Source organism: Solanum lycopersicum, chromosome 6 (assembly GCF_036512215.1).
Source record: "Solanum lycopersicum chromosome 6, SLM_r2.1".
Lineage (NCBI taxonomy): Eukaryota > Viridiplantae > Streptophyta > Magnoliopsida > Solanales > Solanaceae > Solanum > Solanum lycopersicum.
In genome coordinates, this window is record NC_090805.1 from 25788994 (window position 1) to 25861082 (window position 72089).

General features: G+C 35.1%; 4 protein-coding genes, 1 long non-coding RNA gene and 2 pseudogenes across 5 annotated transcripts; 6 read left to right on the forward strand and 1 right to left on the reverse strand.

Annotated features, from left to right (window-relative positions):
• Window positions 1–5126: 5126 nt before the first annotated feature.
• LOC101250997 (DNA-directed RNA polymerase V subunit 7-like) lies at window positions 5127–6584 on the forward strand. Its single transcript, XM_004240766.5, has 2 exons — window positions 5127–5261; window positions 5887–6584. The coding sequence occupies exon 2, from the start codon at window positions 5897–5899 to the stop codon at window positions 6437–6439; it is 543 nt and encodes a 180-aa protein (XP_004240814.2). The 5' UTR covers window positions 5127–5261; window positions 5887–5896; the 3' UTR covers window positions 6440–6584.
• Window positions 6585–9464: 2880 nt separating this feature from the next.
• Window positions 9465–10753, reverse strand: LOC138349120 (uncharacterized). Its single transcript, XR_011221700.1, has 2 exons — window positions 10218–10753; window positions 9465–9870 (listed from the first exon to the last, which is right to left on the reverse strand). It is a non-coding gene; the product is annotated as an uncharacterized lncRNA (long non-coding RNA).
• Window positions 10754–17728: 6975 nt separating this feature from the next.
• Window positions 17729–18736, forward strand: LOC138349294 (uncharacterized). The gene has a single exon (XM_069299614.1). The coding sequence runs from the start codon at window positions 17729–17731 to the stop codon at window positions 18734–18736; it is 1008 nt and encodes a 335-aa protein (XP_069155715.1).
• Window positions 18737–27603: 8867 nt separating this feature from the next.
• On the forward strand, window positions 27604–29029 carry LOC138349038 (DNA-directed RNA polymerase V subunit 7-like; annotated as a pseudogene).
• A 5434-nt stretch (window positions 29030–34463) lies between these two features.
• LOC101250701 (receptor-like protein Cf-9) lies at window positions 34464–37805 on the forward strand. The gene is made up of 2 exons (XM_004240765.4): window positions 34464–37456; window positions 37577–37805. The coding sequence occupies exon 1, from the start codon at window positions 34540–34542 to the stop codon at window positions 37438–37440; it is 2901 nt and encodes a 966-aa protein (XP_004240813.2). The 5' UTR covers window positions 34464–34539; the 3' UTR covers window positions 37441–37456; window positions 37577–37805.
• A 6754-nt stretch (window positions 37806–44559) lies between these two features.
• LOC101250415 (receptor-like protein Cf-9) lies at window positions 44560–52258 on the forward strand (annotated as a pseudogene).
• A 6025-nt stretch (window positions 52259–58283) lies between these two features.
• Window positions 58284–59577, forward strand: LOC138349295 (uncharacterized). Its single transcript, XM_069299615.1, has 3 exons — window positions 58284–58432; window positions 58853–58999; window positions 59097–59577. Exons 1-3 carry the CDS (start codon window positions 58284–58286, stop codon window positions 59575–59577), a joined length of 777 nt encoding a protein of 258 aa, XP_069155716.1.
• The last annotated feature ends 12512 nt before the right edge of the window (window positions 59578–72089 follow it).

The window sequence follows — 72089 nt, forward strand, 5'->3', positions numbered from 1 at the left end:
TACACCAAATTATTTTATTGGTGAATTAATTAAAAATACTTTGTGGAATAGAAACAACAATAAGTTGTTTATCGAAAAAAATGTACGATGAAACATATCCGAGGTCAAGGGTACACATCCAAATTTAACTCCTTAAATCCGATATTAACAATTAAATATTGTAAAATTATGGAAAAATGCACAAGTTTTCCCTCAACCTATGCCCAAAATTTCAGAGACACGCTTATACTATACTAAGGTCCTATTACCCCATAACCTTATTTTATAAGTAATTCTCTGCCCCTTTCCGGCCTACGTGACACTAGCTTGGAAAAAAAATAATAAGCGTTGGGCCCACAAGATATTGCCGCGTAGGCCGGGAAGGGGTAGAAATTATTAATAAAATAAGTTCAATGGGGGTAATAGGACCTTAGTATAGTATAAATGTGTCTCTGAGATTTCGGGCATATGTTGAGGGGTTACTTGTGCATTATTCCTAAAATTTCTATCGAAAAGATTTCTGAAACAAGCAAAAGAGTAAAGCGGATTAAGCTTCAAGTTGTCCTATCGTTATATGCTAGCACAAATCCGGAGATGTAAGCCTTTGCTCCGGTGACCTTTGTGAATGAATGAACATGCAATAAAGGTAACATGAAATGAGACTATTGATGTTGTATTACTAATACACACCACACCAACAATTATATTTAGTGATAATTAATTCTTAATTGCCGCTAAATATGCATTTTTAATGGCAATTAACAATCTTTATATATGTCACTAAAGCCTTTAGCAATATTGGTTCTAATGACACTTAACTAATGACGGTTAAGATTTTAGCACACTTTATTAATATTAATATTTAATGCCACTAAAAGTTGCTTTTGTAGTAGTGACACAAAAATGTCTTGCACTAAATAAATGAAGTACACTATGTATACGTTATAAGGGTGGAGTTTCCACCCATAAGAAAATTTCCGTTGAGCGTCAAAGTATCAAAAAGTATATATGCATCAGTTGGAATTCAGTTGTATTACCTTCAAGATATTTCATGGATACATCTTTGAAGGGGTTGTTTACAAGATCAAAAAGCCCTGTGTCTTTTTGAGATGTGGTCCCATCGACAAGGTATACCTCTCACATAAGAAGATGGAGGATTATAAGTATGTGCCTGGAGAAAATCCTATCTTTATGAATGAGAAGATGTCAAGAATTGAGGAGGACATTGTAGTGTGTTTCATTGTGGTTGGAGCAATGTATGTGGAGGTGGAGAAGGAATTCCAAACAGTTGGGAGCTTGGAAAGTGCTTACCTCGGACACATCTCACAAAATGCTGTTTGGATTTCGGTTATATATTCACCAACATTGGCTCATTTCAGACATGTAAAGCTAAATTATGTAGCTATATCTGTGTTTAGTAAGATTGAATGTGTATTTTTTGTTCATGTTGCTGACACTCTCTTTAGTGTCTTCGGTTCAAGTGGTCATGTTCTTCGCTCTTGCATTTACTTGTTAAGGTGATAAATCATAACAAGAGTCATGAATATTGTTAATGAAATGAGAAATTATGGTGATACAATTTCTGACCAACAAGTTGTGGAAAAGACTCTAGTTAGTGTCAAAGAAAAGTATGAGTACATTGTTGTTATCACTGAGGAGACAAAAGATTTTCCTAAGCTTTCTATCAAAGAGCTAGTTGGATCATTTAGTTCACACGAGAAGCGAAGATTTTTTCATAAAGACCAACCCTAATTAAGAGACAACTTTCTAATCCAGAACAAATAAGAATTCTAAAAATTTCTCAAAAAATCAACAAAAGATGAATTACAATCCATAAAAGAAGAAAGATCATGATGATTCTTTTAAGAAGGTTGAAGAAAAAGGTGACAAAAATACTAGTTTTTTTTTTGTAAAATTTGTAGAAGGACCAATCAAAATGCATAAAAATGCTATCACAAAGGCAAGACGACGCAATGTAAATTTTGTAAAAGTTTGGCCACATTAAGAATGATTGTTTGCACAAGCAATAGGAGCAAATAAATTTCTGTGAAGAGCAGGAGGAAGAAATGGAAGAAAATCTTTTCTTTGCTTCTCAATGTGATCTTTCAGCAAAAAACAATTAATGGTATATTGATAATGATTGTAGCAAATACATGACTTGAGATGAAAAAGTTTTCCTCTCAATTACTTGTAGCATCACTACTAAAGTAAGAATGAGAAATGGAGCCTTAGTTGATGCAAAAGGTAAAGATATCATTTCAATCAACATAAAAGGGAGCGGTCAGCACACTCCACTGTGCCCACATTTATTCTAACTACAAAGACCAAATTCACCTCTAAAAAGCTCTTAATATTAAACACACTCCACTGTGACCACATCTATTCTAACTCCAATCATTCTTTGGAATGTATGGAGCAATAGGAATACTAAAAGTTTTCAAAAAAAAAAAATAATAGTAGACTACCTAGCACCCACCATAATATTAATTTTTCTGTCCAATGAATATTATCACTTAGGCTACCCTCCGCCATGCTAAGTAAATAAATCTCCATCAAATCAGTCACGAGAGTACTGGCACAAACCTCCTGAAGGCATCTTAAAACTAAACTTTGATGGCTCGTATGAACTAATGTCCACACATGATATGCAACCAGCCCTATATATTTTTTATGCATCTCGTTTGCTCGTAAAGATTGCCCATAAAAGAGATGTTATGGAAATTGGATCATCTAGTTTCAATTCCACTATTTTGTATGGTTAAATCTTCTTAAATAATTAAATAAAACACCTAATGTTCTTAAGCCAAAAAAAAAATATTCTAGCGAGACCTCTAAAATTGGTCATTCCTTACTATGCCACATCAACTTCATCAAGTCAAACACAATTTATTCAATAAGTTGGTGAATAAAATCGTTCCATCCAAAGAGGGGAATAGTTTTCTTAAAGGGACATTGTGCATTCAGTGAACTCAATTTTTTCCTATCTATTTCATTCTATTTTACATATCCTGATATATTTTTTTATACTCATTAATTTATACTTATGATATTAATTATTGGGGAAAGTGCAGAAGTACCCCCTCAACTTATACCCGAAATTCTATAGACACACCTATACTATACTAAAGTCCTACTACCCTCCTCAACTTATTTTATAAGTAATTTTCTACCTTTTCGGTTTACATGACACTATCTTTTTAAAAAAGTCAACCGGCGTTAGGCCGACAAGATAGTGCCACGTAGGCCGAAAAGGGGTAGAAAATTATTAATAAAATAAGTTCAGGGGTAATAGGACCTTAGTATCGTACAAGCATGTCTCTGATATTTCGGGCATAGGTTGAGGGGGTACTTGTACATTATCCCTAATTGTTGTTTCTAATACATGTTTTTAACTCTATTGTATATGTTTCTGTAAAGCTATTGTCTTCGGTTATATTTACCACATACATATATAGTTGGGTGTTTACCAACTGATTTTTGGTTGGTAAATTTACCAACAAATTCAAATCGGTGAATAATATTTACCGACGAGCATTATAACAACAAATTATATTAATTGACATTTGGTTGGTTACTCAATTTGTCAATTAATTTGATCAATTTACCAACGATTTATTTTGTTTGTGATTGGGGTTTGTTTCTTAGTGTTAGCTCTTTCTTTCAATCAATTTGGCAATATAAAAATTTATTTAGAGGCATTTTTACAATTCTTTTGACTATTTTGCAGCGCTTAGTTTAGAGGCAAACATGCATCGATCATATGTTGAGATTTTTCTATATGTAAAAATTATACATGCATGTAGCAAGTTGAGCTAGAAGCAGTGGCGGCGCTAAGTATATATACAGGATGTCCAAGCAGACATCATTTATCTAATAATTGTACCATATATAAGTAAGATGATACGATAAATGGTTAAGTAACATATTTTAGACGCACCCTCAAAACACAAAAGTTTTAGCCTATTGGTTTCTAATTCACAAGGAAAGTTTGCTTAAGGTGATTGCAAATTGAAGGTCGCTTGATGTAGAGTTAAGCCTTTTTCCTTCTGCACGTTTTGATACGACAAGTTACTTTTAAACGTGAACACTGAAGTAGATTTTGTACTCTTTGTGAAATTTCAGGCTCCAGCCCTGACTTAAAGTTGAAGCATGATATAATAACCAGAAAATTGAATAAATAATGTATTTAAGATACCTTATAAATTACTTATCCTAAACATTGCTTTTAAAAAAGCTTAAATAGGTACAACTAAATTTCACCCCTAACACACGATATCTAGCTAGAAGAAACTGACTCTCCAATCTTGTTCATTTGAATAAGGTCACACTTGAACAGTCTGTCAACTTGGATTTCTTTTCTAAAACAATGTTCTTTTGATGATGTTGGTGCAGTTAATGACTTGTTTCAGCTTCATATTTGCAATTATATTGTTGGCGAGCATATTGACTATATTCATAGATCAAGTTTCAAAATAAAATTGTTGTACCCATGTCGTTCACACCATTTTACACTAAACTGAACTGCCATGAACTAGACTATGTTGCTACCTGTACACTACCGAGGGAACGAGAATGCCATGATCAGGCCTCTATAACTATTCTTCATGATCTCCCTAATGCCTGCCCTTCCAATCTCTTGTACATAACATATTTTATAAGACTTTTTATAGATCAATTAGTCTCGAGACCTAAACTAGAAATGATAAAATCAAAATTTTATAGGCTGATTTCCAAATAAGAAAAGACATGAAAATTATGTATAAAATTTGATTTCTCATTCCATAGGGGTGAAAATGAAAGAGTACAAAATTTTACTCCCTATATGCCCCAATATTTCACACATTTCGTTTTTCAAGTGTCAAATAGTTTAAATTTTATTGTGAATTTGTTCATGAATTCTTCAGCTTTTTAAAAATAAAATTTATATATTTGTAAACTATGTAAAAAAGATATTTTAAGTTACGATAATTAAAAATTCAAAATATTAAAAAGATTTATATGAAAATATACGATCAAAAATAGATTTGTTTAAATCTTGATATCCAATGATTAAAAAAGGGACTAAACTAAAAATAACATAACTTCATGGACTAAAACAGTGAGCACCCGTAAAATAGAGAATTGAGTTGGCTACTCTATATTTGGAATTGGAAAGTAAAGCATATGCTAGGGTTGCAGATGCCCTAAGTCACCATCACAAGTGAGTTGAATCCAATTTCTACGGTTCCCATACCTCACCTTCTCCTTGCTGCCGTGGCCTATCACCGGGTTGTTCACCAAAGGTTAGTACGTCTACTGTGCCGCCTTCGCCGCGGTGTTTTGGTTTTTTCAATTATATGTTAAGAATTTTTCAAATTGTTTCCTTTACTTGTCACTTTCCGATCATGCATTGTTGCTTCCTCCATTTCCCCCCTATTCCCTCATGCTTTTCTAAATTCACTATTATATAACTGTGATTGCCTCTGTGAAATGGATGGCTATGTTTTTTTTTTTTACTCTTGAGACTGATTGAAATATGGGACAGTTGGTAAATCTGAAGTTGACATGATTTTTAAATGTGAGAAGGATGGATATGTGCATTAAGTTTTATCTACTTAACATTCTAAATATTATTTGATTGCAGTTTCCTTCTAAAAGCAATTTGATTGCTTTCTTTTGTCAGTGGGAAACTCTAGTTCACGCCAATGGTTGGTTTAGCGGTGTTTCAAATTGGTGTAAATACTCTTAACAGTGTTTGTGGGTATTAGAGATGGATAAATGTCAGTAGATGCACACTTCATTTCTTGTCTTGGTTGTGGCATATAAAATTCAAAACATTTTATTGACCTTTCATACTAGAATTGCTGTGACGGCACGCATGGTTTCTTTGTAATACATACCCTTGATGAAGGTTTTGATTTGTGACAGGTTCTTCAAAATGTTTTTGAAATCTGAGTTATCGTGGGATGTGATAATCCATGCTGAGAAACTTGATGTTGAAGGCGTAATGCTTCAGAAGGCAATTCTTATTCGCCTCATGGATGACTTTGCTGCAAAGAAGGCCTCAAAAGATCTTGGTTACTTTATGGCTGTTACTACATTGGACAAGATTGGGGAAGGGAAAGTTCAAAAACACACTGGTCATGTGCTTTTTCCTGTGGAGTTCAGCTGTATTACCTTCAAGATATTCCGTGGAGAGATATTGGAAGGGGTTGTTTACGACATCAAGAAGCACGGTGTCTTTATGAGATGTGGCCCCGTCGACAAGGTATACCTCTCACATAAGAAGATGGCGGATTATAAGTATGTCCCTGGAGAAAATCCTATCTTTATGAATGAAAAGATGTCAAGAATTGAGAAGGACACTGTGGTGCGTTTCATTGTGTTAAGAACAAAGTATATGAAGGCGGAGAAAAAATTCCAAGCAGTTGGGAGCTTGGAGAGGGATTACCTCGGACCCATCTCACAAAATGCTATTTAGATTTCGATTAAAATTTTTACCATCATTGGCTCATATCAGACATGTAAAGCTAAATTCTGTAGCTATATCTGTGTTTCTACAATTTAATGTGTCTTTTTTTTGTTGTTGTTGCTGATCCTCACTTTAATGTCTTCGGTTCAAGTGATCATGTTCTTCGCTCATGCATTTACTTGTTAAGGTGATAAACCTTTTCTCAAAATACATTTTCGAAGTGTCTACTTATCTTTGATTGATTTCTCTCTATGTTAATTTTGTTATTTTGGTCATATGTCCATTGTGAAGCAACTTCAGATTTGTGCATAAAATTGAAATATGGAAATAGTTGCTGAGAAAAAATGATTTGGATATTGACTATAGGACACCTAAGTATTTACACTATCCTTTGTTGTCTATAAATAGAAGGATTTCCTCTCATTCTAAAACTACGAAAATTCTAAACTTGTCCTTCTCCTCCTCCTCCTCCTCCTCTTCCTTCTTAATTAAATATTTATGTACTTTGCTCTTGTTGAATAGTTCATTAGCAGCATCTTTTGTTACACATCTTGGTATGTTTTAACAATCTTTGTTATTAAGTCATTTTCAAGATAGTTATAACTAACTTCCTATCACACATTAAACTACACTAATATTACAAAAAAAAATTGACAACACAATTTATATGTATATGCTTTTATATGCTACACTTTGGAACCATTATAATGAATGTGAGTAACCAAGTTTTATCTTTGTCTACAGCTAGTATGCAAATATCATTAGCAGTTTTTACTATTGATCTGTCTTGTACTTAAACATGACACAAACTATATAACAAACTTGCTATTCAAGCTTTAGTAAATCTAATACTTCCTCTGTCCACATTTAATTGTCGTGGTTTCTATTTTTAAAGTCAAAGTAGAAGAACTTTGACTAACATTTTAAGATATATTTTTTCATTTTATTGATATGAAAAAAATTATAATTTATAGTACTTTTCATATTGTTTTTGAGTATGTAATACTTTTGTTTAAAATATATATATATATATATATATATATATATATATATATATATATATATATATATATATATATATATATATATATATATGGCGCCACCACAAATCAGGATTCCCTTTTAATTTAGTTTATTACAAAAACTAGTCTTTCTCTTTCGTGAAAAAGTGTGACTTTTATGAAAAGTTTTGACTTAATGAAATATTGTGACTTTAATGAAGAGTTTTAACTTAATGAAATGTTGCGACTATTATGAAAAGTTGCGACTTTAATGAAAAGCTGCAACTTTTATGAAGTGTTGCAACTTTTATGAAAATGTGCAACTTTTAAGGTTCTCACCTTTTGAAATGGTTGCAATTATTTTAAATAGTTGTAACCTTTCTTATAAAGCACAATAAACATTTATTTACACTATCCTTTGTTGTCTATAAATAAAAGGATTTCCTCTCATTCTAAAACTACGAAAATTTTAAACATGTCCTTCTCCTTCTCCTTCTCCTCCTACTCCTACTCCTCATCTTCCTTCATAATTAAATATTTGTGTACTTTGCTCCTGTTAAATAGTTCATTGACAGCATTGTTTCTGTTACACATCTTGGTATGTCTTTAACAATCTATGTTATTAAGGATAAATGATAAGATGTAATAAATGTATTTTTCCTTTACATTTTTAATCTTTGTTACTACATAATCTTGAATATAAGATAATATAGTGTTTTAGTGATAATGTCGGATATGTTTTACGTAATATTTTATAAATTTTGTGAAAATTGATTCCCGCGCGAAGCGCGGATAATTTTACTATAATCTAATTTAACATTGAAAATTAGTTAAATTGACTTTCGAAAAGTATAACATGACAAATAAAAATGTACGGAAGGAGTAATAGAATTACTCATATGTTTTTGTGAAGAAATCACATGTTTTGGTGTTTGTTAATTTTTTGGTTTGAAAAGTGATACCTCCCATGAATCCAAATGATTGAAACTTGTGGTGTTATTTTTAACTGGACAATTAAAAATTCTTTTCTACCTATAATTGTGTCTCTATCAACCCCTTGAATTTTTAGAAGGGGATATATTAAGCTTATGATCACTAATTATGCAATGCTAACTTATACTCAATAACTTCAACAATGCATGAGCTTGCTTGCATTGTCGGCCTCAAGCATTAATAAAGGAGGAGGGTGGCATTGTTGTAGGCTGATATTTAGCGTAAAACTTGTTAATTCATGATAAATTCTATTGATTTTATGAGATGAGTTTAAATGAAGAAGTAAAAATTCATACCGTTAATCCGAATATGTTTGGGAAGAAGCAATATTCATTATTATAATTTCTCCAAAAAGAACTCTTATTACCATACATTCTGTTTCTTATATCTACTTTAGCAACTTTTAGTTAAGAAAAGTAGAGGTAATTACTATCATTATATATATATATATATAAAATATATATATATATATATAGCAATGTTCCACAAGACATGAAAAAATAGGCACTTGATCTTTTTGTTCATTAATGATCTGAAAAGTAGCTTATTTATAGAAGTAAATACGAGATGCATATTGGTAGATCTAATACAAATTACAAAATGTTTTTAGTCTAATCTAAGATAACATGTTCATCATTTAAACCTAGATTAAATGAAGTCAATATTTGTATCCTTGTTTGTCATTAGAAATGATTAAAAAAAGAAGTATAATTAAAAACTATGAACGTATAAAGTGAAACAACTTTAAAGTAGTCTTTTTATTTCTTGAATGGCAAAAAAATTCTGGAAAGGGTTTTACAAGGTGATATTGATAACTGAGGGAAGTGTCATTATGAGACTTGAGTCTTCACAATTATAAGCCTTTCTTTGATCTTTACACAATTTCACGTGCTTGTTGAATTAATGTTAGAAGTTAATTAAGTTAGTAAACTCAAAAACATTTAGTAAATAGAGAAGTCAAAAGCGCTTAATTAGTCGTATGTATACACACTATTAACAATAAATTAATTTTTGATTTGAATAACATAAAACAGAAAGGATAGGTAACAAAAATGTATTTTGATTCCCAGTTGCTTACGTACAGTAGTAACATACAAAAATGATTAATAAGGAAAAAAACTTCTGTCTTGGGCAATTAGTTCTCTATAAAATAATATAGAGAAGTTATCGCAGAAAGTAATTAAGCTTATCTGTAATCTTAAGAAATAAAAAAAGTTATCCAAAAATTTTAGCAATGGATGGTCAATGAGTACATGAACATGAATGGTAAAGGTTTTTACATTGACAACCTATTACATTGCTAGAAAAAGAGAGAGACTGTGTAGTTGCTAAAGAAGAGACAGACTGATTAGTTGCTAAAGACATCTTCTATAAACAGGTTGAGCACAAAAAGTAGAGTCCATCGTGCGCTCTACCAACATCCAGAGGCCTCTTTATGGAAAGGGCCTGCAGCATACAAGATGAATCAGAGAAAATAGCAATGCATTTGAGGTGAGCTACTAAAGATTTGATGGAAACTAGATTATATTTGAAGGACGGGATGAAATAAACTTTGTGCAATATGATCATAGGAGCAAGTTTCATACTTCTGACTTCTGTGACTTTGACTTTATATCCATTTAATAGGTCTACTAGTAAAGGGTAAGGTAAAATAGTGATATTGGAGAGATGACTTTTGTTAGAGGTTATGTGATGTGTAGTCCCTGAATCTAGTATCCATAAACCAGTCTTTGTCTTAAAACATCCACACGAAAGATTGTCAAATTTAATGGAGGAGTTACAAGCTATCATACCTGCAAAATGTGCTGCTCCATTTGACATTTGATCTTCATTTGTTTCTCTTGTATCATTCACTTGAAACTGCTGCAGTAAATCGATAAGTTGTTCATATTGTTCCTTGGTGAGACCAGAATTTGGGTATTGTGAGGATCCAGCATTGCTTTCTGTAGTAGACTGATCATCAACACCCATGCATTTGCAGCTATTCCCTTCCCTTTTGCAGACCTGTGATTTGGATTGAACTTCTGGTTCTGAGCATTGTTGTGTCTGTTGTTCTGGTAACCATAACCATCTGAAATTTGTCCATTAGTGTTGCTTTGTGGGTAGCCATGCAATTTGTAACATTTATCTTTGGTATGCCCCAACTTCTTGCAAAAAACACAGAATTGTCTTGGCCTTCCATTGTGACTAGAAGAAGCAGAATAGTTTGTTCCGAATTGTTGCCTTCCACCTGATGAGCATGAAGATATGGCATGCATTGTAGAATTCATTGAGCTTGCCAGAAATATTTGATTGTTAGGTTTGATCTCTCATTGTTTTTCCTCCTAAACTAAGAGAAGAAACCATAAGAAATTTGATGAGTCTTCTATCTTTTTCTGCCTTGTGCATATTATCCTTTCCTCCACAATTACACACGCAAATACACTAGTCTTTGACATTCAAATTACTTAGTTCTTCCTATAATTTCTTCATCCTAGTATTGTATACAGTGATATCCAAAGCACCCTAACTCAAATTATTTCTTTCTTTTTGGATCTGAAACAATTTAGCTCCATTTGTTTGATCATAACTGACGGAATATTGATTGTATTAAAGTGTTAAGGGAATACATGGGAGATATATATAGAAGATATAGGAAGGAGTACTAATCCTAATAGGACTAGGATTAAGGAGTACTAATCCTAATAGGACTAGGATTAGTACACAGTAAATACTAATATTATTTTGTACTATTTATTTAATACTATCTGTTATTATCCCCCCTCAAGCTGAGCTGAGCGGAAGCGAACGGAAGCTTGGAACTGAGGTAATCGTGCTGTCGGCTCGGGAGAGGCTTGGTGAGAATATCAGCCGGTTGTTCTTCAGTGGGTACATACTGCACAGTCATGGTGCCGGCCTGAACTTCATCGCGAACAAAGAGACAATCGGTATCAACATGCTTCATTCTAGTGTGTAGGACGGAATTCTTGGCCACACAGATGGTTGATTTGTTGTCACAATAGAGAGCAGGAACAGTGTGAGTGGCGCGGAGTTCGCGAAGAATATATGTGACCCACATGGTCTCAGCAGTAAGAAGAGCAAGGGCGCGGTATTCAGCTTCAGTCGAGGACCGAGAGACCTTGGGTTGTTTATTTGTACACCAGGAGATCAGGTTCGGCCCCAAAAAACGAGAAACCCCGATGTAGATTTTCTGTCATTTTTATTATTCACCCAATCTGAATTTGAGAAACCCCGAAGCTCCAAGTCCCGGGTCGAATGAGTAAACCACGACCAAGAGTGCCAAAAATGTACCTGAGAATTCATTTTAGACAATGGTAATCATGTTCACTTGGTTGATGCATGCGCTGAGCAACTCGGTTGACAGCAAACTGGATGTCAGGACGGGTAATGGCCAGATACTGTAGAGCCCCAATGAGGCTGCGAAAAATGGGTGATATCGGCAAAGGGGGTGTCGGTTCCATTCGTAGACGAAGAGACTGTCATCGGTGTTGGTTGACTGGTGCATTTTTCCAGTCCAGCTTTCTGCAACAGATCTCGATCATACTTTGACTGATGAAGAAACAAGCCGCTGCCTGTCCGAGAAACCTCCATTCCCAAAAAATAATGTAACGGGACAAGGTCCTTCATTTTGAAGGTAATATGCATAGCTCGAGTGACATCCTGAATGAGAGCTGCAGTAGATCCTGTAATAATGATATCATCTACATAGACAAGAAGAATGACTGTACCGTGTGCTGAATGTTGAGTAAACAGACTCGTATCGTGTACGCAACACGTGAAGCCGAGTCCCTGGAGGAACATTTTCAGACGTGTGTACCAAGCCCGGGGGGCTTGCTTGAGCCCATACAGAGACTTCTGGAGTTTGCAAACATGTTGAGGGAAGCGGGGATCAACATAGCCCGGTGGTTGCGTCATGTAGATAGTTTCATCAAGCATGCCAGGAAGAAAAGCATTGGAAACATCCAACTGATTGATGAGCCAATTGTTGCGCACGGCTAGTGACAGTACCAGGCAAATGGTTTCCTGCCGAATAACAGGAGTGAATGTCTCGGAGTAATCAAGCCCATACTCCTGATTGTAGCCTTTAGCAACCAAACGAGCCTTGTACCTGGAAATACTGCCATCTGCATTGTGTTTAATTTTGTACACCCATTTACAGCCTACTGGGTTCCGCCCATGGGGCTTAGGTACAAGAACCCAAGTTTTCTGATCAGTCAAAGTCTTAAACTCGTCATCCATAGCATGACGACAATAAGCATTTTTTGAGGCAACAGAGTAGGTTGTTGGTTCACTATCGGGAAGGGGTGTATTTGGTAGTATGGTAGCCTGAAAAGTTTTGGGTTTAAAGATACCGGCTTTGCCACGGGTTAACATGGGATGAGTATTGGGGGTGGCACGGGCGGTGGTAATTCGGGGGTGGCCGGGAAGGACCCAAAACGGATCGGACTGGAGATGTTGTGGGTATGGGGTGGTTCGGGTTGGTTGTGAGTGTGGGTGGTGGTTGCGGGTGTATTGTGGGTGACGGTCGAAGTGGTGATAAGGGGTGGTTGGGTAGTGGGTAGAGGTGTGGGGGAAGGTGGTGAGTGACCCTGTGAGTATGTTGGGAAAAGGGAAAGACGCCAATGAATGATGTATTTGTGGAGGAGGAAATAGACCCGTAGGGAAACTCATTTTCGACAAATTTGACATGACAAAATATGTAGACTTTATGAGTTTGTGGGTCAAGACAGCGATAACCCTTGGAGGTAGGATGATAACCCAAGAAAATACAAGGACGGGATCGGGATTGTAATTTGTGAGTAATATGAGGGCGTAGCCAAGGGTAGGCAAGACTCCCAAAAACGCGGAGGTTGGTATAATTGGGAAGTTCTTGGTAAGGGAGTTGATAGGGTGATTTGTTGGAGAGGGTGTGACCGGGCATTCTGTTAATGAGGTAGTTTGCGGTGGCTAGAGCTTCTACCCAAAAGGAGACAGGGAGATGAGACCATTTCAATGAGATGGCGATGCTTACGCTCAGCCACCCCATTCTGTTCGGGAGTGTATGGACAGGAGGTTTGATGTATAATTCCCAGGGATTGCAGAAACTGGCCAAAGATGTTATTTACATATTCTTTTCCATTGTCACTTCGAAAAAGTTTAACATGAGAATTGAATTGTGTTTTGACCATTTTTTCAAAAGTGACAAAGGTGGTGTATGCTTGTGATTTATTTTTTAGTGGGTACAACCAAGTGTATTTTGTAACATCATCCACAAAACAAATATAATAGCGAAAACCAGCAAATGAAGGAACAACAGTAGGACCTCATAGGTCAGAATGAATAAGTTGAAAAGGTGCAGTTGTATGCTTCTCAGATAAAGTAAAAGGTAATTTATGAGATTTAGCAATTGAACAGGAGTCACAATTGTTTACATGAATGGAAGAAAAACCTAATTGAGACATTAAAGAATTTATTATTTGAGTAGACGGGTAACCCAGATGACTGTGCCACAACAGACTGTGGCCATCAGCCGAAAGAGCCACCGGAGCCACAGGAATGCTTTCTGAAACTGGGTGGGCAGACGAACTTGTGCCAGGAAGGACGTACAGACCATGCTTACAGGGGCCCTGAAAAATCACCCTCTTGGTAGTATTGTCTAGGATCTTAAAATCATTAGAGGTGAACAAGAGTGAGCAATTATTGTCTTTTGTGAATTGGTGAACTGAAAGAAGATCGGTTTTAATAGAAGGGACGTGGGTAAGGTTACCTAGGTGAAAGATAGCAGTGGGGGTTTTGATTGTACTCGTGTCAGTGTGAGAAATTTTAAGGGACTCGCCATTGCGAACAGTAATACCATTGGAGCTATGATATGGATTTGGAGCGTTAAGCTTAGATAGATCAGAAGTAACGTGCATGTTGGCCCTAGTATCCAACAGCCATTCAGAGGAAGGGCCGGCTTGAGATGCATAATTGGCACGGTTATCAATATTTCGGCTCTCCTCATACCGAAACTAGCAACGAACAGCGGTGTGTCCTGTTTTCTGACAGATTTGAAAAGTTGGACGATCCAGCTCGTAAGTGCCCTGCTCGCCGCTGGAAGATGACTGGCCGCCGATGCCGAAGGAGTGCAGGCTGTTGTTGCTGTCGTGCTGCTGACCGTCGTACGGCGGACGACTGCCCTGCCGACCGCCGCGTCGCGGCCTCCGCTGTTTCTGCCGTAGCCGCCGCGGCTCCCCTGTCGTCCGCCACCACGCCCCCCACGATAGTTTTGGCTTGCAGTGAGGGCGGTGGCCGGCTCCATAACAGCGGCTTCTCGGAGAAGAAGTTTGCTCTCTAGATCCACGTTGATTTCTTCACTTTTTAGCCACGAGGAGAGAGTAGCTAGGTCAACGGGCGTTGGACTAATGCGAACCGCCTGTTTAATGGAGGAGTAAGCTGATGGGAGCCCCCGAACGATGCACATGACGAGATTTTTTTCGGGAATGATTTCGTTCACGGCGTCGAGGGCTGTGATGATGGTGGAGACCTCGTCTAAATACTCCGCCATAGTTTTCGTGCCTTTGGTAATTGTGTGGAGACGATCACGCAATTGAAAAATATGAGAGTGGGAAATTGATGCATAGCGTGTTGCGAGGGCCGTCCATAGGGCTGAAGCAGTTGTGTAGGATCGGACGTTTTTCTGAACCGTGGGAGAGATGACCGCAATCAAATATGATCGGATCTGGCCATCCACGGCTTTCCAGGCGGCATGGGCCGGATTGATTTTTTCTGATTTGTCCGTGGCGGTGATGACTACCGGCGGCGGTTCTGTGCTTCCATCGACGTATTTGAGAAGGTAATTGGACTCAAGGGCTGTAAGAACGGTGATTTTCCATGTAGGGTAATTTATGTCTGATAATTTTTCGCGAATCAGGGCATGAAGATGCCTGAGAAAGAGTTTAACGCTAGAAGGAAGTGAATCGAGAGGATCCACCTCGGTTGTCATGGCTGCCGCCGCCCAAGAGAAGAGAGGGAACAATCGGTGCCCTAAAGAGAGAAAAAAAATTAAAGAAAAGAAGATCTAGGTTTTCTGGCTCTTGATACCATGAAGGAACATTGATTGTATTAAAGTGTTAAGGGAATACATGGGAGATATATATAGGAGATATAGGAAGGAGTACTAATCCTAATAGGACTAGGATTAAGGAGTACTAATCCTAATAGGACTAGGATTAGTACACAGTAAATACTAATATTATTTTGTACTATTTATTTAATACTATTTGTTATTAATAACCATCTTCTAACTCTTTCCATAATTGCAAAGAGTCACAGACATATTCTACACTATCTGCAATGTCTTTTCCTAGGGAATTGAGTATCCATGAAGTGACCATATTATCACATCTTTCCCGTTGGAGATATTGGGGTGAATTGAGGGCTAGTCTCCTACATTCCCCTGTAAAAAGACTAACTTGTTCTTCACAGAAAGAGATCTCATCACCCCTATTCTCCATGTTCTATAACCTATCCCTTTGAATACAGATTGAACAAGGAGAATGCTAGGGCTATCAGATGGATGAATGTAGAGAAGATTACTCACATCGATTGCAGTGCTTCCTGTCAAGCTGGTGCTGGGATCTGTGTCTTCCACCATGATGAATCAGATTAATGAAACAAATATGCGAAATGATTGATTGCAAATGCAGAGGATTGTTAGTGCAACTGCAAAAACACTTTAGTTGCAGATCGCGATGAACAAGAAAGAGAAAAAATAGAGAAACCGATGAACCGATTGAAGAATTGAGTTGAGAAAAAAAATCTAATGAGAGCAACCTGGCTCTGGTACCATGCCAATTTGAAGAATTGAAGCAATTAAGCATTCACCTATAATGGTGAATACTGCTTCATTGGAGAAGAAACATGTGAAGACTGATAGAGAGAAAAGAAATGTGTATTGCACTAATCAACTTGAACTTTATAGCTTGTGATCTAATCTATTTATAGAACTAAACAGAAGAATGAAAAATAAGCAATCTAACTAATTCATGAAAGTTACAGCTAATACACTAACAAACTTCTAACCAATTCTAACTAACTATAGTGGGTGGACTAACTATTAATTAGAATAAATAATAAATGGAAATGACTAATATGATGGATAAATATCTTAATAATTACGTACACCATCTGTTTCAATTTTTCTTATACTACTTTCCTCTATATGTAGTCCGATTAAAAAAGAATGCTTTGTTTCCATTTTTACAATTTTTAAGACTACAAATTCAGCAAGAGCATCACAATTTCCTTTTCTTCTTTAAAAATTAATACTCGTAAGACATAATTGTTAGTAATTAAAGAATGGAGTTGGATAATAGGAAAAGTCATTATCATAATAATTCCCAATTCTATTTCTAACAATGCATTTGGCTTTAGCCCTATTTGGATTTCTTATGTCACTACGTAGCATTTGTGTTAAGGTTCTATAGATTTATTCTGCTTGTACAATGAATAATACCTCTTCTATACCAATAAAGGTTGTGGTGGAGTCATAAATATTTTTTCAATCCTTGTCTGGTAAGGTTCTAGCGCTAAATATCCTTCATATGATCTTAATTAGTACCGAGCTTTTCATTGGTATGTGCTATATACACCGTTCTTAATTTGAAATGTCGGATAACATGTACACTAAAATGAACGAAATCTCAACAGTGATGATCATATTGAAATGTGTATTGCATATACATGATTTTTATTTGTTGTGAAGTACTACAAACCGGAGTTATTTATTCCATTATAAGACTAAGCAAGCCCACGTACAAAAATGCCTTTTTAGCATTTGCATTTTGTCTAACAGCAGCATGTTGGCTAACACATCTGCAACTTGATTAGTTTTTCTATAACAATGATTTACATCAGAATTCATCATAGCAACGACTTTTAAGATGCCTTTTCCACAACACATCTATTCTAACTCCAATCATTCTTTGGAATGTATGGAAAAATAGGATGCGCCTAGCACCCTATTGGAATTAATGCATCAATGTTTAGTCTTCTGAAATTGTCTCTTAGTTTTTCAAGAAGTCTCTTTAGAATTTCGTAGTACATGTATCTAGTAAATTGTGATACATGTATTTAGTTATTTGTGCAAGACTTTTTATTTTCTATTTTGATTAGTATAAATAGTGATGTAATTGATGATTGTAATCATCTCAAGTGGTCTTAAGTAACCTATATTAAACTTGAGTGCTTTTTAAAGATGTTATTTTTCCTTCCATATTTTCTACAAATTGGTATCAAGAGCAGGTTTTCGTTCTTAATCTGGGGTTAGGTGAAGAAAATAGATATGGCATCCAAAACAAATGAAGGTGTTGATTCTTTAGTTGTTCTTACTCCATTATTTGATGGAACTGATTTTGAATACTGGAAGATAAGAATGAGAACACATTTGAAAGCTGAAGGTTTGTGGACTATTGTTGCAAATGGCTTTGAAGAACCAGACAACGATGGTGATCTTACAGCAGCAGAGATGAAAAATCTTGAGACTAAGTTATCGTCAAGATGCAATAGCCTTGAGCAAAATCCAGATGGACTCAAGAGCATATTTTGCAGAATTGCTACTTGTGAGACTTCAAATGAAGCTTGGGATTTTCTGGAAACTGAGGTGTATGGTGACGAAAAGGTACGCACTATAAATATTCAAATTCTTAGAAGAGAGTTTCAAAATTTAAAGATGATAGAAATTGAAAAAATTTATAAATATTGCACAAGAGTCATGAATATTGTTAATGAATTGAGAAATCATAGTGATACAATTTCTAACCAACAATTTTTGGAAAATATTCTAATTAGTGTCACAGAAAAGTATGAGTACATTGTTGCTATCACCGAGGAGACGAAACATCTTTCTAAGCTTTCCATCAAAGAGCTAGTTGGATCATTTTGTGCACACGAGAAGCGAAGATTTTTTCGTGAAGATCAACCCAAAGAGACGGCTTTCCAGTCTAAAATAAATGAGAATTCTCAAAATTTCTCAAAAAATCATCAGAAGAAAAATCACAAGCCAAAAAAGAAGCAGGATCGTGATGGTTCTTCCAAGAAGGTTGAAGAAAAAGGTGAAAAAAACTCTAGTCTTTTTTGTAAAGTTTGCAAAAAGACTAATCACAATGCAGAAAAATGTTGGCACAAAGGCAAGCCCCAATGTAACTTTTGTAAAAAGTTTGGCCACGTTGAGAAGGATTGTTGGCACAAGAAACGGGAGCAAGCAAATATTTATGAAAAACAGGAGGAAGAAAGGGAAGAAAACCTTTTCTTTGCTTCTAAATCTGATGCTTCAACAAAAAGCAATGAATGATATGTTGATAGTGGTTGTAGTAATCACATGACTGGAGATGAAAAAGTTCTAAATTAATAATAGCATCACTACTAAAGTGAAGATGGGGAATGGAGCCTTAGTTGATGCGAAAGGTAATAGTACTATTTCGATCAACATGAAAGGAAACGGTAATCAAATTCATGATGTTCTTCATGCTCCTGACTTGGAAGAAAATTTGCTTAGTGTTAGTCAACTCATGGAAAATGATTATTCTCTTGTGTTTAGAGATAATTATTGCAGGATTTATTATAAAATTAAGCCAAATCAAATCATTGTTGAAGTAAAGATGATAAAAAGAAACTTCCCTTTGTAATTTCATTACAATGCATTAAAAAATGAAATTGTAGATGATTCATGGCTTTGACACAAAAGATTTTGTCACTTGAATTTTCATGGTTTAAAGCTTCTCAAACAAAAGGACATGGTGCAAGGTCTTTCTAGATTCATACTGAGGTGGATACATGTGAAAGTTGTATAATGGGAAAGCAACACAGGAAGTCTTTTCCAAAAGGGGTGTCTTGGAGAGATAGTGTACTTTTTGAACTAATTCATACGGCCATTTGTGGACCAATAAAGACTCCATCTCTTGGAAGTCAAAGGTATTTTCTAATATCTATTGATGATTTCTCATGAATGACTTGGGTTTATTTCTTGAAATAAAAGTAAGAAGCATTTGCTACATTCGAGAAACTTAAAGCCCTTATTGAGAAGCAAAAAGGTTGCAGCATCAAAACCATTCGCAGTGATCGAGAAGGTGAGTACACAAGTCGAGAATTTGAAGAATATTGCAAAAATGAAGGCATTCAGAAGCAACTTACAGCAGGGTATACTCCTCAACAAAATGGTGTATCTGAAAGAAGAAATAGAACAATTGTTGAAATGGGCAGAACTATGAGGAATGAGAAAGGGCTACCAAAATATTTTTGGACAGAAGCAGTGTATACAACAGTTCACATCCTTAACAGGTGTCCAACAAAGGCACTAAAGGACAAGACACCAGTTGAAGCTTGGAGTGGAATTAAACCATCTGTAAGTCATTTTAAAATTTTTGGGTGTATTTGTTATGCTCATGTACCTGCTGAAAAAAGAACAAAATTGGATGAAAAAATAAAAAATGTGTCTTTCTTGGTTATAGTGACGTGACAAAAGGATATAGGCTTCTCGATGTCAAAACTAACAAATTTGTTGTTTGTAGAGATGTCATTTTTGATGAAAAACAACATGAAAAATTGGGAGGATAAAAAGATAGAGAATACTACTATCATATCTTCAAATCAAGAAGAGGATGAGAAAGATGAAGATGTCTCTCAAGGGGGAGAAATCCCAGATTCAGATAATGAAGAAGCTCATCCAAGAGGAACAAAAATGTTGAGTGACATTTATCAAAGATGTAATTTTGACGGTGTTGAGCCACAAAATTATGAAGAGGCAATAAAGCATGATGTTTGAAAGAAAGCCACGGAAGAAGAAATTCGAATGATTGAAAAAAATAATATTTGGGAGCTTGTGGCTATTTCCTAGAGAAAGAGAAGTTGTAAGTCTAAAATGGACTTACAAAATCAAACTCAATCAGGAAGGACATATTCAAAAGCACAAAGCAAGTTTTATTGCTAGAGGCTTCACGCAATAACCAAGTATTGATTTTTATGGAACTTTCTCTCCAGTTGCTCGTCTTGAGACAATTAGAACTGTAATTGTTGTTGCTGCACAAAAGAAATGAAAGATATTTCAACTTGATGTTAAATCAACATTTCTGAATGGAAAACTTGATGAAGAGATTTATTTTGAGCAACCTCAAGGAGTTTTTATTCAAGGGGGAGAACAAAAGGTGCATAGGATAAAAAAGCTCTTTACGGGCTGAAGCAAGCTCCAAGAGCCTGGTACAATGAAATTGATACATACTTTCTGAAAAATAATTCTCAGAGAAGTAAAAGTGAAGTCACTTTGTATGTGAAGAAAGAACATGGCAGCATTATCATTGTTTGTATCTATGTGGATGTTTTGCTCTTCATAGGAAATGATGTAAAGATGATGCAGAATTTCAAACAAGATATGATGCAAACTTATGAACTGAGTGATCTTGGGTTGCTAAATTATTTCTTGGACATCGAAGTTTCTCAAGTGAAAGAATGAATTTTCATTTCTCAAAAGAAATATACTAAAAGTATTTTTAAAAAATTCAAAATGATGAATTGTAGGTCTGTGGCCATACCATTAGCAGAAAATGAGAATTTTAGAAAAGATGATGGAGAAAAGAAAGTTAATAGCTCACTTTATAGGAATTTGATTGGAAGTTTGGAATATTTTACTTCAACAACGCCAGATATTATGTTTGGTGCTAGTTTATTGTTCAGATTCATACAAGAACCAAGCCAAGTGCATTTTGGAGCTGCAAAGCGTGTTCTTGCTACTTGCAAGGAACAATGGATTATGGGATAATGTACAAAATTGGTGGAGATTTGAACTTAATTGGTTATTCTGTTTGTGATTGGGCTGGAAGTATAGATTACATGAAGAGTACTTCTGGTTATGCTTTCTTATTTGGATCAAATATTTGTTCTTGGTTATCAAAAAAGCTAAGTGTTGTTTCTTAATCCACTGTAGAAGTAGAATATGTTTCAGCATCCAAGGCTACTTCTCAAGCTATTTGGATTAGGAGAATATTTGAAGACATTGGTGAATAATAAAAAAAAAAGGGACTGTTCTTTATTGTGATAACAGATCAGCAATTGCAATTGTGAAGAATCCAGTCATCCATGAAAGATCAAAGCATATTTCCATCTTGAAGATCACTTACCCAGCTCTGGAAGGACATGAGTGGAGAATTGTCACCGGATTTGATCCAAAAAACACAGGGCGGAATCAAGTATCATTTTATCTGAGAAGCACAAGATAAATGCGAAATTCAGTTGCATTATTGTCAGACAGGAGAACAACTTGCTAACATCTTTACCAAAGCATTTCCTATAAAAAAAAATTTGCTATCTTCGAGAACGTATTGGAGTTATCAAGCAAATGCATTAAACGGGAGTGTTGGAATTAATGCATCAATGTTTAGTCTTCCGAAATTGTCTCTTAGTTTTTCAAGAAGTCTCTTATGAATTTCGTAGTACATGTATCTAGTAAAATTGTGATACATGTATTTAGTTATTTGTGCAAGACTTTTTGTTTTCTATTTTGAGTAGTATAAATAGTGATGTAGTTGATGATTGTAATCATCTCAAGTGGCCTTAAGTAAATAAACTTGATCATTTTCTAAAGATATTATTTTTCCTTCCATATTTTCTATATCAGTCTCAAGAGTCAAAAAATAACACAGCCATCCATTTCACAGAGGCAATCACACTTAAAACAGCTAGCGCAAGCAAAGAGAACCGGCGAAGGCGGCACGGTAGATGGACTAACCTTTGGTGAACAACCCGGCAACAAGCGACGACGGCACGAAGAATGTGAGGTATAGAACTGTAGAATTGGATTCAACTCACTTGTGATGGTGACTTAGGGCATCCACAAACCTACCATATGCTTTACTTTCCAATTCCAAATATAGAGTAGCCAACTCAATTCTCTATTTTACGGGTGCTCACTGTTTTAGTTCATGAAGTTATGTTATTTTTAGTTTAGTCCCTTTTTTAATCATTGGATATCAAGATTTAAACAAATCTATTTTTGATCGTATATTTTCATATAAATCTTTTTAATATTTTGAATTTTTAATTATCGTAACTTAAAGTACGTTTTTTACAAAGTATACAAATATATAAATTTTATTTTAAAAAACTTGAAGAATTCATGAACAAATTCACAATAAAATTTAAACTATTTAACACTTGAAAAACGAAATGTGTGAAATATTGGGGCATATAGGGAGTAAAATTTTGTACTCTTTCATTTTCACCCCTATGGAATGAGAAATCAAATTTTATACATAATTTTCATGTCTTTTCTTATTTGGAAATCAGCCTATAAAATTTTGATTTTATCATTTCTAGTTTAGGTCTCGAGACTTATTGATCTATAAAAAGTCTTATAAAATATGTTATGTACAAGAGATTGGAAGGGCAGGCATTAGGGAGATCATGAAGAATAGTTATAGAGGCCTGATCATGGCATTCTCGTTCCCTCGGTAGTGTACAGGTAGCAACATAGTCTAGTTCATGGCAGTTCAGTTTAGTGTAAAAAATGGTGTGAACGACATGGGTACAACAATTTTATTTTGAAACTTGATCTATGAATATAGTCAATATGCTCGCCAACAATATAATTGCAAATATGAAGCTGAAACAAGTCATTAACTGCACCAACATCATCAAAAGAACATTGTTTTAGAAAAGAAATCCAAGTTGACAGACTGTTCAAGTGTGACCTTATTCAAATGAACAAGATTGGAGAGTCAGTTTCTTCTAGCTAGATATCGTGTGTTAGGGGTGAAATTTAGTTGTACCTATTTAAGCTTTTTTAAAAGCAATGTTTAGGATAAGTAATTTATAAGGTATCTTAAATACATTATTTATTCAATTTTCTGGTTATTATATCATGCTTCAACTTTAAGTCAGGGCTGGAGCCTGAAATTTCACAAAGAGTACAAAATCTACTTCAGTGTTCACGTTTAAAAGTAACTGGTCGTATCAAAACGTGCAGAAGGAAAAAGGCTTAACTCTACATCAAGCGACCTTCAATTTGCAATCACCTTAAGCAAACTTTCCTTGTGAATTAGAAACCAATAGGCTAAAACTTTTGTGTTTTGAGGGTGCGTCTAAAATATGTTACTTAACCATTTATCGTATCATCTAACTTATATATGGTACAATTATTAGACAAATGATGTCTGCTTGGACATCCTGTATATATACTTAGCGCCGCCACTGCTTCTAGCTCAACTTGCTACATGCATGTATAATTTTTACATATAGAAAAATCTCAACATATGATCGATGCATGTTTGCCTCTAAACTAAGCGCTGCAAAATAGTCAAAAGAATTGTAAAAATGCCTCTAAATAAATTTTTATATTGCCAAATTGATTGAAAGAAAGAGCTAACACTAAGAAACAAACCCCAATCACAAACAAAAAAAATCATTGGTAAGTTGATTAAATTAATTGGCAAATTGAGTTACCAATCAAATGTCAATTACTATTAATCCGTTGTTAAAATGCTCGTCGGTAAACATTACCCACCGATTTTAATTTGTTGGTAAATTTACCAACCAAAAATCAGTTGGTAAACACCCAACTATATGTGTATGTGGTAAATATAACTGAAGAAAATAATTTTACAAAAACATAAACAATAGAGTTAAAAACATGTACTAAAAACAACAATTAGGGATAATATACAAGTACCCCCTCAACCTATGTCCGAAATCTCAAAGACACACTTAAACTATACTAAGGTCCTATTACCCCGTGAATTTATTTTATTAATAATTTTCTATCCCTTTTCAACATGCGTGACACTATCTTGTTGGCCCAATGCTGGTTAACTTTTTTTAAAAGCTAGTGTCACATAGACCAAAAAGGGTAGAAAATTACTTATAAAATAAGTTGAGGGGGTAATAGGACCTTATTATAGTATAAGTGTGTCTGTGGAATTTCAGGCATAGGTTTTTCCCCAACAATTAATATCATAAGCATAAACTAATGAGTGTAAAGAAATATATCAAGATATGTAAAATAGAATGAAATAGATAGGAAAAAATCGAGTTCACTGAATGCACAATGTCCCCTTAAGAAAACTATTCCCCTCTTTCTGGATGGAACGATTTTATTCACCAACTTATTCAATGAATTGTGCTTGACTTGATGAATTTTATGTGCCATAGTAAGGAATGACCAATTTTAGATGTCTCGCCAGATTTTATTTTATTTTCTTAAGAACATGAGGTGTTTTATTTAATTAAGAAGATTTAACCATACAAAACAGGGGAATTGAAACTAGATGATCCAATTTCCATAACATCTCCTTTATGGGCAATCTTTACGAGCAAACGAGATGCATACAAAATATATAGGGCTGGTTGCATATCGTTTGGGGACATTAGTTCATACGAGTCATCAAAGTTTAGTTTTAAGATGCCTTCAGGAGGTTTGTGACAGTACTCTGGTGACGGAGATTTATTTACTTAGCATGACAGAGGGGTAGCCTATGTGATAATATTCATTCGACAGAAAAATTAATATTATGGTAGATTCTAGGTAGTCTACTAATATTATATTTTTTGGGGAAAATGCACAAGTACCCCCTCAACCTATGCCCGAAATCTCAGAGACACACTTATACTATACTAAGGTCCTATTACCCCCTGAACTTATTTTATAAGTAATTTTCTACCCCTTTTTAGCTTACCTGACACTAGTTTGAAAAAAAAAGTCAACCGTCGTTGGGCCCACAAGATAGTGCCACGTAGGCTAAAAAGGGGTAAAAAATTATTAATAAAATAAGTTCTGGAGGGTAATAGGACCTTAGTATAGAATAAGTGTGTCTCTGAGATTTCAGGCATAGATTGAGGGGGTACTTGGGCATTATCCCTATTTTTTGTAAACTTTTAGTATTCCTATTATTTCATACATTCCAAAGAATGATTGGAGTTAGAATAGATGTGGTCACAGTGGAGTGTGTTTAATATTAAGATCTTTTTACAGGTGAATTTGGTCTTTGTAGTTAGAATAGATGTGGGCACAGTGGAGTGTGCTTACCGCTCCCTTTTATGTTGATTGAAATGATATTTTTACCTTTTGCATCAACTAAGACTCCATTCCTCATTCTTACTTTAGTAGTGATGCTACTATTAATTGAGAGGAAAACTTTTTCATCTCCAGTCATGTATTTTCTACAACCACTATCAATATACTATTCATTGCTTTTTTGCTAAAAGATCACATTGAGAAGCAAAGAAAAGATTTTCTTCTATTTCTTCCTCTTATTCTTCACAAAAATTTGTTTGCTCCTATTGCTTGTGCCAACAATAGAATGTGGCCAAACTTTTACAAAATTTACATTGCGTCGTCTTGCCTTTGTGCTAGCATTTTTCTGCATTGTGATTGATCCTTTTGCAAATTTTACAAAAAAAAAAAACTAGTATTTTTGTCACCTTTTTCTTCAACCTTCTTAAGAGAATCATCATGATCCTGCTTTTTTTATGGATTATAATTCTTCTTTTGTTGATTTTTTGAGATATTTTTAGAATTCTTGTTTGTTCTGGATTAGAAAGTTGTCTCTTAATTAGGATTGATCTTCATGAAAAAATCTTCGCTTCTCGTGTGCACAAAATGATCCGCCTAACTCTTTGATAGAAAGCTTAGAAAGATCTTCCGTCTCCTCGGTGATAGCAACAATGTACTTATACTTTTTTTTGACGCTAATTAGAATCTTTTCCACAACTTGCTGATCAGAAATTGTATCACCATAACTTCTCATTTCATTAACAATGTTCATGACTCTTGTTAAGGTTTATCACCTTAACAAGTAAATGCAAGAGCGATGAACATCACCACTTGAACCGAAGACACTAAAGAGAGGGTAAGCAACAACAAAAAAAAAGACACATTTAATTTTACTAAACACAGATATAGCTACAGAATTTAGCTTTACATGTCTGAAATGAGCCAATGATGGTGAATATATAACCGAAATCCAAACAACATTTTGTGAGATGTGTCCGAGGCAAGCACTTTCCAAGCTTCCAACTGCTTGGAATTCCTTCTCCGCCTCCACATACGTTGCTCCAACCACAATGAAACGCACCACAATGTCCTTCTCAATTCTTGACATCTTCTCATTCATGAAGATAGGACTTTCTCCAGGCACATACTTATAATCCTCCATCTTCTTGTGTTAGAAGTATACCTTGTCGATGGGACCACATCTAAAAAAAGACACAGTGCTTCTTGATCTCGTAAACAACCCCTTCCAAGATGTCTCCATGGAATATCTTGAAGGTAATACAATTGAATTCCACATGATGCATATATACATTTTGATACTTTAAGTCTCAAGGGAAATTTTCTGATAGGTGGAAACTCCACCCTTATAACGTATACATAGTTAACTTCATTTATTTGTGCAAGACATTTTTGTGTCACTACTACATAAGCAACTTTTAGTGGCATTAAATATTAATATTAATAAAGTGTGCTAAAATCTTTACTGTCATTAGAACCAATATTGCTAAAAGTTTTAGTGACATAAATAATTATTGTTAATTGCCGTTAAAAATACATATTCAGCGGCAATTAAAAATTAATTATTACTAAATATAATTTTTTGTGTAGTGTGTATTAGTCGTACAACATCAATACTCTCATTTCATGTTACCTTTATAGCATTTTCATTCATTCACAAAGGTCACCGGAGCAAAGGCTTACATCTCCGGATTTGTGCTACCATATAACGATAGAACACATCGAAGCTTAATCCGCTTTACTTTTTTGCATGTTTCAGAAATCTTTTTGATAATAATTTTAGGGATAATGCACAAGCACCCCTCAACATATGCCTGAAATCTCAGAGACACATTTATACTATACTAAGGTTCTATTACCCCATTGAACTTATTTTATCGTAAATTTATTCATGAATTCTTCAACTTTTTTAAAATAAAATTTATATATTTGTAAACTATGTAAAAAAGGTACTTTAAGTTATGATAATTAAATATTAAAAATATTTAAAAAATTTATATGAAAATATACGATCAAAAATAGATTTGTTTAAATCTTGAAATCCAATGATTAAAAAAGGGACTAAACTAAAAATAACATAACTTCATGGACTAAAACCGTGAGCACCTGTAAAATAGAGAATTGAGTTGGCTACTCTATATTTGAAATTGGAAAGTAAAGCATATGCTAGGGTTGCAGATGCCCTAAGTCACCATCACATGTGAGTTGAATCCAGTTTCTACAGTTCCCATACCCTCACTTTCTCCTTGCCGGTCGCCTATCGCCGGGTTGTTCACCAAAGGTTAGTCCGTCTACTGTGCCGCCTTCGCTGGTTCTCTTTGCTTGCGCTAGCTGTTTAGGTTTTTTCAGTTATATGTTAAGAATTTTTCAAATTGTTTCCTTTACTTGTCACTTCCCGATCATGCATTGTTGCTTCCTCCATTTCCCCCCTATTCCCTCATGATTTTCTAAATTCACTATTATATAACTGTGATTGCCTCTGTGAAATGGATGGCTATGTTTTTTTTTTTACTCTTGACACTGATTGAAATATGGGACATTTCGTAAATTTGAAGTTGACATGATTTTTAAATGTGAGAAGGATGGATATGTGTATTAAGTTTTATCTACTTAACATTCTAAATATAATTTGATTGCAGTTGCCTCCTAAAAGCAATTTGATTGCTTTCTTTTGTCAGTGGAAAACTCTAGATCACGCCAATTGTTGGTTTAGCGGTGTTTCAAATTGGTGTAAATACTCTTAACAGTGTTTGTGGGTATTAGAGATGGATAAATTTCAGTAGATGCACACTTCATTTCTTGTATTGGTTGTGGCATATAAAATTCAAAACATTTTATTGACCTTTCATACTAGAATTGCTGTGACGGCATGCATGGTTTCTTTGTAATACGCACCCTTGATGAAGGTTTTGATTTGTGACAGGTTCTTCAAAATGTTTTTGAAATCTGAGTTATCGTGGGATGTGATAATCCATGCTGAGAAACTTGATGTTGAAGGCGTAATGCTTCAGAAGGCAATTCTTATTCGCCTCATGGATGACTTTGCTGCAAAGAAGGCCTCAAAAGATCTTGGTTACTTTATGGCTGTTACTACATTGGACAAGATTGGGGAAGGGAAAGTTCAAAAACACACTGGTCATGTGCTTTTTCCTGTGGAGTTCAGCTGTATTACCTTCAAGATATTCCGTGGAGAGATATTGGAAGGGGTTGTTTAGGACATCAAGAAGCACGGTGTCTTTATGAGATGTGGCCCCGTCGACAAGGTATACCTCTCACATAAGAAGATGGCGGATTATAAGTATGTCCCTGGAGAAAATCCTATCTTTATGAATGAAAAGATGTCAAGAATTGAGAAGGACACTGTGGTGCGTTTCATTGTGTTAAGAACAAAGTATATGAAGGCGGAGAAAAAATTCCAAGCAGTTGGGAGCTTGGAGAGGGATTACCTCGGACCCATCTCACAAAATGCTGTTTAGATTTCGATTAAAATTTTTACCATCAGTGGCTCATATCAGACATATAAAGCTAAATTCTGTAGCTATATCTGTGTTTCTACAATTTAATGTGTCTTTTTTTTGTTGTTGTTGCTGATCCTCACTTTAATGTCTTCGGTTCAAGTGATCATGTTCTTCGCTCATGCATTTACTTGTTAAGGTGATAAACCTTTCCTCAAAATACATTTTCGAAGTGTCTACTTATCTTTGATTGATTTCTCTCTATGTTAATTTTGTTATTTTGGTCATATGTCCATTGTAAAGCAACTTCAGATTTGTGCATAAAATTGAAATATGGAAATAGTTGCTGAGAAAAAATGATTTGGATATTGACTATAGGACACCTAAGTATGTCGATTTATAGAACAAGTTTTAAGTTTTATGCGCATAAGAATCGTTTACACAATCAAGTCATTTTCAAGATAGTTATAACTAACTTTCTATCACACGTTAAACTACATTAATATTATAAAAAAAAATTGACAATACAATTTATATGTATATGCTTTTATGTGCTACACTTTGACACCATTATAATGAATGTGAGTAAACAAGTTTTATCTTTGTCTACTGCTAGTATGCAAATATCATTAGCATTCTTTACTATTGATCTGTCTTGTACTTAAACATGACACAAACTGTATAACAAACTTGCTATTCAAGCTTTAGTGAATCTAGTACTTCCTCCGTCCACATTTAATTGTCATGGTTTCTATTTTTAAAGTCAAAGTAGAAGAACTTTGACTAACATTTTAAGATGTATTTTTCATCATATTGATATTAAAAAAAATTATAATTTATAGTACTTTTCATATTGTTTTTGAATATCTAATACTTTTGTTTAAAATATTGAATTAATCATATATTCATATATATATATATATATATATATATGGCGTCACCCAAAATCAGGATTCCCCTTTAATTTGTTTTATTACAAAACTAGTCACCCTTTCGTGAAAAGTTGTGACTTTTATGAAAAGTCAGGACTTTAACGAAGAGTTGTGACTTTGATAAAAGTTTTGACTTTAATGAAGAGTTTCGACTTTAATGAAAAATTGCGAATTTAATGAAAAGTTGCGACTTTTATGAAGAGTTGCGACTTTTATGAAAAGGTGCAACTTTTAAGGTTGTGGCCTTTTGAAATGGTCGCAATTATTTAAAATAGTTGTAATCTTTCTGATAAAGCACAATAAACATTTATTTACACAATCCTTTGTTGTCTATAAATAGAAGGATTTCCTCTCATTCTAAAACTACGAAAATTCTAAACTTGTCCTTCTCTTTCTCCTCCTCCTCTTCCTTCATAATTAAATATTTGTGTACTTTGCTCCTGTTGAATGGTTCATTAGCAGCATTGCTTTTGTTACACATCTTGGTATGTCTTTAACAATCTATGTTATTAAGGATAAATGGTAAGATGCAATAAATTTCTTTTTTCCTTTACATTATTAATGTTTGTTACTACGTAATTTTGAATATAAGATAATATAGTGTTTTAGTGATAATGTCGGATATGTTTTACGTAATATTTTATAATTTTTGTGAAATTTGATTCCCGCGCGAAGTGCAAGTAATTTTACTAGAGTAATCTAATTTAACATTAAAAGTTAGTTAAATTGACTTTCGAAAAGTGTAACATGACAAATAAAAATGGACGAAAGGAGTAATAGAATTACTCATATGTTTTTGTGAAGAAATCACAAGTTTTGGTGTTTGTTAAATTTTTTGATTGAAAAGTGATATCTCCCATAAATCCAAATGATTAAAACTTGAGGTGTTATTCTTAACTGGACAATCAAAAATTCTTTTCTACCTACAATTGTGTCTCTATCAACCCCTTGAATTTTTAGAAGGGGATATATTAAGCTTATGATCATTAATTATGCAATGCTAACTTATACTCAATAACTTCAACAATGCACGAGCTTGCTTGCATTGTTGGCCTCAAGTTTTAATAAAGGAGGAGGGTGACAAGCTCGTGCATTGTCGGCCTCAAGTTTTAATAAAGGAGGAGGTTGACATTGTGGTAGGCTGACATTCTGCGTTGAAGAAACCTATCCCCTAGAACAAGAATCAGGTTCTTGTAAGTTGGTTTTAAGTCAAAACACAAACACTTGTTAAATTAAAAATCTTCCTCAATCAAGGAAGGAAAACCCCCGTTTTATTAATTCAACTTGATAATTTTATGATTACAACTCAATAATCAAAAACATCACCACTACTACAACTCTCGATTAACTATAATCGACTACTTCTACTCTCCAAAAGGTCAAACCCACCTTTTGTTATAAACCTCACCAAAACTCAACTCTACAAGAAGTCAAACCTACTTCTTGTACAAAGAATCGTAACTAACACTAAGAATGAAACAAGAAAATAGTTTTACACGTTCAAGACTTTCTAACTCAAAAACTTCTTGAACTTAGCAAACCTATATATCTTGAATACTTCTACTCAATGAATAATTCTCACTTTTCTCTCTATGTGTAGTCGTGACCTCTTCATCTGCAATTGTCCTCTTCTTATAGAGTTTTCTTTTTCCTTGAATCCTTATCAGATAAGGTAAGGAAATTGTAATTGTATTTAAACAAGGATTACTGATTTTACTTTTTATAGTACAATCCTTATTATATACAACTTCCTTCCTTAATAAAATATATTAAGATTTTCTTATTTGTATCAACTTGTATCTTCAATATATTAAATTTTGGCTTTGACAAATAATTCTATTGCTTGACTGCGTGGCTGCGTCATTTTGCTACTGTGACAAATAATTCTATTGCTTGGCTGCGTCAATTTGCTACTACAATTGTTTGCATTTCTTGTCTATCATCAAAACATCGATTTTTTTATTCTTGTAGTAGAATTACCAATTCTATCAAGCGTAAAACTTGTTAATTCATGATGAATCCTATCGATTTCATGAGATGAGTTTCAATGAAGAGGTAAAAATTAATACCGTTAATCTGAATATGTTTGGGAAGAAGCAATAGTTATTATTATAATTTCTCCAAAAAGAACTCTTATTACCATACATTCTGTTTCCTATAAATACTTTAGGAACTTTTAGTTAAGAAAAGTAGAGGTAATTACTATTATTATATATATATATATATATCTAGCAATGTTGCACAAGACATGAAAATGGGCACTTGATCTTTTTGTTCATTAATGATCTGAAAGTAGCTTATTTATAGAAGTACAAAAAGATACATATTGGCAGATCTAATACAAATTACAAAATGTCTTTAGTCAAATCTAAGATAACATGCTCATCATTAAAACCTATATTAAATAAAGTCAATATGGTTATCTTTGTTTGTCATTAGAAATGATTAAAAAAAGAAGTATAAATTAAAAACTATGAACAATAAAAACTGAAACATCTTTAAAGTAGTCTTTTTATTTCTTGCATGGCAAAAATTCTTGAAAGGGGTTTACTAGGTGATACTGATAACTGAGGGAACTCTCTTTATGAGACTTGAGTCTTCACAATACGACATAAAAATTTTATAAATATTTTAGAAATTTGATTATTATATAGTTGAATACAAACTCTTTATGAGATAAACTAAAAGCATGGACTCTAATATAGAGTACAACTATTACAACTACTGTTATGATGTCTTCCTAACAAATAAAAATTAATTTATTGAATTGAATGAATAATTTTTCTTTGTTTATTCTAACTCTCATGGATAATCTTCAAGAGTTGAATGAGAATAGAGATCAATTACTGACTTCCTTGACCAGTTTAAAATTTGAATATATTGATCTTAAAAAAATTAATTCTGATCTCAAGAAAGAAAATCAACTCATAAAGGAACATGTACAACAACTTGAATTATCCAGAATGTATGGCATGGTGTTAAATTGGGAACTGAATATGATTTAATAGTGGTCCTTTTGATTAATCATAACTTAAATTCTTTTTGTAGCCAAGTGATGCAGCTTATGGATCCATTTTACGTCTGAATGCGAGAAGATCCTCGGATTGAAGTAATCCAAATAACATTCAATGTATAGATCCTTTATGATAATGGTTGTAATGGATTTAGTAGATACTAATGTTTGTGTTTGCTAATTGAAATATATGTTTGAGACTCATTATGTTATATTGTTTTGTGTTAATGTACCAAAGTTCATTACGTTATAGTCTTGTGTGTACTGTACAAAGTTACCAATACGAAAGCAATTTGAATAATAAAATGTCTTATCAATCAGTTCTTACGAATTATAAATACATAAATAAAATACAAAGCTAGGTAGGTTTTAACCCCCACTAAAAAAGCATATTGCAGGGGTTTTATACCCCACAACTACTAAAATAATTAACTTAAAACATGACATGTTGCGGGGGTTTTAACCGCCGCTAAAATATTGCAGCAGCCAGGAAAACAACTTCGGTAAACTGGTAGCGGCGAACGTTTTTGGGGCGGATTTGGAAATACCGTGGCAACTGATTGCAGAGGTTGGTGACCGCCGCAACATGCAAATTTACCTTCCCGCAAATGACGCGTTTTTGTTAGTGCAAAAAGGAAATGCCAGAGGCAAATATAAGGCTCATGTTCTCTGTGGGCCGGAAACTCAGCAAAAGTCCAAGATTCTTTGGCAAAAATAAGCCAAAAGAATATATCTTTTAGTACATAAAATTTACAGAAAAAAGTCTGAAATATATTCAAATTTTGATCAAAATTGTTGTAACGATACCAAACTCTGGAAACGACATTGTACCCCTCCCTTATACTTTTGGGCTAAATATACTCCTCTCATTATACTTTCGGGCTAAATTTTTTTAATTGAATGGTTCTTTTAATCCTTACCGTCTCAATTAATTATAAGGATATATTTAGCTCGAAAGTATAACAAGCGGTATATTTGACCCTTTTCAGTTTCTCTATTATATCGTAACAAAATGTCTACAAGGGAGCTCTGCCCTGCAAAAAAACCATTACTTATAAATGGCTTGGCTGGCAATGAATTTGTAATCTAATGAAAAGGTTTGCCATCAAAGTCATATGACCTACCGATTGTACGTTCAATTTGCTTGTGTTTTCTTTGTAATTCGTTTAGGAAAAAAATGTCCCCCTAACATAGAAAAAGAATGTTCCCTAACAAAAACGACTTTTTACCCAAGGATATTTAAACCTAAACCTTTATTTAAGGATGAAAAAATACTTTTCACTCAATCAAAATCCGTTTTTGTTATTTTTTGCTATTACTATGTAATTTCATTAGAAGAAACTTTTTCTATGGTCGTTAAAGGAGTTGGCAATTTTCATTTTACAAAGATAAATACGTACACTTTTGGAAAAAATATTAAAATTGTAGTAGTGGTAGTTAAGTAAAGTTTTTGAAAAAAAATATTAAAATTGTAGTAGTGGTAGTTAAGTAAAGTTTTTGAAAAAAAAAATATTAAAATTGTATTAGTGGTAGTAAAGTAGAGTTTTTGAAAACAAAAATATTAAAATTGTATTAGTGGTATTAAAGTTGTGTGACTTGATAAAGGAGGAAATTGACTTGGGTCAATAACAATAATGCTTTAAGATCACTTTGTTATTTATACATATGGAGTACAAGTTCCTAGCTAGCTAGATATATCCGATGGAGTACCAAAAATTGATAGTGGCTTTCTGTTTCCACTCTCTTCTTATACTTTTTGTCCATCAATCTCAGCTTACATATGCTGGGAAACATCTCTGTGCGCGTGATGAAGCTTTTTATTTGCTTCAACTTAAGCAAGGCCTCACCGTTGATCCACATGCTTATTTCTATGGTTGTGACAGTGAGGCCGAAGCCAAGACTTTGTCCTGGAATGCTACAAGAGATTGTTGTGAATGGGGTGGTGTTACTTGCAATGTATTTACAGGTCATGTCATAGGCCTCGATCTTTCTTCGAGCTGTCTTAGGGGAACCATCGATGCTAACAGCACCCTCAAAAAACTTGGTCATCTTCAAAGACTCAACCTTGCATACAACGAGTTGAGTGACTTTCCACTTGGAAATAGCATTAGTCAACTCAGTAGTTTGACGCATCTCAATCTTTCGCATTCTGGAAATATGATGCAGATCCCAGCAGGATTAACAAACTTGTCTAAATTGGTTTCACTTGACCTCTCCTGGCACACTAAATTACAATTTGGTTTAACAACGTTCAGAAGTTTGCTTCAAGACTTAACCAATTTGGAGGTACTGTTGCTTGACAACGTGGACGTTTTTGGGAACATAAGTGAGTTACCTAAGAACCTTTCTTCTTCCCTTAGGTACTTAAGTCTTGGAGACACCAACATGTTTGGGAACATAGGTGAGTCTGAGATTTTTCATCTACCAAACTTGCAAGTGCTGAGATTGGGAAATAATCCTTTATTAACAGGCACTTTGCCGAATTACCGTTGGAATTTCAGTGAAAGTGTTTTAGAGTTGGACTTCTCTAATACTGGTATTTTTGGGAAGCTACCTGGTTCAATTGCTAATCTCCATTCTCTTTGGCGTTTGAACCTCCGTAATTGCCATTTATCCGGCTCGATTCCAGTATCCCTTGGCAACCTCACTACAATCAGAGAGTTGATACTTACACGTAACAACTTTACTGGTAATGTTCCCTCAACTATCTCACAATTAAACAAACTCGTATACTTAGATCTCTCTTCCAACCATTTTCGAGGATCGATTCCAGAATCTATTGGCAACCTCACTGCAATCACAGTGCTGGATCTTTCATATAACAGCTTCACAGGAAATGTTCCCTCAACTATCCAAAAGATGAACAAACTTAGCGACTTATCTCTCTCTTCCAATAATTTTGGAGGTTCGATTCCAGACATCTTTGCCAACATTTCAGAGCTATCATTTTTAGGTTTTCACACTAACAATTTCACTGGCCCCCTCCCATATTCCATTACAACCTTGACACGCCTTGCAACATTATACTTGCAAAACAATTCGCTAACTAGACCACTTCCCTCTAATATAAGCGGATTTCAGGAGCTGACAGTGCTCGATTTGTCATTTAATTGTTTCACTGGCGCAGCACCCTCTTGGTTATTCCATCTTCCATCCTTATATAATTTATATGTTCAACACAATCAATTAACCGGGAAATTGCCAAATGAGCTCAAGAGCAATTATGTAGAATACTCAGATATTAATCTTTCATACAACAACCTGCAAGGTGAAATTCCTGATTGGATGTTTTCTCCAAGATTGGGTAGACTGGATCTCTCTCATAACTTCCTCACAGGCTTTGTAATACAAGTATGGCCCTCAGGAAGCTTACGATACCTTAATCTGGAAAACAATTTTCTTCAAGGGTCTTTGTATCAGTCCTTTTGTGACATGGTTATGCTTGAAATCCTCATTTTGGCTCAGAACAATTTCAGTGGTTCAATCCCAGATTGTTTGGGTAACTCCAAAAGTCTCATTTATATTTTAGACTTGCGAATGAACAAATTTCATGGAGAGATACCAAGATTCTTACCTACACGGTTAGAGTATCTTGGTTTATATGGCAATCAATTGACGGGACAAGTCCCCCGATCCTTGGTTAACTATACAAGCTTGGAAGCTATTGATTTGGGGAACAACAAGTTAAATGACACGTTCCCCATATGGCTGGAGAAATTTCCATACCTACGAGTTCTGATTCTGAAATCAAATCTCTTTCACGGTCCAATTGGTGATTTCGAGTCCGAATTTCCATTTCCTGAGTTACGAATCTTTGACCTTTCCTGCAATGGGTTCACAGGAACTTTGCCATCTAAGTTTTTCAAAAGTTTCAGAGGTATGATGGATGTGAATGAAAAAAAAACAGGAATTACTCAAGTTACTAAAAGGACTCTCAGAGGTTATCTTTACCATGTTAGTTTGATGATAAAAGGTAATGAGTTTAATATGAGAATCACGCCAATCATGACGAGTGTTGATCTATCAAGCAACAGGTTTGAAGGAGATATTCCAAATTCCATTGGAAGTCTGAGCTCACTTGTCTTACTCAACTTGTCTCACAACATTTTCCATGGTCATATTCCTGCAGAATTTACAAAGTTGCAGCAGCTCGAAGCATTAGATATCTCATGGAACAGACTCATCGGAGAAATTCCAGGTCCATTGTCGAGTTTGACATTTCTTGAGGTGTTAAACCTTTCGTACAATCATCTGGCTGGGCGCATTCCTATTGGGAAACAGTTCAATACATTTCCAAATGATTCATACTGTGGAAATCCTGGATTATGTGGATTTCCACTGTCAAAGGAATGTGGAAACAATAATGAGTCACCACTTGAACACGAAGATGATGATTCATTTTTTATGAGCGGGTTCACATGGGAAGCAGTTGTAATAGGTTATGGTTGTGGTATGATATTTGGATTGTTGATAGGCGGCCTCATGTTTCTATTGGGAAAACCAAAATGGTATGTGAACTTTGCTGAAGATATTGCTCAACAAATTAGTGCTAAGAAGGGGACAAGGCAAAAGAAGAGACGTCAAAGACGTGGTCCACGATGAATTAGCAATATAGCAGGTATATATATATATGCATCAAAACAAAATTTCCTGTAGCTGTTTATTGGATAACTTTGTTATTTTTTCCTAAATATTCAAAAACTCATTAAGTCCTTTGCTTCTCAACTTGTCACTGCAGAAAGGTTGCAGGAAATTAAAGTCGGACAAGTCTATCAGTGGATGCATCTGTTTCATCACTTTATGCCCATGCTTGCCAAATACACAATAAGTTACAGTTTATTCTATAGTTTTGTGTCAAATAAGAAATTAGCTTTAGACATAGCAACCTCTATACTCTGTTATCGTATTATATTGTTTCATAATGTATCGTATTATATTGTTCAGCAATATGAATCCACTTTTATCTATTATCTGTCTCGCTCTATTTGGGACCATTTATTCTAAAAACAGAAACGCTAAACCCTATCAACAAATTCAAATTAAGCCAACAAACCTAAAAAATGGAGTACCAAAAATCCTAGATGAGGATATATCTTTATACATATAAAAAGAGAAAAAAATTACCACAAATATGTAATCAACAAATTATGCCAATTAACACAGCAAGATGAGTCAAGTGGTAAATTTTGCTTACCATCTAAGAATTTCATTGAGTATGTCTGTTGTTACTATTATTGTTGTGACGACAACAAAATGAGATACTCCATAAAAGTTCATTCAAGATAAATGTAGTAACTAAAACCTTAAAAGTGGTAGAACATTAAATGCTATCTACTTTGAAATCGCAAAGCTCAATTCTTTTGCTGCAGAAAGGGGTAGTATCGAAGGAAATTGGGTGCCTTTTATTTTAATAAAGGAGCATGTTTAAATTGGCCCGGTGGCCCATCTAATAGCCCCAAACGGCTATAGTTTGCTAATCATGGCTCGTAGTTATATGAGAGAGGCGAGCGAGAAAGGGCAGAAAATAAAAAGAGGTGAATTGTATATGTGTATTTGTCAAATTGTAATATGTAATTGGTTACCACATATGTATTTGTATATCTAGCGAGAGAGATTGGTACATAGAGGAGAGGCGACTGAGAGAGGGCAGAGAGTGGAGAGAGACAAATTGTATTTGTATATCTGTCAAATAATTCTATATATGTTACTGATATACATATGTATTTGTATATGTGGTGAGCGAGACTGGGAGAGGAAGGAGATATAATTTTATTGTTGGAGACAAGTATATCATTTTATTAATATGTATGTGTATTTATACAAGAGAGCAAACTACAAACAACGAAAGAATCAACTACTAAGGGATTGTGATTCTTTACCTAATTATAATAGAAACTAAATCACTAATGAGATACTAAGATATAAAATATTAATCAATTAGCAAGACACCTAATAAATCCTTCCACCGAACTTTGATGATTACCCGTAATAATTAGATCATCAACATAGACAATGAGATAGAGCATAACTCCAGATTTACAATATATAAACGAGCAGTGATTTGACTGAGAGTGGAAAAATCCATATGAAATAAGATAAGATTTGATAGAGCATAACTCCAGATTTAGAATATATAAACGAGCAGTGATTTGACTGAGAGTGGAAAAATCCATATGAAATAAGATAGGATTTGAGTTACTCATACCATGCTCGCGGAGCTTGTTTAAGCCCATAAATTGCTTTGTGAAGCCGACAAACATGAGTGGGATATGTCTCATTCACAAATCCAAGAGGTTGAGACATATAAACTTCTTTTTCATCTTAAGCACACATAAAACATTGGATAAAGTTAAAGGCCGAGAAGATGAAGATAAAGAGGCAGATTCTGTATGAGTGATTTTGTGTTCTGTACCATCACTGAGCATAATGTCTTCAGGGCCATCATAATCTGAGTGAAGGAATAGATTGTGAAGATCCTGTGTGACGTGATGCGAGGCACCATAATCAACAAGCCAATTTTCATCATTGTTGGTGTTGTGAGTTGCATAGTTAGCACGTGGCTATTGTGTTTGAGACGGAGCATTATTTCTTGTATGTCCATCTAATCCAGATCCATTGATTAGAGAGAGAATTGCCAATAATTTTCGGCACTGCTTCACATGATGACCGGGCTTGTCACACAGTTGGCAAGTAACACGAGGATGATTCCTGTTGGTGTATCGACCAACAGGTTGAGCACCAAAATTGTTAGAAGCGGACCTATATGTAGGATTCAAGTCGTTTCCAGTACGTGAAGCATGAGTGGGCCGAGAGCGATTGTTTTGAAGTACTGGTTTAGCAGCCAAATTTGTTGTTATCGGTACTGTGGTAGAGGAAGATGAGCGAATGAGTTTACGCTCAAAATCAAGAAGCTTCTCATGAAGTTCTTCAAATGTCACTGGAGTTTCTCGAGCACGTAAAGCTGCAGTCATAGTGTCATATTCGGCTATGTAAATATGAAGTAATAGAGATATACCCTTTTCAAGTTGCTTAGAGACTCTCTAAGACTCATGATACGAGCACGTGATGGCTTCGCATAGGTTGCTGCCAGATTTTGCCAGAGAGCATAGGAAGATTTGACATCAATGACTAATGGAACAATATCAGATGATAAAGAAGCAACAATGACACTCCGAATGAGATGGTATTGTCGTTGGTGAAAAGGAGTGGTTGTTGAACTTAGTGGTTGTTCAATAAAATGGAGAAAATCATATGCAGTGAGGATGGTTTCCCACTGGTATGTCCATGATTGGTAGTTTGTATTGTCGAGCTTTAGAGGTGCCTGAGCAACAACATTGATGTTGATCAACTGTTCATTGCTATTCATGGTGAGAATTGTGGAAGAATTTGGTACAGATACAGGAGATGAGGTTGAGGTGTTCTCAATTGAAACCATTGTTAGTTGGCAGAGGAAAAGACACAAATTCTCAAAAAAGAAAATGTTATAAAGCTTTTAGGCTCTGGATACCATATAAATTTTGCTGTTGGAGAGAAGTATATCATTTTATTAATATGTATGTGTTATAAAAGAGAGCAAACTACAAACAAGGAAAGAATCAACTACTAATAATGGATTGTTATCTTCACCTAATTATAATAGAAACTAAATCACTAATGAGATACTAATATATGGAACACTAATAGGAGAGAGGCGAGCGAGAGAGGCTAATTGTATTTGTATATTTATCATGTAATTGTGTGCGTATAAGCGATGTAATTACAACTAAAATTAAGTTGTGAGCAATAACTAATTCAAGCTAGCGCTTTATTAGTTAATCAACTAATATATATTTATTTATCCGCATAATTTTCTCTTAGTTTTTAGTTCATTTTAGCATTTCACTTTAGCCCAAGTAATATTTAAGCGGATCAATAATCACTCATTTAAATATTCTCAAATTCAGCTTAATCCACCTGGTTGTACCTATTCTTTGGTACCATATTATGTAATTTCATCAGAAGAAACCTTTCCTATGCTTGTTAATCGAGTGGGCAATTTTCTTAATTTTTAGAAAGATAAACGCATATACTTTTGGAAAAAATATGAAAGTGGCATTAGTGGGCGTTAAGTTTTTTTTAAAAATATATTAAAATTGTATTAGTGGTAGTTAAGTGTGTGACTTAATAAAGGAGGAAATTGACTTGGGTCAACATACAATAATGTATTATTCATCACACTGTATGTATTTAAAGATGGACTACAAGGAGGAAAGTTTTCAATTGCTTTTTCAAGTTTATATAGAATATATAAAAAATGATGTTATTAGCACAAGTAGATCCATGTTTTGAAGTTTATGAATTTCTATAATACAAATTTTAATATAATATACAATAATAATTGGGTTTACGTACATCTCAATCATATATTATTATAAGTGGGAAGCTCTATAGTGAAAAGTTGAATTACTATTTTGCCCTTTTACTAAATGAAAATTTAATTTATTGTTTAGTTAAATATAAATATTTTAATTACACAATGATATGTATGTATCATATTCTTCTATTTAATTTTCTTAAGTATTTAAAATTATGGAGAAACTTTTAATTTATCCAATCAATGACTTTCAATAAGTAAAACAAAGGATGAGATTTTCTAAAGTCTTTTTATTACTCCTATTTATTCATGCATCACTTAATTACTGAAGTTGAAAGGTTTTTTCAGCTTTAAATTTTGAAGACACTACTTAACTTACATTAATTACAATGAATATGGTAAATGAAAAGATGATTTTTTTAAACTTCATTTCATGTTACTTCAGCCTTTCTAATTAACTTGAATTATTTTCATCTTCCACATATTATTAAAATGTTTAGATATTTAAGACATGGAGAAAGAAAATAACAACACAAATCAAGAGCATTCAAAAGTACAAGAATTCATATTCCAACCCTTTTTTTGAAAATTTTCTTGGTCTTCTCTATTACATGAAACTATATGATGACACAATATGGTTCTAATACATTTGGAAGTGCTATTTTGACATTTAGATGAACGTATTATTGAAAGAGTAAGTCACAATTTAGCTAACATTTTCCTTTGTTACTTTCCGTTTTAGTTTTGTTAATTATATTATTCTTTCTTTTATATTAAATGATTTTTTGTTATATTTAAATAATATATCGGTCTATTAATAGAAAAAAAAAGTAAGGTGGACTACAATTTTGATATATGTTGTTCATAATATTTTTTATATTTCTTTGATTTCCTGTCATTGTATAAAATAATTTCATTGTGTATGTTCTTTTTGGCCATATATGATAAAATCCTAATGCATAAATTTTCTTTCTGATATGGTGTCTTCTCTTCAATCTTTTGGTGTTATATTACGCTGTGTGATAAGATCTCATTGTATTTGTCCCTTTTTTTCCTATGGAGCTTTTTTTGGTTGAAGGGTAAAAAAAATTTAAACAACACAGTATAAAATTGGATTATCATTTTATCCTTTGTTAAATCAAAATATTATAAAATATTTATATATAAATAGTAATCATTCTATATGTCACACTAAATATTAAAAAAATTGGTTAAAGTCAAAAAATTGAAAGACAATATTCATAAATAAATATTAGGCATTTCTACCCTTTTAACGACTAAAATAGTTCCAATTTTTTAAATATTTTTCTTTATACTAAAACATAAATTATTTTATTATGAGACCATTGAGTTAAATCAATATATAAAATCCATAATCAATGCTCACTAAAGATTTGCAATGTTTCATAGATAATAGTTTTGACAAATTACTTGATGCAACTTTAATTACTACTATTATTTTGAATAATAGTTGCAGTTATTGTATTTTTTCTTTTCATTGTGATAAGGAATAATATATATCTTCATAACTTACACCATCTAATTATCCTATTTTTATTCCATATACATATTTATTTGTTTCATGAGTATCCTAACTAAGGTTATTTTTTTCATTCTATAGTTTAAATAGTGCCGCTTATGTCATTATTGTTTTATTTGATTCATACTTAAACTAAATGGAGAAGTCTCTTGAATTATAATTGTTTATGGAAGAAGTGTCTACAAAAATTTCAAAAAAATATATATAGATTTTGTATTTCTTTTTCCATATACATATTGTTATGACTAGAGCCTTCAAAAGAATGTGTATGTTGTCGCATGTTTTTTTCTTTGTTTATTTTGTATATGTGTTTTCTCTCTATTAAACTTCTTTAATTTGATTTTTCATGTATTTTTATTTAGGCTAAAGTTAATCTTTTGTGACTATATATAATGTAAATTGGCTAATTACTATCAAAAGTTCTAAATTTACATTTGTTGATAAATTTTATACATTAAAATAAGATATCTCATTTGATGTTATTGTGATTAAACTTCTCTAATTGATTTTCCATAAATTTATGATTGTTTTAATTGTATTCTTATTTAGGCCAAAGTTAATCTTTTGTGACTATATATAATGCAAATTGGCTAATTACTATCTAAAGTTCTAAATTTAGAGTTTTTTTGATAAATTTATACATTAAAATAAGATTTCTCATTTGATTTTTTGTCACGATTTTATAATTTTATTAGTAATTGTCGCATTTTGTTATTCGTTACATGCATGTACATGTAGAATTCTAATTGTTATAATGAATATAAAAAATAACATGGAATACACGCACGTGTCTGAAACTAGTACTTTTTATAAACATATAATAAACTTTTACTATATACATACATGCACAAAATTGAAAATTTGCTACTTCCATGTAATTTCAATAGAAGAAACTTTTTTGTTATAGTTATTAAATAATGACTACTATTTCATAAGTTAGGCAATTTTCTAATTGAAAAGATAAACACATTCAATTTTTAAAAATATTAAATGTCTCACTGGGTGTAAAGTTGTGCGAGTTTAAAGGAGGAACTTTTGAAAAAATAGAAAAGATATATTCCCTTTATTTTTGCAGGAGTTATATTTTAAAGAGCTATTATTTCATCTTGTTTTCAAATATTTGTGGGGTGAATATAATGTAATCTAAGTTGTACATTTACTGTGTTGTTATAATAATGTAATAGATATTGATAATTATTTATATATTCTCTTCAAACATTATATGACATCTTCACAAATAATTTCTCATGTGAAATCTACGTATCAAAGTGATACACTTTTTTAAAACTATTTGATATGATTGTCGGATTGTTCAGCTTTAATTTGGGGTCACACTCCTCTTTTAATTACTTAATTTTTATAAATAATTTTTTATACATATAGTAGTTGTATTTAAATCATTTACAAATATTTATATTAAGTGAGTAAAATATACACATTTTTCTATTATAAAATTCATTTTGTTTAAAAAAAAATTATATAGAAATCTTATAGTAATTACAAGGAACAAACTTTTATTGTCTACTGTTTTACTAAACTAGACATAGGTTGGGCGGACTAATACTCGAACTTGATTTCTTATATTATACTACACGTAAATTACCCCCTAACAACTCATTTGAAATCCCTGATTGCACCTGTTCTTTGCTACTACTATGTAATTTCACTGGAGGAAACTTTTTCTATCTCATTAGTGGCAATTTTCTAATTAAAAATATTAAAATTGTATGACTGTTAGTAAAGTCGTTTGACTTCATAAAGAAGTTTTTCTATCACACACTATATATATATATACACAACAAGCTAATTTTGTAGTTAGATATATGCAATGGAGTACCAACAATTGCTAATAGCTTTCTGTTTCTATTCAATTTTTTCCCAACAATCTCAGCTTACATATGCTGGGACAGCTCGCGATGAAGCTTTCTATTTGCTTCAATTTAGGCAAGGACTCAGAGTTGATTCAAATTCAGTGCTCTGTGAAAACAAGGCCCGAACCAAGAATTTGTCCTGGGATGTTACAGGAGATTGTTGTGAATGGGATGGTGTTACTTGTAATGAATTTACGGGTCATGTCATCTTTCTTTGAGCTGTCTTAGGGGAACCATCAATGCAAACATCACCCTCAAAAAACTTGGTAGACTCAACCTTGCCTTTAATGAGTTTCCACTTGGAAATAGCATTAGTGAACTCACTAGTTTGACGCGTCTCAATTAAATCTTTCGGATGATTCCACCAGGGTTATGCAAGTTGTCTAAGTTGATTTCACTTGATCTCTCCTGCTATTACATCCAAGTTGGCCGAACAACATTCACAAGTTTGCTGCACAACTTAACCAACTTAGAGGGGTACTGTTGTTTGATTATGTTGATATGCATCATTTGAGTTGCCTAAGAATTTCACTTCTTCCCTTAGGTACTTAAGTCTCGAAGGAACCAACATGTTTGGGAACATAAGTAATTCTCAGATTTTTCATCCACCAAACTTGCAAGTTCTGAGATTGGGATCAAATCCTTTATTAACAGGCACTTTGCCTAATTTTAATTGGAGTTTCAGTAAAAGTATTTTAGAGTTGGACTTCTCCCTTACTGTATTTTTGGGAAGGTGCCTGATGCGGTTGGTAACTCCAATCTCTTTGGCATTTGGACCTCTTGAATTGCCATTTATCTGGTTCGATTCCATAATATATTGGCAACCTCACTGCAATCACAGAGTTGATACTTTCACATAACCACTTCACTGCTAATGTTCTCTCAACTATCTCAAAATTAAACAAACTTGTTCGTTTAGATCTATCTATCAACGAGTTTCGAGGCTCGATTCCAGAATCCATTGGCAACCTCACTGCAATCACCGAGTTGAGACTTCCAGGTAACAGCTTCACTAGTAACGTTCCCTCAACTATCTCAAATCAAACAAACTCATTACTTTAGATCTCTCTTCCAACCATTTTCGAGGCTCGATTCCAGAATCCATTGGCAACCTCAGTGCAATCATAGTGTTGATGCTTTCATGTAACAGCTTCACTAGAAATGTTCCCTCAACTATAGGAAAGCTGAACAAACTTAGTGACATATCTCTCTCTTCAAAAATTTTTGAAGGGTCAATTCCAGACATCTACGCCAATTTTTCAGAGTTATCTTTTTTAACTTTTCATACCAACAATTTCACTGCCCATTCCCTTATTCAATTGCAACCTTGACACGCCTTTTTCAATTGTTAGAGTTGCAAAACAATTCACTAACTGGGCCACTTACCTAATAGGTCGGAAGAAGATTCTTGGAGATCATGGCAATAATATAAGCGGATTTCAAGAGCTACGAATCCTTGATTTGTCGTTTAATTGTTTCACTGGCGCAGCACCCCATTGGTTATTCCATCTTCCATCCTTGTTTTTGTTATCTGTTGAAGCCAATCAATTAACTGGGAAATTGCCAAATGAGCTCAAGAACAGATCAAGTTCCTCAAGACACTTAAATGTTTATCTGTCACACAACAAGCTGCATGGCAAAATCCCTGATTGGATGTTATCATCCATAATCATGGGTACGCTAGATATCTCTCATAACTTCCTCACAGGCTTTGAAAAACAAGTATGGTGTTCAACGTTTTTGTTGTCGCTTAATTTGGAAAACAATTTTCTTCAAGGGCCTTTGCATCAATCTATTTGTGACTTGATTAACCTTCATGTCCTCATTTTGGCTCAGAACAATTTCAGTGGTTCAATCCCAGGATGTTTGGGTAACTCCAGTAGACGCATTTTTATTATAGACTTGCGAATGAACAATTATCATGGCGAGATACCCAGATTCTTACCTACAGGGTGACAATATCTTGGTGTATATGACAATCAATTGGGGGGTTAAGTCCCACGACCCTTGCTCAACTGTACAAGCTTGGTAGCTCTTGATTTGGGGAATAACAAGATAAATGACACGTTCCCTATTCGGCTGGAGAAACTTCCATACCTACAAGTTCTGGTTCTTAAATCAAACCTCTTTCATGGTCCAATTGATTATTTGGAGTCCAAATTTCCATTTCCTGAGTTACGGATCCTAGACCTTTCCTTTAATGGGTTCACTGGAACTGAAGGAATATTGATTGTATTAAAGTGTTAACCTAATAAAGGAATACATGGGAGATATATATAGGAGATATAGGAAGGAGTATTAACCCTAATAGGACTAGGATTAAGGAGTACTAATCCTAATAGAACTAGGATTAGTACACAGTAAATACTAATATTATTTAATACTATTTATTAATACTATCTGTTATTATCCCCCCCATCAAGCTGAGCTGAGCGGAAGCAAACGGAAGCTTGGAACTGAGGTAATCGTGCTGTCGGCTCGGGTTAGGCTTGGTGAGAATATCAGCCGGTTGTTCTTCAGTGGGTACATACTGCACAGTCATGGTGCCGGCCTGAACTTCATCGCGAACAAAGAGACAATCGGTATCAACATGCTTCATTCTGGTGTGTAGGACAGAATTCTTGGCCACACAGATGGTTGATTTGTTGTCACAATAGAGAGCAGGAACAGTGTGAGTGGCGCGAAGTTCGCAAAGAATATATGTGACCCACATGGTCTCAGCAACGAGAAGAGCAAGGGCGCGGTATTCAGCTTCAGTCGAGGATCGAGAGACCTTGGGTTGTTTTTTTGTACACCAGGAGATCAGGTTTGGCCCCAAAAAAACGAAAAACCCCGATGTAGATTTTCTGTCATTTTTATCATTCGCCCAATCTGAATCTGAGAATCCCCAAAGCTCCAAGTTCCCGGGTCGAATGAGTAAACCACGACCAACAGTGCCAAAAATGTACCTGAGAATGCGTTTTAGACAATGGTAATCATGTTCACTTGGTTGATGCATGCGCTGAGCAACTCGGTTGACAGCAAACTGGATGTCAGGACGGGTAATGGCCAGATACTGTAGAGCCCCAATGAGGCTGCGGAAGTGGGTGATATCGAAAAAAGGGGCGTCGGCTCCATTCGTAGACGAAGAGACTGCCATCGGTGTTGGTTGACTGGTGCATTTTTCCAGTCCAACTTTCTGCAACAGATCTCGAGCATATTTTGACTGATGAAGAAACAAGCCGTTGTCTGTCCGAGAAACCTCCATTCCTAGAAAATAATGTAACGGGTCAAGGTCTTTCATTTTGAAGGTAGTATGCATAGCTCGAGTGACATCCTGAATGAGAGCTGCAGTAGAACCTGTAGTAATGATATCATCTACATAGACAAGAAGAATGACTGTACCGTGTGCTGAATGTCGAGTAAACAGACTCGTGTCGTGTATGCAACATGTGAAGCCGAGTCCCTAGAGGAACGTTTTCAGACGTGTGTACAAAGCACGGGGGGCTTGCTTGAGCCCATACAGAGACTTCTGGAGTTTGCAAACATGTTGAGGGAAGCGGGGATCAACATAGCCCGATGGTTGTGTCATGTAGATAGTTTCATCAAGTATTCCATGAAGAAAAGCATTGGAAACATCCAACTGATTGATGAGCCAATTGTTGCGCACGGCGAGTGACAGTACCAGGCGAATGGTTTCCTGCCGAATAACAGGACTGAATGTCTCAGAGTAATCAAGCCCATACTCCTGATTGTAGCCTTTAACAACCAAATGAGCCTTGTACCTGGAAATACTGCCATCTGCATTGTGTTTAATTTTGTACACCCATTTACAGCCCACTGGGTGCCGCCCATGAGGCTTAGGTACAAGAACCCAAGTTTTCTGATCAGTCAAAGCCTTAAACTCGTCATTCATAGCATGACGCCAATAAGCATTTTTTGAGGCAACAGAGTAGGTTGTTGGTTCACTATCGGGAAGGGGTGTATTTGGTAGTATGATAGCCTGAAAGGTTTTGGGTTTAAATATACCGGCTTTGCCACGGGTTAACATGGGATGAGTATTGGGGGGTCGCACGGGCGGTGGTGAGTCGGGGGTGGCCGAGAAGGACCCAAAACGGATCCGGCTGGAGATGTTGTGGGTATGAGGTGGTTTGGGTTGGTTGTGAGTGTGGATGGTGGTTGCGGGTGTATTGTGGGTGACGGTCAAAGGGGTGATGAGGGGTGGTTGGGTAGTGGGTGGAGGTGTGGGGGAAGGTGGTGAGGGACCCTGTGAGTATGTTGAAAAAAAGGGGAAGGACACCAATGAATGATGTATTTGTGGAGGAGGAAATAGACTCGTAGGGAAACTCATTTTCGACAAATTTGACATGACGAGATATGTAGACTTTATGAGTTTGTGGGTCAAGACAGCGATAACCCTTGGAGGTAGGATGATAGCCCAAAAATATACAAGGACGGGATCGGGGTTGTAATTTGTGAGTAATATGAGGGCGTAGCCAAGGATAGGAAAGACACCCAAAGACGCGGAGGTTGATATAATTGGGAAGTTCTTGGTAAAGGAGTTGATAGGGTGATTTGTTGGAGAGGGTGTGGCTGGGCATTCTCTTAATGAGGTAGTTTGCGGTGGCTAGAGCTTCTACCCAAAAGGAGACAGGAAGATGAGATTGGTGTAGAAGAGTAACCACTGTTTCAATGAGATGGCGATGCTTACGCTCAGCCACCCCATTCTGTTCGGGAGTGTATGGACAGGAGGATTGATGTATAATTCCCAGGGATTGCAAAAACTGGCCAAAGATGTTATTTACATATTCCTTTCCATTGTCACTTCGAAAAAGTTTAACATGAGAATTGAATTGTATTTTGACCATTTTTTCAAAAGTGACAAAGGTGGTGTATGCCTGTGATTTGTGTTTTAGTGGGTACAACCAAGTGTATTTTGTAAAATCATCCACAAAACAAATATAATAGCGAAAACCAGCAAATGAAGGAACAACAGTAGGACCCCATAGGTCAGAATGAATAAGTTGAAAAGGTGCAGTTGTACGCTTCTCAGATAGAGTAAAAGGTAATTTATGAGATTTAGCAATTGAACAGGAGTCACAATTGTTTACATGAATGGAAGAAAAACCTAATTGAGACATTAAAGAATTTATTATTTGAGTAGACGGGTGACCCAGACGACTGTGCCAACACAGACTGTGGCCATCAGCCGAAAGAGACACCGGAGCCACATGAACGCTTTCTGAAACTGGGTGGGCAGACGAACTTGTGCCAGGAAGAACGTACAGACCATGCTCACAGGGGCCCTGAAAAATCACCCTCTTGGTAGTATTTTCTAGGATCTAATAATCATTAGAGGTGAACAAGAGTGAGCAATTATTATCTTTTGTGAATTGGTGAACTGAAAGGAGATTGGTTTTAATAGAAGGGACGTGGGTAAGGTTACCTAGGTGAAAGATAGCGGTGGGGGTTTTAATGGTACCCGTGCCAGTGTGAGAAATATTAAGGGACTCACCATTGCCAACAGTAATACCATTGGAGACATGATATGGATTTGGAGCGTTAAGCTTGGATAGATCAGAAGTAACGTGCATGTTGTCCCTAGTATCCAACAGCCATTCAGAGGAGGGGCCGACTTGAGATGCATAATTGGCACGGTTATCACTATTTTGGCTCTCCTCATACCGGAACCAGCAACGAACAGCGTTGTGTCCTATTTTCTGACAGATTTGACAAGCTGGACAATCCCGCTCGTAAGTGCCCTGCCCGCCGCTAGAAGATGACTGCCCGCCGCTGCCGAAGGAGTGCAGGCTGTTGTTGCTACCGTGCTGCAGACCGTCGTACGGCGGACGACTGCCCTGCCGACCGCCGCACCCGCGGCCTCCGCCGTTTCTGCCGTAGCCGCCGCGACTCCCCTACCGGCCGCCACCACGCCCCCCACGATAGTTTTGGCTTGCGGTGAGGGCGGTGGCCGGCTCTATAACAACGGCTTCTCGGAGAAGAAGTTTGCTCTCTAGATCCACGTTGATTTCTTCACTTTTTAGCCACGAGGAGAGAGTAGCCAGGTCAACGGGCGTTGGACTGATGCAAACCGCCTGTTTAATGGAGGAGTAAGCTGATGGGAGCCCCCGAACGACGCACATGACAAGATCTTTTTCGGGAATGATTTTGTTCACGGTGTTGAGGGCTGTGATGATGGTGGAGACCTCATCTAAATACTCCGCCATAGTTTTCATGCCTTTGGTAATTGTGTGGAGACGATCACGCAATTAAAAAATATGAGAGTGGGAAATTGATGCATAGCGTGTTGCAAGGGCCGTCCACATGGCTGAAGCAGTTGTGTAGGATCGGACGTGTTTTTGAACCGTGGGAGAGATGACCGCAATCAAACATGATCGGATCTGGACATCCACGACTTTCCAGGCGGCATGGGCCGAATTGGTTTTTTCTGATTTGTTCGTGGCGGTGATGACTGCCGGTGGAGGTTCTGTGCTTCCATTGACGTATTTGAGAAGGTAATTGGCCTCAAGGGCTGTAAGAACGGTGATTTTCCATGTAGGGTAATTTATGTCTGATAATTTTTCAGGAATCAGGGCATGAAGATGCTTGAGAAGGAGTTTAACGCCAGAAGGAAGTGAATCGAGAGGATCCACCTTGGTTGTCATGGCTGCCGCCGCCCAAGAGAAGAGAGGGAACGATCGGTGCCCTAAAGAGAGAAAAAACCTAGAGAAAAGAAGATCTAGGTTTTCTGGCTCTTGATACCATGAAGGAATATTGATTGTATTAAAGTGTTAACCTAATAAAGGAATACATGGGAGATACATATAGGAGATATAGGAAGGAGTACTAATCCTAATAGGACTAGGATTAGTACACAGTAAATACTAATATTATTTAATACTATTTATTTAATACTATCTGTTATTAGGAACTTTGCCATCTAATCTTTTCAAAAGTTTCAGAGGTATGATGGATGTGGATGAAGAAAAAATAGGAATTACACGAGCTAGCAATAGGACTCACACACGGTACCTTTACCATGTTAGTTTGATGATAAAAGGTAATGAGTTTGATATGAGAATCACGTCAATTATGACGAGTGTTGATCTATCAAGCAACAGGTTTGAAGGAGATATTCCAAATTCCATTGGAAGTCTGAGCTCACTTGTCTTACTCAACCTGTCTCACAATATTTTTCATGGTCATATTCTTGCAGACTCGAAGCATTAGATATCTAATGGAACAAACTCATCGGAGAAATTCCAGGTCCATTGTCGAATTTGACATTTCTTGAGGTGTTAAACCTTTCGTACAATCATCTAGCTGGGTGCATTCCTATTGGGAAACAGTTCAATACATTTCCAAATGATTCATATTGTGGAAATTGTGATTTATATGGATTTCCACTGTCAAAAGAATGTGGAAACAATAATGAATCACCACTTGAACATGATGATGATGATGATTCATTTTTTATGAGCGGGTTCACATGGGAAGCTGTTGTAATAACTTATGTTGTGGTATGATATTTGGATTGTTGATAGGAGGCCTCATGTTTCTTCTGGAAAAACCAAAATGGTATGTGAAGTTTCCGAAGATATTGCTCAATAAATTTCTGCTAAGAAGCAAAAAAGTCAAAAGAAGGGACGTCAAAGACATCGTTTGAGAATGAATTAGCAACATAACAGGTATGCATCAAAACTTTTGTTGGATAACTTTGTCATTTTCCCGTAAATATTGAAAAACTCAATTTGTGTGTGCAGAGATTGCTGGAGAGTTGGACAAGTTTATCAGCAATGGATCCATCTGTTACAGTTGATTTCTTTAGTTTTGTTGCAAATAATAGATAAGCAACCTATGTACTCTATTCGTATGGTTGTCTCGTAATGTATTGTATTACATTGAAGTTTGTTTTATTCTTAGTTCGACAATATGAATTCTCTATTATCTACTAGATGAGTCAGGCCTGTGCTTAGCTCGCTCAATATTAAGGTGATTGAAATCTTGTCTTACTTCCTACTAACCGAAAGTCAAACCAAAAAACTATTGGTGTAAGTTACACTTAACAGAAAACTTCTTCCTGTGTTGGAGACACTACTTGTGAGCATGTCATTTCGAACTTCAACATACCCAGCTATAAGCTAATATAATTGTCAGAGTAGGGAATTGACTGGTGGTCTTTTTATACGGACTTGAACAATCTCTCCAATCTGAGCTAGCTTTTGGGGTTGAGTTAGACCCAGATGTTATATCTTTACAATGATAAATTTCAGGAAAGTTCAAGATCACCCAACTTCAAGGTCATTCTTCAACTTCTACTTCCTGCCCCTTTTCGTTAAAGTAATTTCGCTGGGCAAGAAAATTATCATACGCGTATATCTGAACTTCATAATTAAGGTAACATAACTATGTCAGCAAAAACAAAACACAAAATTTGCCTTCAAAAATATCCTCTATAATCTCAATTCTCATTCTTTACTCTACAGAGGTTCTTCTGAGGTGGCTTGATGGAATGGCCTGGGCGTAGGGATGGCAATGGAGCGGTGCGGGGTTGGGGCAGGTTGAGATTATCGCGTAAAAATTTTAATCCACCCCACCCCGTATAACAACAATTTTCATTTGTAACCCGTTCCATGCCACCCAGCATAATTTTTTTAATTTTCTTTTCTAATTCACTAAAATAAATTCATTTTTTCATTAAAATGTATTAATTTAGTAGGATACTGACTTAAAAAATTATTTTTAGAGGTCAATTGGGAACTATGTAAGAAATTGTAATTTTTTATTGAGTCATTTCATTTACTATCTTGAATATTTTAATTCTTTAAAGAAATTATTTTATTAAATATGCTCTATCACTCTTGTAACATGTAAAAATTTAAAATTAAATTTGAACCCACATAAAATCATATATACCCACAACAACCCACATTCCTTTTAAAAAACCCACTTCAACCCATCATGCATCCTATCCGCTCTACGCAACTTTGAACCCGCCGCACACTCCCAATTGCCATCCCTAGCTGAGTGGGTGGGGGTTGAGTTGGGGGTGGCGTAAAAATAAAAAAATAAAAAATTTGAAATATTTTTCAAAATCAATTTTCTTAAAAAATAATTGACGGAAATTGCCTGGTGGGGAAGGGGGATGGCAGTTCAGGGTGGGGATGGCATAAACAAATATTTAAGCCAAACGAAGTCCAAACATGGAAAAATATTTTCACCATACCAAACATACCCCAAAAGTCAAAACATGTTAAACTTGCGCCGACGAAACAAACAATTTCAAGGTCATACCAAACATCACCCATTCTTTGGTTAGCGAGTAAAAAATTTGGTCAGCATGTAATTTAATTGGAAAGGGATTTTTTCTGGGTTGCTACAATTCATCTTCCAGTCCATCTAATTATCTTGCAATGTTTCAAAAGGTAAAGTTCTTGTGCTGAAAGATATATTTTGAAGGGGGAAAAAAGAAGAAAAAGAACAAAACTTAGGTATGTTATCCAAAACAAAAGTAATTTATTGAATTTACTTATAATTTAAAAGACCTTATTTGTTTCAATTTATTTAATGTAATTTAACTTGTCATAGAGTTAAGAAAATATATATATATATATATATATATTAAATTTATGATCTAAAATAAGTCACAGATGTTTGTATGACTATAAATCATTTTAATTTTAAAGGTAAATAATTACTAAATAGAAAAATGTGCCCTTTTTTTTAGACGGACTAAAAATAATGACTTTTATAATTAGGACTAGGGGAGTAATTCTCTTGTATTAAACAAACTTTGAAGAGAAATGGTCAAAAATCCTTTCAATCTATTTTCAACTATGCACTCATAATTCACGAGGATTCTATTAAAATAAAATTTCACTCTATAATGACAGTCACTTAGGTGTATGGTGGTGTATAACACATGCACATCCATGTCAACACCATGCCAATTCCACCTAATAAATATAATAAATGAATTATTTTTCCTACGTTTTCTTTTTTATTATTATATGCCCCTTTACGCTCCATTATCACTAAGACATCATCATTATCTAATTCACTTTTCATCCATTGACATTACGACAATAAAAAAGATGGCAAAAAATTTCGACGAGTATAAGTCTCTATGACCAGTATCTTTATCATATTCCCTACAATTTCTCTCAAAATTCATTGCTACACATTTTAATCATGTTGGGGACTTATGAAAGGATATACCAAAAGTGGTATATGGCATGACATAAATTTTCAATTCAATTACTTTCTTTTCTTAATGTTGGTGAAAGTAGCAAACGAAATTAAAACATCGAAATTAATCAACCTGAAAAAAATTATGACTCCGTTGAATTTTTTTATGCCCCATTTTTAAAATACCTCAATTTGTGGTTAAATTCAAGAATGTGAAATTAAAAATTAACGATTGAGAGAAGAGTTTGTTCAGGTGTTGGAAATTGAAATTTTTGTGTTTGTTTGAAAGGTTACATTTCGGCAAAAAGATATTTTAAAAATATTTTATTTTATTACTTTGATTTGGGTGTAATAACTAAATTTATTTAAAGGCTCTTTGATCATGGATAAGAGATGGTTAATATGTAGAATTCCTGAATAGATTTGTGATGAAAGATAAAAATAAAACAAAAGTGAAGAGAAGAAAAAGTATAGCATGAGTGTGAAGAAGAAAAAGTGTGGGGAGTTTGAGGTGGAGGAGAATTTTTGATTTAATTAGAAAAAAGAGAAAGAAAAAAATAATAAAAACAGCCTTATTTACTCTCTTTCCACTTGGAAATAGTATTAGTGAACTCACTAGTTTGACTCATCTCAATCATTCAAATTCTGAAATATTTAATGAAGGGAAGATGATCCCACCAAAGTTATCCAAGTTGTCTAAGTTGATTTCACTTGATCTCTACTAAAATAACATCCAAGTTAAACAACATTGACAAGTTTGCTGCACAACTTAACAACCTTGGAGGTGCAGTTGTTTAACTATGTGGATGCATCATTTGAGTTACCTAAGAACTTTTCTTCTTCCATTTGGAAGTTAAGTCTTGAAGGCACCAACATGTGTGGGAACATAACTGATTTCTTGACTTTTTCATCTACCAAATTTGCAAGTGCTGAGATTGCGAGATAATCCTTTATTAACAGGCACTTTGCCAAATTTTCATTGGAATTTCAGTAAAAGTATTTGAGTTGGACTTCTCTTATATTGGTATTTTTGGCAAGGTACCTAATTCTATTAGTATTCTCCATTCTCTTTGGCATTTGAACCTCTTTAATTGCCATTTATCTGGCTGGATTCCAGAATCCTTTGGCAACGTCACTACAATCAGAGAGTTGATTCTTTCAGGTAACAACTTCACTGGTAATGTTCTCTCAACAATCTCAAAATTAAACAAACTCATTAATTTACATCTCTCTTCCAACCATTTTCAGGGCTCGATTCCTGAATCCATTGGCAACCTCCCTGCAATCACAGAGTTGACACTTTCAGATAACAACTTCACCGGAAATGTTCCCTCAAGTATCCGAAAGCTGAACAAAATTAGCTTCATATCTCTCTCTTCCAATAATTTCAAGGCTCGATTGTAGACATCTTTGCCAACTTTTTAGAGCTACATACTTTATATTTTCAAAGTAACAATTTCACTGTCCCATTCCCCAATTCAATAAAAATCTTGACTTGATAGGTTGCAATTGAATTGGGGAATGAGCCAGTGAAATTGTTACTGATGTGCATGAATAGTCAGTCAGACAGATAGTCAGTGAGACAGTTCAGACAGATAGTCAGTCAGACTGTTAAGATTCGAGTCTCTATGTATTTACATTTCAGATGTCTTGTCATGAGACTTAAGTGTCATTTTTGGCCAACATAGTTATTTTAAGTGTTTCTTATGAGAATCTTTTCTTGTTTATGTTGAGTTAAGTCTTCCGTTGAGTTAAGCAAGCCATGCCAAGGGGTCTCTCAATACCAGCAATGGTTATTGGGTGCTGGCCACGTCCAGTGTGTAGGCTCGGGTCATGAAAAATTTGGTATCTGATATACCGTGGTTTCACGATATTATTAATACTTTTTCCTTAAGTTTACTGTGTGCAAAAGCCTTATTGTGCTAATTTTTATATAAGTTTCTCCTTATTTCCATGAAATCTATCCAAAGATGAATGCGGAGGTTTTTGAGCGAAGAAATGCAGAAGAGACCACCTACGGAGCTTGTGACGGTCCGTAGGTGGCAGCGTAGTGCAGCTGTTGTAGGAAGATATGGAAGTCTGACCAAGTGTGGGGTTACGAAAAGCGTGACGGACCGTCGTAGCCATGACGGTCCGTCCTACAGGTTTGTCATGAAGATCAGAGAAGTAGCCCCGGTACCCATATTCCAAGAGTTCAAGTGTTTTGGAACGGAGACCCTCGACGGACCGTTGTGCTCGTAAAGATCCATCATACCTTCCGTCGAGGATAATGAAGAGAGAAACAGAAGAAATTATCACAAGTATGGGACGACGGAATCCATAACGGCCCGTCGTGACCACGACGATCCGTCGCGAGGTCCGTTGACCCAGCCGCATTTTGACAGATTTCAGCAAATAGAGTCCTTGTCTAATTAGGTTTTTATTTTCTATAAATAGTTCGAAAAACCTCGTTTTTGAGGTTAGACTCTGGACCATTGTTAGACTTGAGAATATTGTGAGACTCTTGATTATTTTGTAGACTCTTTGAGAGATTATTGATTATCTTGAGACTTTTATCATTGATTGTTGGTGACTTTTGCTGATTAATCAAGTGAACTTTCGGATTTTACTCTTTCTCATTGAAGTAAGTACATGAATTCTTATATCATATATTTGAATATTGTGATTATGACTATGGGTAACTAAACTCCATAACTAGGGTTGTGGGAACCATAGGCAAATAATGAGGTAAAACCTAACTAAAATAACAATTTCTAGAATAGTATCTTGCATGTATTGATAATTCTTTCGCATAGAAGTCTTTTTAACGGATGGTCAACGTTAGAACTCGCCTTAATGCTACTTTCCGTACCAAGGAGGTAGATAATAGGAAAAGAATTATCAACATAGATTTAGTGTATACTATCTAATAGGCTAGTATTTGATTGGTACGAGGTAATAACTTAGTCAAATATCGAATAAGATGCTTAATATGAGGTAAAGATAAGGGTTAGGATAGCAACACACGTAGCCGGACCAAGGTGCGGAGTAATATTTTTTAGATGTCGGATTAAGGATTTAGAAATACATAACTTATCACTTTGCATGCAAGATACTAGGAAAGAATTGTTATAGTTAGACTTATCAAGTTATGAACCTGTGGGGAACACGTAAACCCTATTTACTTTGATTAATTGATTAAACTCCAATATTTGAAGTTGTTACTTGTCTCCTTTTTCGGTAGTTATTTTCATTTATTTAGGAATAGAAACCCCCATTTTATCATTTTTGCTTTCCAAGAAAGTAATTGACTGAACATTAATAGTAATAAATTGAAGTTAAGTCTAAACTATTTTCCTCGTGGGAACGATCCCAACCTCACTAGTTGGATTATTTACTTGACACGACCGCTTTACTTCTTATTTGAGAAGTAATTTGAGCGTATCAGTATCAAAGCATAGAGTTCAAGAGTCCTAGGGAGTTTATGAAGTCGTATTGTAGAGTCTTAGTTATCGGTGTGAAAAGCACCACATCTATGATTAACAAGCTGCAATTTCAGATCATCATGCCTCTACGAAGAGAATCAAGAGGTCGTCCAACTAGAAGGAATGTAGAGAATCCAGAGGTACCTAATGCACCAAACGTGCAACCTCAGGGGAAGTCACCAATTCGGAGTTCCGTGAGGTGATCTGGATGCTAAGCCAAGCAGTGACTAACCAAGTCGAGTAACAGAGAGGATCTCGACAAGAAAAGGATGATACATCAAAGACTCACGAATTTCTGAGACTGAATCCTCCTAGCTTCACTAGTTTGAGCACCGTTGAGGATCCAGAAAACTTTGTGGAAGAGTTGAATAAAGTTTTTTGATGTGATGCATGTGGTTGATACTGAGTAGGTTGAGCTAGCTGCATATAAATTGAAGATTATGGTTAAAACATGGTTTGATCAGTGGAAGGAGGACAAAGATGAGGATGCACCACGTCCAAGTTGAGTTTGCTTTGAAGAAGCTTTCTTGGGGCGTTTCTTTCCTCGAGAATTGAAAGAGGCAAAGGTACGATAGTTCCTTACCCTTAATCAGGACATATTTAATATGCATGAATATAGGTTGAAGTTCACCCAGTTGTCCCACTATGATCCTAAAATGGTTAAGGACATGCAGAGCAGGATAGTTTTTTTTGTTGCTGGCTTGGGTCGTGCTTCAAGAAAAGAGGGCAGAGCTGTAATGCTGATAGTCGACATTGACATATCTAGGTTGATGGTATATGTGTAGAAGGTTGAAGAAGAGAAGCTGAGGGACATAGAAGAGTATAGGAATAAGAAAGCTAAGACTGGGAATAAATTCGGGCAGGGAAGAGCAATGTCATCGGCCATCATTCCAGCAGAAACAAAAGGGACATGCTCCTTCATTGGCTAGTGCACCTGCACCAAGAAAAAATGTGAGTACAACAATCAAAGTTACAGAGTTAAACCTACGTATTCTCAGGGTAGCGTGGCATAAAGAGGTAGTAAGACTCCTGTATGAGCCAAGTGTGGATGAAACCATTCGGGTACTTGTCGTGATGGCTCCACTAGTTGTTTCAAGTGTGGTCATAATGGTCATTTCATGCGAGAATGTCCAAAGAACAAACAGGGAAATTGTAATGGGGATAACAACCCATTTTTCATCAGTTGCTCCACCATACATGGATGCACCTAGAGGAGCAACTTCTGGTACTGGCGGAGGGGCACACCGCCTCTATGGAATGACTAGCTTCCAAGAGCAAAAGAACTCTCCAGATTTTGTCACGGGATGCTCAAAGTCCTTACTTTTGATGATTATGCTTTGTTAGAATAAGGAGCAAGTTTATCTTTTGTAACTCATTGTGCTGCAAATTAGTTTGACATTCTTCTTGAGAAACTTTCTGAACCTTTCTCTGATTCTACCCCTGTTGGGGAGTCTATTCTAGCGGAATGAGTCTATCGTGATTGTCCTATTTATTTGAATAACAAGAACACCATGGCTGATGAGTCTATCGTGATTGTCCTATTTATTTGAATGACAAGAACACCATGGCTGACCTAGTAGAGTTAGACATGGTAGATTTTGATATCATTTTAGGTATGGATTGGCTTCATTCCTGTTATGCATTAATAGAATGTAGAACCCGATTCGTCAAGTTTTATATTTCTAATGACCCAATTATAGAGTGGTGTAGTAGTTCAGCAGTGCCTAAGGGTCATTTCATTTCATACCTTAAGGCGAGAAAGTTGGTTTCAAAGGGGTGTATCTATCACTGAGTTTGAGTTAATGACTCAAGTGTTGAGGTACCTCCCTTTCAGTCAGTTTCTATAGTAAGGGAGTTTCCATAAGTTTTTTCTGACGATCTACCCGGAGTACCTCCTGAAAAATAAATAGACTTCGACATAGACATCATTCCAGATACTCGTCTTATCTCTATTCTGCCATATAGAGTGGCACGAACAGAGTTAAAGAAGTTGAAAGAATAGCTGAAAGATCTGTTAGATAAAGATTTCATTCAACCAAGTGTTGCCCTTGAGGCACTCCGGTCTAGTTTGTAATAAAGAAAAAATGTTCCCTTAGGATGTCCATGGACTACCGCCAATTGAACAAGGTTACCATCAAGAATAAGTATCTTCTTCCAAGGATAGATGATCTTTTCAACCAACTTTAGGGTTCCACCTGTTTCTCGAAAATTAATCTTAGATCTGGCTACCATCATTATGAGTTAAGGAATGTGACATTCCAAATAGAGCCTTTAGAACCAGATTTAGGCATTATGAGTTTTTGGTTATGTCTTTTGGGTTGAACAATGCACCAGCAACATTCATGGATCTTATGAACAGGGTTTTCAGGCCTTATTTAGATATTTTTGTTGTCATCTTCATTGATGACATACTAATCTATTCAAGGAATGAAGAAGATCATGCTAGTCGTCTTAAGATAGTCCTTTAGACTTTGAAAGATAAGGAATTGTATGCCAAGTTCTCTAAATGTGATTTTTGCTTAAGTCTGTGGCATTCTTGGGCCACATAGCTTCTAGAGATGGGATTAGAGTGGTTACTCAAAAGATAGAAGTAGTTTAGATTTGGCCTAGACCCATGTCTCCAATTGATATAAGGAGTTTCTTGGGGTTGGGTGGCTATTATAGAAGGCTTGTTGAGGTGTTTTCGTCTATTTTGCCTCCTTTGACAAAGTTGACTTAAAAGACAGTTAAATTCCAATGGTCTGAAGCTTGTGAGAAAACTTTGAGGAGTTATAGAAGAGGTTGACTACTGCCCCACTATGTACTTTACCAAAAGGTACTCAAGGTTTTGTTGTGTACTGCTATGAATCTTGAGTTAGTTTGAGTTGTGTGTTAATACAGAATGTCAAGGTTATAGCTTATGCTTCCAGACAATTAAAGGTTCATGAGAAAAATTATCTAACACATGACTTAGAATTGACTTTTGTTCATGTTCGCCTTAAAGATGCAACGTCATGTTCATGTTGACATATTCACTGATCATAAGAGCCTACAATATGTATTCACCCAGAAGGAGCTCAATCTCAGACGTAGGAGGTGGTTAGAATTACTCAAGGATTATGACATGTGTATTCTTTACCACCCAGGTAAGGCTAATATGGTTTCGAATGCTTTGAGCATATTATCCATGGGGAGTACCGCGTATGTAGAGGGACAAAAAAGGGAGCTAGCCAAATATGTGCATAGACTCACACGCTTGGAAGTCACACTTATGGATTCGATGGAATGAGGGATAGTGGTGACAAATGGGGTTGAATCGTCACTAGTGTTTGAGGTGAAACAAAAGCAAGACCAAGACTACATTTTACTTGATTTGAAGGCGAATGTTCATAAGCAAAGATTATTGACTTTTGAACAAAGGGGAGATTGTGTACTGAAGTATCAAGGTAGATTGCATGTACCTAAGGTGGATGGAGTCAAAGAAAGGATCGTGGGGAGGCTCATAGATCCAGACATTACATTTATTCAGGCTTCCCCAAGATGTATCACGACTTGAGATAGGTATACTGATGGGGAGGTATGAAGAAGGACATTGCTGAGTTTGTTTCCAAGTGCCTAATTGCCAACAAGTGAAAGTAGAATACCAAAGATCTGGAGATTTGGCTCAGAATATAGAACATCTGGAACGGAAGTGGGGGATGATTAATATGAACTTCATCACAGGTTTACCAAAGTCTCGTAGTCAGCATGCTTCGATTTGGGTAATTATCGATAGAATGACAAAATCAGCCCACTTCTTGCTGGTAAAGATCACTCATTCGGTAGAGGATAATGCGAAGTTGTACATTCAGGAGGTGGTAAGACTTTATGGGGTCCCAATTTCATTCATTTAAGATAGAGGTGCTAAATTTAGTGCTCAGTTATGGAAGTCTTTCTAGAAAGGTTTAGGTTCAAAGAGGAACTCGAGCACTGCTTTTCGTCCTCAGACGGATGGGCAAGCAGCGCGTATTACCAAGACCTTAGAAGATATGTTGAGGGATGTTGTGATTTATTTCAAGGGGAATTGGGTTGATCACCTACCTCTCATTGAGTTCCCTTACAACAATAGCTACTATTCAAGCATTCAAATGGCTCCATATGATCCTATGTATGGGAGAAGATGCTGATCTCCTATTGGATGGTACGAAATGGGTGAAGCAGGGTTGGTAGGACCAGATCTAGTTCACCAAGCCATGAATAAGGTAAAGGTGATTCAAGAGAGATTGAAAATGGCACAGAGTCGTCAAAAGTCCTACATAGATGTTAGGAGGAGGCCGTTGGAGTTCGAAGTGGATGATTGGGTATTTCTGAAAGTTTCACCGATGAAGGGTGTTATGAGGTTTGGTAAGAAGGGGAAACTTAGTGTTCGGTATATTGGACCTTATAAGATGTCAAAGAAATTTGGCAATATAGCTTATGAGTTGGAGCTACCACAAGAATTAGCAGTGCTTCATCCGGTATTTCATGTTTTCATGTTGAAAAGTGCATAGGTGGTCCTTACTTGATTGTACCAACTAAAAATGTTAGGATTAAGGATAACTTATCTTATGAAGAGATTCCAGTTCGTATTTCAGATCGACAAGTTCACAAGCTGAGAACAAAGAAGGTTGTGTCAGTCAAGGTCCTTTGAAGGAACCAATCTATTGAAGAAGCAACTTGGGAAGCTGAAGAGGATATGAAGAAAATATATCCACGTCTCTTTGAAATCGGAGGAAATGCTGATCAAGGTACTAATTCTCTTCTTAGTACTTTATAATCTATAAGTAAGCATGTTGTACTTGTTTTTGATTTTGAGTATTGAACTTGATGTTACTATCCTAAGTATGGTAAAAGAAATCTCATTCAAAGACGAATGTTTCCAAGGGGAAGATATTGTAATATGTCGCAACTCGTATTAGCCTAGAATAATCTAAGAAACTAAAATTTTTCACTTTTGGAAAGAAAAGGGGAAATCATGAAATTTTTCTAAGTTAAGAATGTGAGTTTTTTGTCATTTTCAAACGGCCATAACTTCTAGATCAGGATGGGTTATAGTTGGTTCTTTATATAGTTGGAAAAACCATGGAAATATCTTTCCAACGGCACCGATTTTCTCAATTTTGATATTGTATGAGAGAGATATGTCTTTCGGAAGTTGGATTATGGAGGTAAGGAAAGTCCAATCTGGATTAAAGAAAGGGAAAACTAGTCTCTTTATCCTTTTATTTCCTAATTTGTTTTAAGGGTTTAACAGGGGTAAAAAGAAGTTTTAGTTCAGATTAGAAAACTTCCTCTTTGCTTAGGGATTGGGATAAAGGAGAAGCGAAGAAGGAGAAGGGAGAAAGATCAGGATTTCACTAAGAACGCCAAGGGATTTTTGAGTGGAATTTGTCGAGGATGATCCCTATCAAGGTATATGAGCTCTTTAGTGTTGGGTTAATTTATCCGCACGTCAATCTTGTTTCAGTTCAGAAGTTTAGAATTGATTTCATAACTAGAAGTGAGTTCTTGATAATCTCGTTGAATCACTTCTTGGTTGAATTGATTGAATAATCGTTGATGTTAATTAGCAGTTTCTGATGTTGTTTTGGGTTTAGATATGATGGTTATTGAATGTATTAATGATCATAGGGGTTTGGGGATGAAACGAAGGAGGTTTAGGCGAAATGGAACTAGAAAACGAGTTGAAAAATTCGTTAAACGCACCTAGAAAGGCTAGGCGTGCCGCGCCTGCAATGCGCTAGAAAGGATCTTCAGTTAAATGGGGACTGGCGTGGCGCGCCACCGGTGTGCCAGAATCAAGCCTCTTTCAACTAAGGATGGTGTGTGCCCAACCAGTGCTTCCATATCGACATTTTTTTGCCTAGTTTTTGTAGTTTACCCTTTTTAAGTCCATCCAAGGTCCATTAACACATTCGGATGATTCTAATTACTTCAAATGATTTCTAAACACCTAGAAATCAATAAAAAAAATGCAAATCATAACCTTGAATCCATAATCCAATTCAAGGAAAGTTAAGATCGAAATCAAAAAAAGTTAAGAGTTAAGTCTAGAAGTTAAGGAGCAAGTGAAAGTAAAGTTTCTTAAAGTTTTTGAGAGTCTTTATCAAACGCTTTTTCTTTGTTTAAGGCTCAAGTTTCAAGTCAGAGTAAAGAATAAAAGTTGAAGTCTTTTTCCTTCAAAGAAATATACGGGAACTAAGTATTCCCTAGAAGTTGGTCAAGATTTAAGTTTTCATGTTAAGCAAAGTGTAAAGAGTTGAGTTAAATTCTCAAAGTTATAAGGGAACTAAGTATTCCCTTAAAGTTTATAAATATTTTCACATTTAAGTTAAGAACGGAAATTGAGATTTCCAAAGAGCTTTTGGGCTAGTTTTCAGATAAGAGGAACCGCTTTCTAAATAAAGCAAGAAAGGAAACCCAGATTTCTAAGATAGCCTTTTGATCTAAGTTTTGAGAACTAATCTTAAATCACATAAGTAAGTATGATTTAAAAACATAAGGGCTAATATAATGATACTTTCTGGAGTAGTATTGAGCACCGATATGGGGGAGAGTTCAGATAGCTCTCAGCCCCCCTAAACCATGTAACTACCATGGGTAGAAAAGGGTCATACTTTTTAGATGATTCCTTTAGTACTGTTTAGCATAAAGTAGTAGATCCATTAGGCAGTGCATGTTCTATATCGATGGAAAGGTATAGGAAGGCCATGGAAGTGTGAGGCGAAATGCTATATCATCACTCTAGTGCTTAAGTGATGGTTTTTGGTTAGATAAACTTCACAAAAGTTAATTGTAATCTTATATTTATATAAAAGATAAACATAGGCCCATCTAAGTGGCGCCACCACAAATCAAGATTTCCTTTTAACTTATTTATTTCTAAAATTAACCTTCTCTTTCATGAAAAGTTGCGAATTTTATGAAAAGTTGCAACTTTTACGAAGAGTTGCGGCTTTAATGAAGAGTTGCACCTTTAATGAAGAGTTGTGACTTTTACAAAGAGTTGCAAATTTTATGAAAGAGTGTGACTTCTCCAAAGAGTTTTAACCTTTCTATTAAGGCACAAAAAACATTTATTTACAGTAACCCTATATTGTCTATAAATAGAGAAATTTTCTTTCCTTTTAAAACAACGAAAATTCTGAACTACTACATCTTTTTCTTCTTCTTCTTCTTCTTCTTCCTCTTCCTCCTCTTCCTCTTCCTCTTCCTCTTCCTCCTCCTCCTCTTCTTCTTCTTCTTCCTCCTCCTCCTCCTCCTCCTCCTCTTCTTCTTCTTCTTCTTCTTCTTCTTCTTCTTCTTCTAATATTCGTGTAGTTTGCTTCTGTTGAGTGTCTCACGTACATCATTATTTTTGTATCAACATACTGGTGAATAAAATCTTTATTTCATGAGAGGATCTATTTTAAACCTCGGGAACTAGAATGGAATAATCTTCATAAGGGGAAATGTGCATTCAGTTGACTCGATTTTTCCTATATGTTTCATTTAATTGTTACATATCCTATTATATTTTTTACAATCATTACTTTATGCTTATGTTATTAATTTTTGTTTTTGAGTACATGTTTTAAACTTTATTGTGTATGCTTATTTTTTGATCATTATGTTGAAGTAAAGATATGTTAATCAAGAGTATTATGTAATCATTAGACTATTGTTGTCATGTACATTTGAATTCTTAAACTTGTAAAATAAATGAATTTGATTTGCATAGAGTTTTCAGTGACTAAAAGATTCATGGTATGTCCAAAAAGAGATTTGAGAGTTCAAAAGTTATGGTAGTTTGACACTACCTTGAACTTTTACTTATCCAACTTTCTATCTTATCAAAGCATTCAATTAATTAGTGACATCAATAAAATTAAGAAATGTAGTGGGATAATAAGTATTTTACTCAACCTTAATCAAACGTTTGGGGTTGAAATGTTGGGATGGAATCAACGAATTATCCGTCAAAAGAGGATGAATCTATATTAATCAAATATTAAAGAAATAATTATCTCCTTATAAACTTTAGCTTAAAAATTCCCCAAAATAAAGTTTTAACCATATTGGTCGAAACATAAACAACAAAATATGTCTTTTGGCTATCAAAGTAGTGTCATTGACTGTGCATTATTTTGAATAACGGACTTGCCAAGACATCACTTAATCCAAACTATTTGAGTAACATACGTTATTTCATTAGAACTAGAGATATGTTTTTAATTTTGGGAAAATGCATAAGTACTCCCCCCCCCCACCCCCCATAACCTATGCCCAAAATCCAAAGCCACACTTACACTATACTTAAGTTCTATTATTCTCCTGAACTCATTTTATAAATAATCTCTTACCCCTTTTAGGCTTACGTGGCACTATCAACACGGTAGTTTGAAAAAATTGTCAACACGCTCGGAGCCCAAAAGATATGTCTACATAGGCCGAAATGGGTAGAAAATTATTTATAAAATAAGTTTAGGGGGGTAATAGGACCTTAGCATAGTATGAGTGTATCTCTGAGATTTCAAGCATAGGTTGGCCGGGGGGGGGGGTGCTTATGCATTTTCTCTTTAACTTAAATTAGCTTATCAAGTATACAACTAATTATATAACATATATAATTTTTAGATTATGCGTTTAGAGGCCTTGAATAGGAGAACACTCTCCCAATTGATGAATAAAATGTTTGTACCACTTTTTAAAAATAAAAATGCAGACACTCAAACAATTAAATATCATTTCTAAAGACTTTGGTGATGAACAATAATAGTAAAATGAAGAATTAATAACAAATTCATAAACACTTTGAATCGAATCTTTTTGATTTTAAGATTAAAAATATTTCATTTCTTTTTTGGATAAAATATTCTTAACATTTACCATAGGGTTGTACTCTCTCGAAAACACTTATATTATCAAATGTTCAGAAGTAGATTATTGACGTAGTTCACCACCATGCGAAGCGCGGACAATTTACATATTTATATGTAAATTGAGAACCTACCTTCCCACATTAGAAAGGGACACCCCTCATAACTATTTCACTCGGTGCTAAGCTAAAGTCCATTTTTAAAATGTCTTTAAGACTTTATTAATCATCATAGTAGAGTATAGGTCATAGAGGACTAACCCCTTGTATATCATAATTAGCTCAATTGGAATTGCATGAGAATTTTTTCAACACAATCCTAATATGTAAGATTAGCACATTATCATCATCATGTCATAGTAAGGCACATAAGTGATCCAAATCAATCTTATATAAGTACACCTTAATCATAACCTCAAAATTCATATAACCAAGACATTTCAATTATATTCAGCATACCATAACTTATCTAATCTAATCAAAACTAATACTTCAATTGAAAATCATCATTAAGTATATGCCATCACAATTGAAGTAAGGATTCAAGATCATAGGTTGGACCAATTTACCTTCTCAAGCCCTCTTTCATGGTGTTACCATTAACCAAGCATATTCACCAAATAATAGACTTAACAACATCAAATAATAGTAATTAACAAAGGAACAAAGTAAATTGCATCATCACTATTCAATTTAACATCAATCATAATCTAAGGTTAGGGTTTCACATCCAGGGAGCACCTCCTAAACGTAACCGTCGTCGTCATCCTCTTTAAGGACTAAGACTAGACTCTTAGCATTCATCATTACATTCATAGGTCAAAAATGCAGAAATTTTAAAATATTTTCTATATTTATCTTGAGGTTTACATAGACCTCTCATATACATATAATATAGTCATATTGAGTATACATAGACCCTTTGTATAAGAAGATTACATAGTCTTCTACATTTCTTGTACATAGATACATAAGATATAACATAGTCTTAAAACCGCATGTCTCATCTCATAACTATATATAATAAGAGTATATCAATTGGACATATCCCATACATCAATGCAATAAAGCCACATATAAGTTATACAATGTTTAGTACTCAAATGAAAAGGAAAGAACTAGAAGTCTTATACTAAGACAACATCATAAGCTTCATAGTGGCATTGCCCTCGGAGAGTGAGGATCTACCCAACTTGGATGAGTGAGAATTCCAAGTTTTCCTTCAAAATCGTCTAAAAATCCCTTCAACAACTGAAACCTAAAATGTTTAGGAATAAGGGAGAAAATGGGGTTAGTACATTACTTGTACTAACTATGAGACCATATGCACACATATTATGAAATCATGCTAAAATTGGACATTCCATTAAATTATGCAATTTACTTTGAAAAGACTTATGCACATTCAAGAAGACCATACCATTCAATAAGACATATTCCTTAAGTCAAGAGAATGTACATCACAAGACCAACAATACTAAGTCTAGTTAAGTCAACATGCATATCACATAACGGACACCTAGTCAAGACAACTCTATTATCAGGTTATAATAGCAACAAGCATGAATAAGAGTTCATTACAATATAACCAAAGCAAGACAACTACCCATGAACCCTCATTAAATCAACTAGTGCAATGATAAAGCAAATCCCCATAACCTTACTCAATCAAGTAAACCCAGCAAGAACCATGAGTAATATACAACTTCACATAACATATCATTTAAGAGTACATATCATCACACTTTAGAATTAGAGACCAACACATATTCATAAGTGAAACCAATCATCATATAGTATCATCAATGTGCAAGATCATCATATACATATCATATACCATTGTAAGCATATACATATATAAGAACATCTTCCTAAGAATTCCCTCAAGGCTAACTAGTGCAATGTTTAGGTAGAGTCTCATACCCTTACCTAGACTAAGCTAAACCCCTAAGGTTATCCTAGTTAGAGTTCATTCCTTTAGTTAATTTTACCTTTAGGGAATATCTTGCCTTAACCAACATAGATCACATAAGCTTCTGTTGAATCCGGTGTCATGGAATCTTACACTGAAGGAAGGTGATACTTACCAAATTAGTACCAAAACATGAACATAAAATCTACATGGATCCACTAGGTAGTATGCTATAGGGGCAACATAGTTCAAGAACTAGGAGATATAGTTGGGACTCTCTTTATGCTACATGCATTGTAGTCTCAAATATCATAAGTACATTAGTGATCCTACCTTCTCTATGTGGGAAGGGACACTCTTCACACTAGTTCACCCAGTGCTAAGCTAGAGTCCCTTTTGAAATGTCTTTATTAATCATCATAGCTTAATGTAGATCTATTCCTTGTATAATTATCATCATAATAACTCAATGAGAAATGCATGAGTATTTTCCTTTCATTACAATTCATATAAGTGAGGTTATCACATTTACATAATCACATCATGATAAGGTACATTGGTAAGTTATCACCATCCTTATTACATTTACATCTTAGACATCAACTCACAATTCATAGTTCAATACATTTTGATTCAACATCATACCATCCCTATTAATCTTAATATAAGATATACTTTAATACAACATCATCACTTAATCACAAGTAACCACAATTGAAGTAAAGAATAGGAATCACAAGACTTACTCAATCTCCTTCACAATACCATCATCAAGGTCTTACCATCGATCCTTAACTAAAACCAACAATGAGTGTAATATAATCACAAAATAATAACCAATATAATAACAAGGCTAATTAAATCATTATACAACAACTCATCACTAGTTCCTAGCCTAGAATTAGATACTTAGATCAAGTTCATAATCCAGGTCAATTACTAAAGAACTAGCATAATTGGACTACAATATATCATAATATAATCATAATTAGCATAATAAAAACATATATAGTAATTCAGACACTAACCAAACCAATTGAACCCATACTACACAATTCAATTCAAGATCACAACCTAGGGTTAAGGGGAAAAGGTTATCTTCTACAAACTAGAAAAATCCATCAATAAGTATGTAATTTAGTCGTAATTCATCATAATCTAATCAATACAGTCAAAAGAAACTATAAACAGATCAATTTGGAAAATCAATTTCGAGATTGGAAAAGACCCACATGAAAACTCATCTTTTGAAATCAATTTGAAGGACACCTTTAGGGAAAGAAGTCCCAAAGGTGAAAGGAATCTCATACCTTTGTATTTGATGAAGATTTATGAGAAACTTTGGTGATTTCAGCACTAGAACCACCTTGACTTTTTTCTTCTATGGTGTTTATCAACTTGGGAGAGAGAAAGAAGAGAGAAGGAGGAAAATTTTGGTTTGGGGGGCTTAGGTTAGTTTAATTAGCTTATGGTCTTCATATAGGTCATTAGCCCACTTAATTAGATCTCACTAAACCCCTAAATAAATAACTAACAACCTAGTTAATTAATTCAAATAAACTAAAATGTATAGAAAAATCAGTCTGTCACAGACGACTCCCCATTCACGCCTCGTTTGTCAATCGACGGACCAAGAGACCAACCGTCTTGTTGGTCCACCGTTTAGTTCGAAGAATGTTCAAAACAGGCCTCCCACGGATTTGTATAAGTGTTCATAGATGATGTCCATCGATGCCCTGTCAATTGGCCCATGATCCGTCGTTTGCACTCGTTTGTGCGCACTGCCTTTTGACAACTTTTTGCCAAATTGCAAGGGTCCTCCTCAAGGGCCCTTGGTTGGTCCTTGGGGAGTCGTACCCAGAATTTTTTACAATAAACTAACTCTAGTATGTGTTAGACACCCTTCCACCAAATTTCATCATTTTTCAACTCCTAAAACTTAGTCAAATAGGCTAAGTCACACTAGCACCTCATTGAACTAGTTTCCGGACGTCATGGACGTTCCTTGAGTTTTGATTCCTAAACTTTATAAATGACTTATATACACTATTTATGACCTTAAAACAGTTTATAATCCTTTTGACACCTATATTAGGCTCTAGAACACGTCTTAGACTTTCGGAGTATTACATTATCCCCCCCTTAAGAACATTCGTCCCCGAATGACACTAAAATTCTTAAAAAGGAAGGACTAGACTCAAGACTAGCAGCCCAACGTACAATACTACATAAAAAAGATGTATCACAACATTAATTATGGCATTTTTACACTGATATATCGTGGTTTCACGGTATAATTAATATTTTTTCCTTAAGTTTTGTGTGTCCAAAAGCCTTTTTTGTGCTAATTTTTTATATAAGTTTCTCTTTGTTTTGCAGAAAATCTGTCCAAAGCTGAATGCGGAGATTTTGAGCGAAGAAATGCAGAAGAGACCACCTACTGAGCTTATGACAGTCCGTCATGTCTATGATGGTCCGTCCTGCAGGTTCGTCATGACGTTCAGAGAAGTGATCCCAATACCCATATTCCAAGAGTTAAAGTGTTTTGAAACTAAGGCCCTCGACGGAATGTTGTGCCTATGACGGTCCGTCATACTTGTCGTCGAGGGTAATGAAGAAGAGCAGCAGAAGAAATTGCACAAGTATGGGACAACGGAGTCCATGACGGTCCGTCGTAACCATGACGATCCGTCGACCCAGCCGCATTTTGGCAGATTTCCAGCAAACAGAGTCCTTGTTTAATTAGGTTTTTATTTTCTATAAATAGTTCGAAAAATCTCGTTTTTGAGGTTAGACGCCGGATAGTTAGACTCTTAGATTGTTAGACTCCATATTGTTAGACATCATATTATTAGACTTTGTGTATTAGTGTTAGATTTGAAGATTCTTGCAAGTGATTTTTGGTAATTAATCAAGTGAACTTTCAGATTTTACTCTTTCTCATTGAAGTAAGTACATGAACTCTTATTTAATATATTTGAATATTGTGTTTATGGCCATGAGTAACTAAACTCCATAACTAGGGTTGTGGGAACCATAGGCAAATAATGAGATAAACCCTAACTAAAATAACAATTCTAGAATAGTGTC

Bases quoted from the DNA above. Each gene is read 5' to 3' on its own strand.
- LOC101250997 (XM_004240766.5), top strand. From the start codon at position 5,897: ATGTTTTTGAAATCTGAGTTATCGTGGGATGTGATAATCCATGCTGAG.
- LOC138349294 (XM_069299614.1), top strand. From the start codon at position 17,729: ATGGCATCCAAAACAAATGAAGGTGTTGATTCTTTAGTTGTTCTTACT.
- LOC101250701 (XM_004240765.4), top strand. From the start codon at position 34,540: ATGGAGTACCAAAAATTGATAGTGGCTTTCTGTTTCCACTCTCTTCTT.
- LOC138349295 (XM_069299615.1), top strand. From the start codon at position 58,284: ATGATTAACAAGCTGCAATTTCAGATCATCATGCCTCTACGAAGAGAA. The intron at 58,433-58,852 runs GTGATCTGGATG...GCATGAATATAG, and splicing joins CCAATTCGGAGTTCCGTGAG to GTTGAAGTTCACCCAGTTGT. The intron at 59,000-59,096 runs GTTGATGGTATA...AAATTCGGGCAG, and splicing joins GTCGACATTGACATATCTAG to GGAAGAGCAATGTCATCGGC.